Source organism: Tenrec ecaudatus, chromosome 17 (genome assembly GCF_050624435.1).
Source record: "Tenrec ecaudatus isolate mTenEca1 chromosome 17, mTenEca1.hap1, whole genome shotgun sequence".
Classification (NCBI taxonomy): Eukaryota; Metazoa; Chordata; class Mammalia; order Afrosoricida; family Tenrecidae; genus Tenrec; species Tenrec ecaudatus.
The window spans coordinates 17,431,119-17,502,002 of NC_134546.1; the positions used below are offsets into that span (position 1 = coordinate 17,431,119).

Sequence of the window (70,884 nt, forward strand, 5' to 3'; positions counted from 1 at the left end):
CTATGTGGGGGGATGAAGCACGGTCTGGGGCGCTGGTATGGTAGGAGTGGGGCATCTGTACATGGAGCCCTCTGTGCGACCTCGCGACACACGGCAAAGCTGAACACAAAGTGTGGACAAGCGCAGACAGGAAGTAGGGCTCCCTCGTGACGATCGTCAGACACAAGACGTCTCACTGGAACCATCCGCCTAGGCCAGCCAGGCACCCGCAGCCCTGCAGCCCTGCCTTCTCCTGGGAGACGCTGGGACTCTACGAGGCGGCGCAGGGTTTCAAAGTGAAGCCGTCCACGCCGACCGAACAATCACCCACAGAGAAAGACCACGAAGACATCCGGTGGAGTCGAAAGATGGGGTCGGGTTCCCCAAAAGAAGTGTGTCTTATTAAGGGTTTGGATGGGCTGCTAAGTGTGGCCCCTCTGTCCTTGGGCCGTGACCCTCCTGGATCTGTTCTGAATTTTCTCTCTTTAAGGGAAGGCCTGGCCCTCAGGCCTCTGAAAGCGGTACAGTATGATTTGCTGGCAGGAGAACGATTTCAGATTTCTCTAGATATTTCCCCACGGTCCCCTGAATCCTCTGCAATGCTTTCCTAACAGGATTTAGACAGACAGGCCCTGGGTGGTGTGAATGTTGAACGCACTAAGCTGTGCACCGGAGGTTAGAGGTTGGAGCCCATGCAGGGATGCCCCAGAAGAAAGGCCTGGTGATCTAGTTCCCTTTGCTCCCACCCCCAGGGGGTCCATCAGATGTTGGCGTTGACTCCCCAGCTAAAGATTCATTCAGAAATAAGGGGTTGACCCTGCCAGTGGGTCTCCTGCTGTTGCGTGGGACGGCAGTGGGTGAGGATAGGAGCCTGGGGCACTGAGCACCCCAGGAGTGTCTCCAAGTCCCTCTCCTGTGTCCACAGTGGGGACACTCCTCCAGCAGCAGGCCCCCCAAGAAGCTAGATGGGGCCAGTGTGCCTGGCTGGAGGCCTCCGCTGCTCTCACGCTGTTTAAAGCGTTAAATGGTCCCTCCACGAACAGAGGTGGCCCAGTGGAGACAAGACATCCCACCGGGGTTGGAATCGGGAGAGAACATCGCCTGGTACCTCTGAGTCTCCTCAGACCCTGCATCTGACTGCCCTGGCGCTAGGGTGCTGAGGGGGGAGGAGCGCGTTTCCTGTTAGCTCACAGAACCTGTGGCGACTGCGCCAACTCACGCGCTTGCGCTTCTGCTGTCCCATGTCCTCACTGGCTCACCCTCGTCCCCGAATGAGACCACCGAATTCACACTTGCGCAAATGCCCGCCGCACAGGCTGGGGGCACCTGCCGGAATGCCTAGCCCTGCTCACGCATCCTCGGACAAGCCCAAACTCGATGTCCATCTTTCAGGGTCTCAGAGGGGAAGAGGGCTGCAGGGTGGGTGGCTCTTTTAAATCCACTGCCGACAAGGCGTGGCTTCGCAGAAGGGCTCGGCCCGCATGCAGTGTGGCCCCTCTCTTGCAGCAGCGCTGGGTCAGGGCCCGCTGCGCTCTAGGAATGAATGGCACAGGCACAGCTTCATCGGCGAGCTTTCAAGCCAAGATCTAACTTCGTGACATCAGGGCAATGATTTAAAGGGCCGTGCAGGAGCGATCTGGCGCCTCAACCAAATTCCCCCAAGTTCTTCGTGGGTGGGCAGGGTAAGGGTCCCATAGTAAGCACTAGGTGTACCTGAGGACAACACCTGGCTGTCTGCAGAGGGGTAAGTGGGTGCTTATAGAGCCCTCACTGGCTGCCAGGTTGTCTCTTAGCAACGCCTCTTTCGAGACAGCGGGAAGGTCCCGTGGGTGGATGCCTCCCTCACCCCCTTGCTGGGTATAGCCACCAGTTCAGAGAGAGGATTAGAGCCAGGCTTCTCTCTCTACAGCCACCTCGGCCTGTGCCATCTCCTCAGGGGGCGGGCTCGCAGACCTGGCTCCTTACTGCCCGGCTCAGCCTGCCAGAGTGCAGCTTTGGAGCGGAGTGGTTCTGTTTTCCTGGCCCTGTCCCATTGCATATCTAAGCATAGTGGCTTTTCTAGAAACGAACCCACTGCCCACAGAGTCCGAGCTCCCCTTCCAGCCCTCTGCTCCAGCCAAAGCTTGCAGCTCCCATCTACCTGGAGCCTATGAAAGGGACCCCTCCCCTCGTCCTAAGAGCCTGTGGTTTTGTTGGGATCGGTATCTCCTTCAACAACCTTGGGTTTGGCGCGTGTCCTCAAGCCCAGGCCGAGGCAGGGCACCCCCTTCATACATGTGCACAACGTAACAGAAACGCTCAACAACCCTACATCGAGATGAAACAACCAGACGCAGCGCACGACACACGAGCCCTGAATACTCCCATCGCTGTGCCAAAACCGCGTCTTCAGATGCTTCAGCCAAACAATTTTAAGGAGACAAATTCCGTGTCTGTGCTGGACACCATTTGCTACCAAGTACACAGTCGCAGCAGGCCGTCTGTCCATCCAAGATGCCTTCTTACTGCTGCTTCAGAAAGGCCTCAGCGAGTGGAGCCCATGCCTCCAGCTCAGCCCCTTCCAATTCTTTCTCGTCACCCAAGAGCCTTTTCTAAAAAGGCCGGTTTGGTCGGGTCTGCCCTGAATTCAAGCTCTCAGCAGCCCCAAACCCTGCACACGATAAAGGCCAGCTGCTCTGCCATCCCTGCCAGCCTCCGACACAACCGCCACCCTGCCTCACCCCCCACACTCAGGCAACACTGAACTGCTCTGTGGACCACGTCATGGCATTTCACGTGTCCCACGCCCTTCCCTCATCACAAAACGGCCTGGCTTCCTCTTTGTTTGGAAACTTGTAACAGCCATCGTTTCTTGCCGGACGTTTTCTCCAGCCCCTGGCCCATGACCCAAACTTAATGCTCGCTTTTGGAGAGCCTGTGCAGTGGACAGGCGGAGGGCTGTAAGATGGGCCCTGTGGCATAAACTCCAAGGGTGATGCTCCAGCAAGGTACCGGCCATCTCACCTACAGGAGGAGGTCACCTGTTAACAACAGAGTCAATCACTGTCATTCCTGATCTACAACAAACACAAACATCTGCATCAAGGACTGTGTCCACGCCACACTTCCACGACACTGCCTGCCACTCACTAGTCTAGTCACAACTGGTTTCATGTCAGCATACAGCCTGACCCTTAAGGGATGCTTGACACACGAGAGGATGAGGGAATGAAGACAAAACCTAGATCTCAGAGAAGGCATCGAGGGTTGGCTGTTAAAGGCATTTCCCACACCGCCACAGGTTTGGGGAGGACTGACTCGGGGTCGTCCCATCAGGGAGTGGGGCGGAGAAGGGGGGACTGGGGTCACAGTTGGGGATGTGTGTGAGAGAGAAAGAGCGAGCTGAGCTTGCCCTCATCATCTGTCAGTTTCCTTTCTTTCTAAGAAGTAGCCCAACAAGGGGCGATGGCTCTAGTCCTGGGCCTGCCACACCCACTTAACCAGGAACGCGGGCGGCGTGCACGGACGAGAGTGAGCACAGGGCACGTCTGCCTCCTAGTTAACCGCTGACGTGACGCAGGGACGACCAGCCCTGGGGAAGGGCTGGCCTTCGGGATGAGTTTTAAGATCACCCACTCTGGAGTCAAATCCATGCTCTGGCTCAAGTTAGCCGTGCCAGGCAAGCCGGTGATCCTTTTTGAAGCCTCAATTTCCCCCCCATCAAATGGGGGCAGTTGTACTCCCTGACGGGTTGGGGGGGCGCTGTTGAGAGATATAGTGACTGTCGAGCCTGCACAGGTAGAGCAAATGGTACAAAAAAGAAAACTATGATTAAGAGCTTTCAAAAATACTTTTACAATACTCAGCACAAAGGGTGGGGGGAATATTCTTTTGACGACACTGTGCTTTAAAGGGGATGGATTGTCTACGTTTTAGGAGCCGACGGTGCTTGCCCGTCAGGGCCTGGGCAGCGATAGGGAAGGTAGCAGTGGCACGTCAAACCAAAGCTGCGGCTGTCACCAGGCCCCGGGAGGGCAGCCAGGGGCAGGGCCATGTCTCTGCTAGCTGGTCCAAGGGTCCGTCTCTGATCCTCCACTGCAGGGCCCAGAGCGGAAACCCCAAAGTAGCCAGCGGCCAGAGGACAGCAGTTCTCTCTGCGAGCAAGTGGCTCTGGGTTTGAGGGGTGGGCACGCGACACCTGATAGAAGGGCAGGAGCAAGGGGGGCCTGGGGAGCCCCAGGCCTCCGGGTCATGCAAAGCTGGAAAGGTCTAGTCTGCTTGAGCTGTTTGCTCTTCCCCCTACGACTTCCAGCCAATCCCAACTTCCCCCAATTTCAACTGTGTTCGACGGTCAATTTCCTTTTCGTTCTGAAGGGCCCGAGATGCACACTGGAATGGGCTATGTCCCTGTGCTCCTGCCTCTTACATCAGTGAAGCCACCACCGGCCCTTGCTCTGACTGGCCCTTCCCTTCTGCCTGCCAGCCCTTCCAAGACTTCCGCCTGTCCCTCAAGAGGCTCCACGTTAAAAGCTCAGGGGCGGAGGGTGGGGAAGTACAAGCTAAGCCATCAGCCCTTGGGGACAAAGAGTAACTTCTGTTGTAGGGGTCCGTGTGTATGGTGACTTGGAACAGCAGGGCAGGACCGCAAATGGGAAGGAGCAGACTTTTCTGAACACGGGGCTCTCTCTCTCTGTCCATCGGCTGGAGCTGGGATTCTCACAAGGAGTCTTGCCCCGGGGAAGCCTCCCCGCTCTGACTCAGCCTGAGCCTATGAGCGTGCACCCCTGTTTCTGGCCTCCGTGCTCTGAGCTCGGATGGATGGGCAGCACCCTCACAAAGGCGGCCCACAACCAGGCAGTGTTGTGCACTGGGAAGAGCCTGGACTGGGACTCACGAGACTGAATCCCAGTGCAGGCTCTACTACTAACCAGCTGTGTGGCCTTGGGCCTGTCACCCAGTTTCTCCGGGACCACTGTAAAATGAGGGGTTGACTGGTGATTGCTAAGTTCCCCCTCAGAGGGTGATCGGGGTCTGGTTTTACCCCTCCTTGGCCCTGTGCTTCCAGGGACAGAGATGGGAGGGGGAGGGGAAGAGAGAGAGGATACAGATGGGAGCCAGTGGGGACCACACATCAGGACTCCACTTTCTCCTTCTTTTTGCTCTTTTTCAGGAAGGATGGGGTTCGGAATTTCTTTTTCTTCTTCGAGGGAGACTTGGAAGGCGAGCCCTCTGGGGACATGGGGCCACTGGTGACCGACTCGGTTTTGTCCTTGGACGTGTCGACGTCAGTGTCGGCGTTGGTGGTCATCTGGCTCAAGCCCTTGCTGAGGGCCTCCTCTGCGGTCTGCTCGTCCTCCCTCCCATTGACCACCACCTCCTCCGGCTGGGTTGGCTCGGGCTTTGTGGGGGACTTGCTTGTTTCTGTTGTAGCACCTGGTAGGGAAAGATAAAAAGAGCCTTATTCAGGGGGCCTGCTTTCACCTGAGGCTAACAGGTGACTCTGTAAAGGAAGTCGGCAGTGAAGGGGGGCAGGGGCCGCTGAGCAGGGCTCCCGGAGACAGTGGGGAACTGGGTGCACATCCAAACCCTGCAGCCCCTTCCACCTGGCCTGCCCCAGGTCAACCACCCAAAATGAGTGTCTACAGATTTACGTAGACACTGATACCTAGACACGGCCGGGGCTCACCTGGGGCCCCAACTCAGAGCTTTCTGAGGTGCAGTCAGAGGGAGAGACACAGGGAGGAGAGGCTGCAGGAAGGGCAGCAGTGCCATGGGGGTCTCAACAGCGGGCTCTGAGCACAGTTGTCTGTAACTGGTCCAGTTCCACCAGTGGAAGAGGAGGAAGTGGGTGTTTCCAGACCATTTAATTTCCTCCATGGGGTGAGGCTTTGGGGACACAGCTCAGGGCGGATAGGGGTCCCTGAGGGCCGTGAGCTATAGGGTCGGAGCTGTAGTTACATAATTTCATGCCAACTTGAAGATATAAACATGTGGGGTAAACAAGCGGCCATCTAGCTCAGAAGCAACAAGTCCACATGGAAGCAGCACACCAGCCTGTGTGATCATGAGGTGATGAAGGGATCAGGGATCAGGCATTAAAGAACAAAAAAAATCATATCATTGTGAATGAGGGGGAGCATGAAGTGGGGACCCAAGGCTCATCTGTAGGCAACTGGATATCCCTTTACAGAAGGGTTGTGGGGAAGAAAGAAGCCAGTCAGGGTGCAGTATAGCAACGATGAAACATATATAACTTTCCTCTAGTTTTTAAATGCTTCTTTCCCCCCTCATCCCCCACTATCATGATCCCAATTCTACCTTACAAATTCAGCTAGACCAGAGGATATACACTGGTACAGATGGGAACTGGAAACACAGGGAATCCAGGACAGATGAACCCCTCAGGACTAACAGTGAGAGTGGCGATAGCAGGAGGGTGGAGGGAAGATGGGGTAGAAAAGGGGAACTGATCACAAGGATCTACATATAACTCCCTCCCTGGGTGATAGACAACAAAAAGTGGGTGAAGGGAGATGTCGGACAGTGTAAGACATGACAAAATAATAATTTAGAAATTATAAAAGGTTTGGAGGGAGGAAGGGTGGGCAAGGGAGGGGGAAAAACGAGGAGCTGATACCAAGGGCTCAAGTAGAAAGCAAATGTTTTGAGAATGATGATGGCAACAAATGTACAACTGTGCTCGACACAATGGATGGATGTATGGATTGTGATAAGAGATATAAGAGCCCCCAATAAAATGACTTTTTTTAAATGTTGGGGTGGAGCCTAGCCTGACAGGTCACAGCCTGATGGTACCTCCTTGTGGGCGTGGCCTTCTCATAAGGAGGATCCTGGGAACCTCCTCTCTCACTCTGCCTCAACTTCTAGTTGAAGCGTCACACTGGGGCTCTGCCAGCGCCCTCTGAAGCTGCCACTGCCATTGGATCACAAGCCTTTGCACCCACCGGGCGTGGTCTTCCTACATGAGTCTCAAGAGGGGCTTATGGACCAGTATGGGCCTTACGGACATGAGTTGGACTGGGCTGGGGTGTTTTCCTGATATATAAAGCCTTTTCTTAGACATATGAATGTCACTGAATTTGTTTCTCTGGTCAACCTGGCCTAACAGTCCTCAAGACCCCCAGACTGCTCCTCCATGGACAAGGCTGGCCTGCTCAGCCTCCAGAGACATTTCTTTGGCCCCTCCCCGCCCTGCCTCCACTTAAACGGTGCCATGCCCATGTGTCGAGGGTGCAGACTAGGGGATCACTGGTTTTGAAAAGTGGAAGGAATGCAGAGATCACCGGCTCCCTGTCCCCATTTCACAGACATGGGACAAAAGAGAGACTTGTCACCAGACTCCTAGTCCAATGTGTGGTGTGTGTTTATGGTGTGTGTGTGGTGCCTACGTGAGTAGTGTGTGTCTGTGTTCTGTGTGTATGGTGTGTATGTGGTGTGTGTGTGTGGTGTATGTGTGGTGTGTATCTATGTGCTATGCGTGTGTGGTGTGTCTGTGTGTATAGCATGTGGTCTGCGTGTCTGCATGTATGTCTACGTGTGTGCTGTGTGTGACATGTGTGGAGTATGTGTGTGGTATGCATATGTTATGTGTACGTGGTTTATGTGTGGCTTGTGTGTGGCATTTGTGTGTGTGGTTTGTGTGTGGCACGTGGCATGTGTCATGCGTGGTATGTGCGGCATGTGGTATGTGTGTGTATTGCATGTGGTATGTGTATGGTGTGTATCTGTGTGTCTCTCATGTGTGTGTATGTGGAATGTGCATGTGGTTTGTGTGTGGCATGTGTGTCTGTGTGTGTGTGGCATGTGGCGTGTGTGTGGTAGCAAACTCCACTCCACAGAGCCACGGGGAAATGCAGAGTAAGGAGTCAGGAATGAGTTTCAGGGAAAGGCTGAGGCTTCTTCTCATGGGTGGAGACCAAGCGTGGGGTGGCTGGTTACCTAGAGCAGGACCAGGAGAAGCGGGAGGCAGGTCAAGCGGGTTAGCTGAAAGACCTGCGTTCACTGAGACCTTCAGACCCTCAGGGCTGGGCAAGTCAGCAAGCTTCCTGAGACAACCTTTAAGGATTCCTCTGTCTATGTCTACAGCCCCTGGGCTCACTTTCCAATGCCTCGCCCAGTCCTGTCATCAATTGAAACTTAGCTTCCAAGTTCTCAAAGCTTCAGGGTCAAGGTCCTTGATGCTTACAGGCCTTCCTCTCATCCCCATGGATGTCTGGGCCATCACCGGGCGGTGCGTCAATGTAGCCAATCAGTCTGATCACAGTCTCCTATGTGCCCCTTTCCTCTCCCACTTCACCTGTCATTCAGCCTCATCCCACCCCAGCCTCTCATCCCTCCCTGGCATTGCAGCCGGTTTCCGTCTGTCTGGAAAGCCTCTCTCCCTCTCCGCTGTGTTCCCAACCCTCACCCCACTGACGATATCGGCTTCAGTCTTTCCTGACCCCCTCGCACATGCAGATATCACCCCTGCCTTGCTGTCCCTCCTATAGAAACTTCTATCATGGCAACCGTCAAGTTATCACAACACACACACACACACACACACACACGTGCGCGCGCACACCCCCCCCACCCCCGGGAGGTCCCTGGGTGTACCCAACCTCTCATCTAAAGGGTGGTGGTTCAGACTCAACTAGAGGCACCACCAAGGAGGACAGGGAACAGGAGCAGGGCTGAGGGACAGCACTTGGTGCTGGTGTTTGTTTTCAGGGATGGATCCATTTGGGTTTAGAAGGCTCAGTTGGACGGACCAGAAAAAGGTGGGGTGATTTTGTTAGTGGGCTCGTCTATTTGCGCTTCCAACCTGAACCAGGAATGCTCCCTTCCCCCCAGCTTCCTGGCCTCACTGCCTGCCTCCCCAAGGTCGGACTCAATCCCCACTATCACTGCAGCTAGCTCTGACAACGGAAATGCTCCTGTCCTTCCCCAAACCGCCAAACATTTAACTAAACTCTCTTCCACTGAGCGGATTCCAATGCAGAGCGACCTTACGGGGCAGGGTAGACCTGGGCCTGTGGGTTTCCAAGTGTACCTCTTTACGGGAGCAGAAATCCTCCGTCTGTCTCCTGAGGAGCAGCTGGTGGTTTTGAACTGCTGATCTTGGGGTTAGTGGCCCAATAAGTAACCCACTACACCACCAGGGCTCCTTCCTCACGCCCAGGGACCACCTATTCCATTTACACTTGGACTTCCCCACAGTGTCTGCTCATCCTCTGAGTAGACCACTCAGGGCGGAAATGCTCGTCTGACTTCTCTGGACCACCAGGGCTCAGGGCAGTGACAGCGCCCGGTCACTGCGGGGGCTGTGTGGTGGGTGGGGTGCAGGGGGCTGGCTCCTTCCTAGAAAGGCAGGTGTAGGTGAACCAGGGGTGCCCAGCTTCATACGGGCAGCTGCACTGCCTGGGAGATTCATGTGGGGAAAGAGCGTGGGCCTTGCAGATGCCAAGGAGCAAAGCTGCCTTCCTCCCTTTCCCATGAACCTGACCTTCTGCCATCTCAGCTCGGACACTGCAGCGTCGGGTTGCCCTCCCTCTACCACAGGAAAGATGCCAATGGAGGGCCAGCAGATGGGGTTGGCTGATTGGGTTCTGGACCCAAAGTGACCAGCCCGATGCTGACTGTACACCAAACACACGAGACCTGGTGACTACCTGGGGTGCTTCCACTCCCAGGACGACAGGGCGGCTCCAGGCTGGGGCGTGGGAAGCCCCGAGGGGCCTCGTTAAAACCTGGGGGCAATCAGAGCTCCAGAGTCCAGGCTGGCCAAGCGCCAGCTGGGCCCCAGCACAGTCGAGAGCAGGCCCAGCAAAAGAGAGCCGGGGAGGACTCACGGCTGACCATGAGTGGCATGCTGACCGCTCTGTCTCAGCCCTCCTCTACCACGGATCCTGAAACAGGAGGCGGGTCAAGAAAGACCTTATTTTGATGATGCTCCAGAGAGCTGACGGCCTAGAAGGGACACTGGCCACACACTGTGAAGACACGGGGTTCCACTCACACAGCTTCGTTCCGTCACCTCCAAGGACCGAGCAAGGCGGAGCTGCTAGTGAACGGGCAGTGCATCCTCAGGCCCTCCCCCACTCACTGTACTCAGGACACACCCCAGAACACCCAACTATACTGCTGCCCAAACATGGCCCCAGGGAGCCCTGCTTCCAGAAATTCAGAGGCTGTGTGGGCCCCTACCAGCGTAAGTCAGGGGCCAACGCGTGGCTCACCGTCACCAACAGGAAATGCCACTGCTGCAGCCTCCGGCCCAAGGCAAAAAAGCCTGACAGCTTCCACTTGATCATGTGAGGAGCGCCGAGCCAGTGTAAAACCCTGGCTAGGCCCTAGGTGCACGAGGAACCAGAGCGAGAGGCCCTGGACATCTCAGCGTACCGACTGCCCCGGCCAAGACACAAGAGTGAGGTGCACCATGGTGGGAGATCCCAGCCACTGCAGGTCCCTTTCCTGAGAGCCAGAACTTCCTGCGGAAGCCCGGTCACTTCCAGTCAACCCATAGGGGAACTAGTGTACTAGTTTTATGATGCAAAAACTTACTAAAAGAACTCCATTCTTCCTTCTCATGTTTCTGAGAACAGGGTACATACCATGGGTCTTATCTAAAGACATTCTAGAACACTTTTATACTGATCCTGACAAGCAGGAGTTAGGAAGTGTCAAGATGCATGCTAATCCCCCATTCCGCAGATTTTTGGGGGAGAGAGCTAACTGAGTGGGTGGAAGAGCTGATCTGCAGGTACAGGGTTCGCTCTTTCTAACAGGCTTCACCAGAGCCCAGGGGGCCTCCCTGGAGCACGGACATAGGAGGTGACTGCTAGAATAGAAGCTCATCAAAGAAAGAGAAGACATGAGGTGACCAGATGTGAAGGGGGAGGACGTGCAAGACTCTCCCTCAGAGAGGCCATGGGGTGGGCGTCCGGGAGAGAGATGAGACAGACACTGGGGTGACTCGGCACGAGGACTGGAGAGCACAGTGGCAGATGGTGGAAATGCCATCCCCGGCTGCTGTGAGATCTGGATGTGAAGGTGCGGAGCCTGCCTGGAGGGTCAGCCCTGCCTGCCTTAGGAGCAGGACCCACCAGTGGCCATAGGACCGTGCCCCCCTTTACGCCAAACACCCCATCTTCACCATACAGGGCCTGCCCCCCGGGAGGCCTGTGCCCCCAGCTCTGTCTGCATTAACTGCTCCAATACCCAGCCTCAGTGTGAGGCCCCGGGATGGAGATCTGCACCCGAGGGGAGAGAAATGCCCCACAGGGGCCTGCAGTCAGGTGACGGGCTGTCAGCTATCCCACCCCTCCCTACCCTCCTCCAGTCCTGTCCCACCAACAGCCACCCCCAGGGACTGAATGGAATTCTTATCCCTGTCTCACTCCTACCATCCGCCTCCTCCTTAGCCCTAGATGCACTTGCCATGTGCAATGCTGGAGACGGGAATCAGGCCAGAGCCTCTACGTATCACTAGGAAGAAGGCTGTTGATCCCCAAGAGCCTTCAGACTCTGGCCCACAGCCTTGGAGGTGCCCAGGCATTGGGAACAGAGAGGGCATGTGCTCCTAAGGGTCAGAAGCCCTTGAGTACGGGGAGTGCCCGGGAGCCAGCCCCACTGCCACTACTGTGGGGACTTGTTGCTTCTGGGCATGCATCTGGTTGTGGGTGTTTGTGCATGCATGTGCCCGCTGTGTGTACGCCCACGGCCCTCAGAGGGTAGCCTCCTCCATGCACAGCACGCATGGGACTGGACATCTCCCAAAGGCAGGGCGGTGAGTTGCAAAAAAAAAAAAAAAGGGGAAGGAGGGGCGGTCAAGAATATAGAGTCCTCCCTCCCGCACTGCAAGGGCCAGAGTGAGTTAGTAAACAGCCTCTCTATACTTACTACAGAGACAAGTACTCAGTTTCGGAGGGAACTCCTTGGATGAAGGCACAAATGGAAAGAGAAAGGAAGATATTGTGGAGGCAAGTTGACAAAACCATGAGGGACGATGCAATGAACACACATACACAGTGGGACATCCGCTTGGGGCTCGGGCCTCAAGCAGATGGGCTTCCTCTAGCAACGGGGGGCTCGATTCAAGGCAGCATCTGGCTTATGGAGGGGCTCGCTCAGGGGCTGGTAAGTTCTGTCAGAATCCGTGTCAGATGGTCAGTCTTCCAGGAGACTGTAACAGGCCCGGAGGGCCTGTGCTCTGCAGGGCGGTAGGACCCGGAGGAACGGGGGAGAGGGGGCAGAATGCATACTTTGGCATGATTCCAGGAGCCTATTAAAGGCATTTTTATGATCTCAGTGGTTGTGGACTATAACAATATTATTATCCACCATCTATAGGGGCTACAACAATACTAATATATTCCTTATTACCTTATATACTCAAGTATAAGCTGACCCAAATATCAGCCGAGGCACCTAATTTTACCACAAAAACTACATGAAAAAAATGGGCTGAAAAACTCAGCTTATACACGAGTATATATGGTATATTACTCATCATCACCGTCATTTCATCTGACCTTTCAACTGTGCTTCTATTCATTCAAAGTAAGTTGACATCTATAACTTAGCTTCCCCGATCCACATAGCAACCTGAACAAAGGAACAATCCGTAGCCCCACCTAACAGATGAGGAAGCTGAGGCACATGATTTGCTAAAGAGAGGTCGGAGGATTTGCTAAAGATAGCAGTGGAGTTGGGCAGAGAAGCAGCTCTCTCAACCAGCGCCTCTCGAAGCCAGTGGCTCTCCACCTGGGCTTCACGCTGGATTCTGCTGGAGAGGTCTTGACAATTCAGGCTGCACACCACCCTTCCGGCCCCCATCCCCGATAGACCACTTAAGCCAGCACCCCTGGGGATGTTGGTCAGGATCCAGGCATGAAGAGTCCTTACGGCTCCCCCAGGAGATCCCAATGCAACTAACGGAGAGGGCGGCATCCTCAACCACTCCCAGGGAGCTGTTGATGCAGGATCCTCAACCACTCCCGGGGAGCTGTTGATGCAGGATCCTCAACCACTCCCGGGGAGCTGGTTGCAGATGCAGGATCCCAGGTCCCTCCCAAACTGACTGCACCAGATTCTACTTGTTAAAGAGAGGCCCGGCTAAAGACCCACCAGCCAGCCAGCGTGGACTGAGGTGAGAGGCGGGGCGGGAGATAGTCAGCAAGGCGCTCGCTCAGCCTTCTTAAAGTGGGCTTGGCTGGTAAGGCGTTGTCAGACTCCACAGCTTGTGAGCAAAACACGCTTCCGTCTGGGAATTCCTATCTCAGACTCTCCAGAAAGACCCAAGCAGGGAGCTTTTTGGGTTGGGTACAACACCTGTTTAAAGGCCAAGTGTCTGCAGTGTGCGTACGTACCCACCCTGCCTTCTCTGCAGGCACCTTCCATTGGCCCGAGGATGTGCCCACTCCCAGCCTGCCTGCCCCACTGACTCACCCTCCACGGTCTTAGATGGAGACACTACCGGACTCTTGGCCTCTGACTTTGCTGGGCTCTGCACTGGGGAGGTGGGTGCAGACTTCGTGGGCGAGCCAGGTCCTTCTGGGGCGATTTCTTTCTCTCCTGGAAATACAGAAAGCAGTTCAGAACACAGACCCAGTTCAACTAGCAGCGGAGGGGGGGTCTGATTTGGTTTTCATTATTTTTTTCTACTTGGTTATGTCTCCCGGCTGATGATGGACTGACTCTCTGGCTGAAGTTCGTTGCATGCTGCGGTTGGTCCAGCTGTTGGCAGTGTGCCCCTGACTCACTGTGACCCTTGCACAGTGGAGGGAACGCTGCCCTGCCCTGCCCTGGGCCACCTCCATGGGTTGTGGCAGATCCAACTGCTGGGAGCCACCGGGGTTTCATGGCTGAGTGCCTGGGTTGTCCCAACAGGTCAGCACTCAGGTGGGGGGATCCAAAAGGTAGCAGGTAAGCAAGGTGTGACCATGCCAACAAGAAAGGGGCAGGCAGAACCAGGAGAACCCCACCCGGGTAGCAAGGCAGGTGTCCAGGGCCTCTGGTGAGGAGCGGCTGCAAAGGAAAGGGCAGCCAAATAAGACGTCCTTAAAGGTTTTAGGACTGATGTGAATGAGGGCATGCTTCCTTCCCCTCAGAGGATGGTCTGGGAGCCATGGGATCCATCGAGCATGTCCTAGATGGCTCCTCCATGCGCTCCGGTGCAATCTGTCTGCACGCCTGGCAGACAAGCGTCCAGGGTTCCGGACCCAGCCGCCCTGCCCCCCACTGGAAATCACTAGCCTCTCCAGCAAGATGTGTTTTGGCCGAGTTGCTGGAGGTCAAAGGGGGAGGGGCTGAGAGAAGCTGTGTGGGAATCCCCATATGACTGAGGAAGGTGGGAGGGTAGGAGGCCAAAGGAAGAGAAAGAGGGGGGGGGTCCCCCAGGTCTGTATTCATCCCATCCAGCCTCACACAGCGGGAGGAAGGAATGCTGCGTAGAAAGGGGAGAAAGCAGGTCAAAAGAAGAAAGTGGGTTTGAAATCCCTAAGGAGAAGGCCAGTTGTACTGCAGTCGGGGGGACCTTTTCGATCGGATGACTCCCCGAGGAGCATCACAACAAAGGAAGCATGAATTAACTTTAGATGGATCTGCCAGGCCAGTCACAGCAATGGCTGTAAGCAGTTGTTGAAAATGCTCTCTCGTTAAACACGTATGCTGCTCGGCCCGACTAGACATGGCTGGAACAGAAAGCATTCCATGGACATTTAACAGACTGAATTAAATGCACTCCCCTCGGGTCGATTCTGAGTCATGACCACACTGTAGGACAGGGTGGAACTGCCCCCCGTGGGTTTCCAAGACTGTCACTCTTTATGGGAGCAGAAAGCCCCATCTTGTGGCTGGTGGTTTCACACTGCTGACCTGGCAGTTCAATGTATAACCCCCAGGCCACCAGGGCTTCTTAGCAAACTTAGCCACAAATGATCAAACATACTCCCGATTAGCAGGGAGGGCTATTGTTCAACCTGGCTGCAAGTGCATTATATTCCAACCATTTCCTGAATTGAAAACACAATTCCTCTGCAAAGCGTGGAGGGGAGATGTTGCTAGAGCACTTGGCACTTGAGACCCACCGCTGTGGCATGCAGAGCTGGCTAGAGTTGAGAACTGGTGTCCAGAGAGCAGCGGGACCCACCCCTGAGGCTAGACTGCCTGGTACACTCCAGGGGACAAGGGACAGGCCCCTGCGGATCTCGTTTCCTATAAGGTTGCTAGCTTCTCCTCTTCCAGAAAATGCCAGCAACATACATCCTGACACAGACCATCTATAGCAGGGGTCCTCAAACTTTTTAAACAGGGGGCCAGTTCACTGTCCCTCAGACCGTTGGAGGGCCGGACTATAGGTTAAAAGAAAAAAACCTATGAACAACTTCCTATGCATACTGCACATCTTATTGTGAAGAAAAAAAAAAACGGGGCAAACACCAGCGGACCGGATAAATGTCCTTGGTGGGCCGCATGTGGCCCGCGGGCCGTAGTTTGAGGACCCCTGATCTATACTAACCCCACTCTCTCAGGAAACGCCTCTCCCTGCTGCAGGGGCTGGGCCCTTCCTGGGCTCCCTTCCCAACATGCTGCCTGTGGTGGGTTCAGGCCTATCCTCTTGCCCTGATGACTCTTTCAATTATTTGGGGGCCAACTCCAGTCTCACCCTCTCATGCCACACCATGTGCCGAGCCCAGCAAAACCTCTCTCCTTTCTCAGCTAAGATCCTTCATCCTCTGCAGGTTTATCTGCGTGTATGTGCACCTCCTAACACCATAACAAGAGCTCCTGCTCTTGGTGGGCGGATACGGCTTCTCCACGGACGATGTACAAGTGGGCAAAAAGCGCAGCAGATGGAGTGTTCCTGCAGCCTTTGCCACAGTGATGCTCCCAGCCTTGCTTACTGTGGTCGTTACATCCTCTGGTGTCACTTTGAGGATTCAGAGTGAAGGGGTGGAGTCTAGCCTGTCTATCAGATCATAGCCAATGAGGCCTCTGTGTGGGCATGGCCTTCTCCTGAGGATTCTGGGACTCCGGTCTTCCTCCTTGGAGGCAGGAGACTCTCTCTGCTCACTCCCTGGGAAACATTGCAGCTGACAAGATACATGGACTGCGCTAGTGCCCTGAGTTGGAGAAGCCACATGGAGAGCCCGGCAGCACTGAGAAGCTTACGATGCCACTGGGTCCACAAGACTTCCCACCCACTTGTCTGTGATCATCCTGCATTTGGCGTCATTGTATGTGTTTCGTGACTCTGAAGAGGGCTTTATAAACTGGTATCGAACATATGGGCTAATATCGGATTATGGACTTGAACTGGACTGGGCAAGGATGTTTTCTTAAGGTACAATTACTCTTTATATAAAGCTCTTTCTTATATGCATATGAGTGTCTATGAATTTGTTTCTCCAGTCCACCCAGGCTAACACATTGCTTACACTTCTGTTTTTCAGCCTACAGTGAATGGGGGCCAAGCGAGGCATTCTAGGGACATCCAGGATGCCTAGAGAAGCATTCTGCATCTCTTTCTCTCTCACTCGCTGCCATTGAGTCCATGCTGACCCTATAGGACACAGTAGAACTACTCATGAGTTTCCAAGACTGTGACTATTTGAGATGAGAGTCAAAAGCCCCATCTTTCTCCCGCAGAATGGCCGGTGGTTTTGAACTGCTGACCTTGTGGATCGCAGTTCAGTGCCTCACCACTCCACCAGCAGGGCTCCCTGCAGAGTGAAAAACACACCACTGGTGAGAGCTGAGATGAAGCACGAGGCGGGGCTTCCCTTTCCTCAGAGCCCCTGATGCGGCCTGAGTGTGAGGATGCGGCCAGCGAGTGAAAGCAAGGGCTGGTCCTTGCCAAGACACTGAGCGCCTGCAGGGGTGCCAGCTCAGACACCACCACACTGACCGCGACCAAGAGTCCGGTGCTCAACCTGCCTCTGTGCCACGCTGTGTGGCCACAGGCCACTAACTATTGTCTCCAAACCTCACTTGCTATCACACCGATTTCACTTTTCTAAATGCACTGACATGTAGTGTCCTGTTTCCTTTACAGGACCCCTCTACGAGGGTGGCTATTGGGCGGATGGGTGGCTGTAATTCACTGTCCACTCTGGAGGCACTTTGATCTCACTTCAGCTGATACTGTTGAGATGTAAAATTTAAAAGCTCATTTACAGAGTCCATGCTGACTCACTGTGTCCTGATACAGGGTGAGGCTGTAAGTCTTTACAGGAACAAACAGCCTCATCTTTCTCCATTAGAGCACCTGGTGGTTTTGAACTGGCAACCTTGCGGTTAGCAGCCCGGCATTTTACCCAACAGCCCCACCAGGTGAGGTGCACTCTTTATAATTACACTGGGTTTAAACTGAAACTGTCTTGGCAAATACGACCTTTGACCACCTTCCAAAATTCAAACCCATTCCAAGACAGGGTAGATCTGTCCCTGGGGGACGGGGGGATTCCGAGACTATAACATCTTTCTCCCAGTGACCACCTTAGACTCTGACAAGTGACCTTGCCACCTTGGAACACTGTGGCAGCGACAGTCCCGTGGGCTACCCAGGATGACAGGGTCCTGGATATCAGTGTCCTCTGGACCCCATTCCCCCAATCCGACTGCACTGGGCTCCCCTCCCCACAGGCTCCCTACCATCAAGCTCCAGGCTCTTCCTCTCCACCTCCTTCTTGTACTCCTCCAGCTCCTGGTCAGTGAGTTGGCTGAAGGGGTTGGGCACCGTCTCCTCAGAGTCGTCTTTGGTATCTGCATCACCCTTGGACATCAGCTGGCTGTCTGTAGACTGAAAGTTAACCACAGAATGCATGTCGCTTTGGGAATGCCGCCGCCCAGCATCCACAGACTCAGGTGGCTGCCAGCGGTCTTGCTAGGGACCGCGTGGCCTGTAGCTCCTTGGAAATGGCTCAGGGCCTTGGGGTGTGCCTCCCTGGGGCTACCTCACCCCAAGACCCGGATTCTTTGCAACAGCTTGGGTGGATGTGGGGGTCCACCCTCTGCCCTTTGAAATAAAAGCAAAGTATGCTCCCAAGCAGAACGAAGATGCGCCTTTATTACAATCCCTCCTGTGGACACATCCAAGTTGCTCATCAACTATGCAAATACAGGCAGGTGGGCCCAAAGTCATCAGCCAAAGCCCAGCAAGCATGCAAGCATCATGTCAGCCATGCCCATTGCCCCGCCCACCACTGCCCCACCCCCAAAGCACTGCAGGCTGCGCAGCCTTAGCCTTAGCCTATGAACACGCGGAGGGCAGCAGCAGCAGCACCAGCGGAGCAGTCGGTGCAAACCGTGGGTCCTCGGTCACAGGTCATGAACTGGGACCTGCAACCTGCGGGGACACTGACAACCGCCTTTTCCATCACCTTTGGGGAAAGATAGGTTCGGGCGGTTTAATGAGGAGCTGGTGCTTTTTGCAAACCTCGTTGGCGGCGGGGGGGGGGGGGGGGGTTGTCTGCCTGAGGTCTGCTTGGGACACAGATGAACCTTCCGACTCCAGGGCCCTTCCTCCTCATTCAGCATCTTGAGCCTAGCCTTTGAGAATGCACTGCTCTGAGGCTCAGGAAGAGTATGGGAGATGGCTCTGGGAAGAGAGAGGGAGCGAGCCTAGCTGGTCGGTGTCTCCCTGCAGTCTGAGCAGCTAGCTGGCACCCACCGGGCCCTGCAGGCCTTCTGGCCTTGCCTGCCAAGCCTCCGGCTGAGGGGTCCTGGCTTCTTAACAAATCAGCTGCACAGTGTTCAAAGGGAGACTTGGGTTAGACTCCATGGTCTAACCAACCGGTCGAGTGTTCTGTAGAGTGTTTAGCATGTCTGTTCACTGTGTTAAACTCTCCCCTTCCCCAGTATCCCAGGCTATGTTGGCCCTTGACCCTGTTGGTTGTCCATCTTGGGTGGAGGTGAGTTCAATTATATAGCCTCCTCACTTCTGCTAAGGGGCACCCAACTTGCAGGCGGCAGCCTGATCTCAGGAACATCCCCCTTTCTCACTGCTAAGGAGACCCCCGGTTGGCTGCTGGGAGCAGCAGAGATCTCAAAAACAGGGTTCTGGTTGGCACGCCTTTTGCTAAGCACCAGACAAAACATGGTCTATTCCTAACACGAACACAGTGACTTTCTACTTCCTAACTCTATGTGGGTTCGCATGGGCAACCACGGTAGCGCATTGGTCCATATGTGCACATCTGACCCAGGACTGCACAGGCACTGCCTCAGAGCTGTGGCCCGATGCCCTTTCCACGCCCAAAGTCAGAAGCATGCAGGGCTGGGGCACGCCGGGTGTACCCACCCCCGGATTCTCCCTTCGGCAGAATACTATATTGGGTGAAGCAGAGTTCCGGGAGGAAGGAGGTATAGAGGCTGGCACTGCTCCAGGGGTAGCCTGCCCTGCTGCTCTCCCTGCCTAGTGCCCCAAGGGGACAACTGGACGCTGTCCATGGTCCTCGAAACACCCCTGTGAGGTGGACCTCAGTTTTCCAGCAAGAGTACAGAGGTAGATCTCGGGGCATGAGGACTCAGGGGTCCTGCTGCCCAGCCCCAAGCATTGCAGACCCAGAGGGTGAGCATGTGTCCCCTCCAGGCAGGGGCGGCCTCTGCTGTACCGGGCTCCGGCTCTTCTCCGAGATGACGCTTGCCAGGAGCTGGGACTGAGGGCCTGCTGACTTCACATCCTGTCGGTTTTGCTCTCGAATCTGTGTGGAGAGGATAAGGGAAGGGGGGTGGGGGTGGCGGTTAGGGCTCAACATGTGGAATTAGGGATGGGGCATGCCCACTGTAGCTTGGGAAAGTCCCCCAATGGTGGAGCCTGTCCCTCTTTTTTCTTCTTCACTTATCATACAATTCAGCAGTTCAACCAAATTAAGAATGGTGCAAATGTCACCACAGTCAATCTCAGCACATTTTCTTCTTTGTACTCATTGTTGCTAACTCCTCATTCCCCCTGAGCCCCAGCACCCCTGTCATGACCCTGGGTAATTAATCCAGTCACCGGTTCTGTAGAAGGAGCCCTGGTGGCATAGTGGTTACGCAGTTGAACTGCTAACTTCAAGGTCAGAAGTTTGAATCACCAGCTGCTCTGAGGGAGAAAGACAGGGCTTTCTACTCCCATAGAGTTACTGTCTCAGAAACTCACAAGGCAGTTCTATCCTGTCCTACAGGGTCACTGTGAGTCAGCATCAACTCAATGGTAGTGGATTTTTGAGAGAGAGCTCTTTCTTATATATCTTTAATTTTATTAACTGGAAATTACATATTATTATATGTTTCTTACACCACATTACTATTTGATCATCAAGGCAAACCAAGCCCTTTGGGAGAAACGTGAACATCTCTGAGAACCCCGGTGGTGTAGCGGTAATGAGCTGGGCTGCAATCCACAAGGTCAGAAGTTTGAACCACCAGCCTCTTCTCTGGAGAAAGACAGCGCTGTTGATGCTCAAACAGAGTTGTAGTCTTGGGACCCCACACAGGCAGGTCTCCCCTGCCCTACAGGATCACTCCGAGTTGGCGTCGACTCAGTGGCAGTGAGTGAGTCTCTATCGATTTACCTAACCTGTATTTCAGTGAGTCTGCTCTCAAAGGTCTCCGTATCGGCTTCCAAGTGAATGCATCCAAAATCCACTCCAAATTCCCTGTCGTCAAGTCAATTCCAACTTCTAGCAAGCCCTTAGAACAGAATAGAGCTGCCCATGTAGGCTTCCAAGGCTGTGAATTGTTCCAAGAGTTGAAAGCCTCATCTTTCTCCTATCGAGTGGCTGGTGGGTTTGAACTACTGACCTTGCACTTAGCATCCCGAGTAGCCTGTTTAAAACACTCGGCCTTCACAATCTCGGAGTAGGTTTGGTGTGAGATACACGGCGTAGAGCTAGGCAGATTACATCCTTGATGGAGCAGCTCTCCAGTTTCCACATGCCTAAGAAGTCCCTGAGGAACTTGTTTAAACATAGATTCCTGGGGCCACCCCTCCACTACTAAATCTCAATGTCTGAAAGATGTGGCCCCAAATCTGCATCGTAAATACACATGGGCTGAGGTCCTAGGACTGCACATTGAAAACACTGTTCTCCGAGCTTATTGAGCCTTGTGGTGGCTACCTGCTACCACTGAAGTTTTCAAAGTCACATTAGGAACATAGTATGGAAATGATAAGGCAAAGTCTGGAAATAAACATAAGGGCTTTCGAATTCTTGAAACTAAGCCGAAAGGAAAATAGCACGAAATTAATAGAAATTCCCTTTGTGGGCAGGCCTTTGGGGCACATCACATGTACAGCAAGCAGCTGCAGGGGGTAAGAGGCCAGCCTGAGCCCTGGGGCTGGAAGAAGTCAGTTGGTGGTGGTTTCTTTCCTAAAGAGGGTAAGACAGGCTGAGCCCCCAACCCCCTGCCGTAAGACGGTGAGAACAGGGCCCACTCACCTTGTTCCGCATGTCCAGCACTTCTTGGGGGTCGGTATAGAGAGGCACAAACTGGTTTGGGTTTTCGATCCGGATGGGCACCCCGCTGCTGGATTTCTCCACTTCATCAGCCTTCATCCACTGGGCAAACACAACAAGGGCAGCCAGGTCAGGTGACGGAGCCAGGCCCGCGAGTTCCCCTGGGCCCAGCCCAGGAGCCCTGGGCCCACCTAACTGACTAGAAAGGTCAGGCACCTACATGAAGGTATCCTCTCCTCTGGGGTCTCTTTGACACCAGAAACAGGCCACCAAGTACACACGACAAAGAAGGCCTCAGCGGTCAGCCAGGAAGAGCACTAGAGCATGGTGGGTGGGTGAGTGGGGGTAAGGTGTGTGTGTGTGTGTGTGTGTGTGTGTGTGTGTGTGTGTGTGTGTGTGTGTGTGTGTGTCAGAGCCTGGGGGCAGTTTGATACACAGGCAGTCACGTGTGCTTGGGATGCAATGACTCACTGATTTACATTCACAGGGCTTTGGTTTTTTTAGGAAGAGCTGCTCTACACTGGCTGCTCGTTACCCAGGTGTGACTGAGCCCTTTCTGATGCAGGGTGACCCCCTATGCATCAAGGACTGCTCCAAGGGGGCATTCAGCGGCTGGCTTGTGGGATGAAGATTGCCAGCTCTTTCTTCCCAGGCACCTCTGGGCGCATTCAAACCTCCGACTTTTCCATGAGCAATTGGAACCGCTCTAGCTGCCACAGACTTCTATGTCCATGAAAACGTCTCCTGAGTGTCAGTGTGCATGTAACAGAGTGACAGGGAGGGAGGGGGAACAAGGAAGAAAGAGCAATGGAGGGAGGGAGAAAATTCAAATGTAATAGAAGGGAATCCCTGCCATCTCTTGGGAATGCCCTGGGACTTCTCAGAAGCCCTCCCTGGGCATGGGAGCAAGAAGCACATGCCAAGTCTTCCTGGGGTTTCCGTGGCTGGAGGACAGCTGGTGCCGCCCCTCCTCTGCGAACCCTGCTCCTCAGACCCAAGAGCTCAGCGCAGAGGAGCAAGACCGGGGCCCAAGGCACCGTGGGAACGAGCAGCTGCTCCCAGACAGCTAGCAAGAAGCTCTGAGAGGGAACTGTACTAACACTGACCCTGGGGAGGCCGGCTCTGCTCTCCTTTGAAAGCTGAATAACTCCCCCCACCCACGACCCCCAACATCTGTCCCAGGCTCCCCACCCCTGGCCTCCCCTCCTTACGGTGGTCTTGGGCCGGGGGCTGCCCATGCTCCTCTGGACCTCATCGGCCACGTTGACCCGCAGGTAGGTGTTGGGGGTGTTGAGCCAGCGGGTCTTCTCCTTCTGCTGTTTGTGGGCGTGCTGCCGCAGGGCGGGCACCGGCGTGCCATCCTCTTCAAACACAAATGCCGTCACCGTGGCTGGGATCTCCACCTCGCTCTTGTGTTTGGTTTTCTCTTGCACGAAGGGGTGGCGGTATGCGTAGCCTGTCCTGTAACCCTGAGGGGAACACAGACAGAGCTCTGATGTGGCGTGTGTTCATGTACACACACACACACACACACACACACACACACACACACACACTCCTTCCTTTTAATGCCTTCAATGGAAAGTAGAGTTTCCTGAACACAACCGAGAGGGGCCTGGCAGTACTTCTGGGTGGTTTCACAACAGCCCCTTCCCCTTGACGGGTGTTGAATTCCTGTGATCCTGTTCAGAAAGGGGGCTTTCCTTCCTATGTTAATGAGCTCATGCCAGTGCAGGTGGGCCCTTTCTGGGTGACGGAACGAGCAGAATTTGACATGGAGACGCACACGGAAGAGAGGTGAGTTCCCAGTTCTATCTCCCCTCCTCCGTGGGGAATACTGCCTAGCTGTACATTTAGATGATTTTGCACACTTTATAACATGTATCATAGACATACATTTTGCATGCAATATATGAGGGGTCACCCCAAAAATGGAATGTTTTTCAAAGTTATGTATTTAATTAAAAAAATTTTTTTTTACAAAACAGCCTTATCATCTTCCAAAGTACTCCCCATTACACTGAATACATTCTCAAATCCACGATTCCATTCTTGGAAACCTTTTCAAACTCATCTGTTTAGATGGCTGACAGCACCTCCTCATTTTTATCTTACCCTCTTCTATGTCGTCAAATCACTGTCCTTTCAGGTCCCTCCGCATTCTTGGAAACAACAAGTCGCTTGGAGTGAGGTCAGGTGAGTAAGGTGCGTGGGGCAAGAAAGGCATGATGTGGTTTTTTTTGCCCAAAACTGGCACAGTGAGAGGGCTGTGTGAGCAGGTGCATGGTCATGGTGGCAAAACCAGTCCCCTGTCTGCCACAGATCCGACCTTTGTCATCACATACTGTCATGCAGTCGTTTCAGAAGCTCTAACTGGAAAGCTTGATCACCAGTCTGACCTGGTGGACCGACTCCAGCTGACATTTTCATCTGTGCAGGACGTTAGCAGATGTCCGGAGTGAGGTTTATCATCAGTCGACATTTCAGCTCTTTGAAACGAGAATACCACTTGTACACGTGCGTGTTTCCCATAGTGCTGTCCTTGTAAGTCACATTCAATGTCACAACAGTTTCTGCAGCACTTTTCCCGAGCAGGAAACAAAATTTCACAGCTGCGTGCTGTTCTCTTAAATCAGCCATCACAAAATCGAGGTTCGCGCAAAACCGCTTTCATGAAAATATTCACTGTGTCCAGAGAGAACCTTCCCAGGCAACGCCACTGGGTGCACTAACTCAGAGCGAGTTGCTCGATGCTCGCCTAGTGGGGGAAATGCATCCTATGAAAGCTCTGCTCTGCCCAGTGCAATGGTTTTTGGGCACCCCCTCATAGTATGACCTAGATAGTATCATAGATATATATTTTGCAATCAGAGGGGTTCATAGTAAAATGATTTATTTTTTGCTCTTTTTACAAATACTAGTTAAACTTGGCATTTTAAATCTATTTAATGGTCACTTGAATCTCTTGCTTGGCAAATTGTCTATTTATGCTCTTGGTCTGTTTTTCTACTGAGGTGTTTGAACTTGTCACACTGATTTGTAATATCTTTGTACATTGGGGATATTAATCTTTTGACTGACATAGATGTTATAAAGATTTTCCACTCCTTATATAACTGTTAGCCTTATTTATGGTGAGGAGAGTGGTTTATAGATATGTACATTTAATATGTTAATTATATGCCAATAAAACTGTTGACAAAAATTTTCATGTAAATCTTGAACTTTTTAATGTCATGAGTTTTTCAATATTTGTCACGCCAATTGCAGGCTTTCCTGGCCATGCTTGCCAAGGTCTTCCCTAACTCAAAATTATCAAGAGTATTGACTGATGTTTGTGTAGAGCGACATGACTTTACTGTTCTGCTTAAATGTTTGACAAATGGGAAATAGATCTTGCTGGAAGGAATGAGGTAACCATCCAGCTTGTGTTCGCCATTTCCCCACAGCTCCCCCTCATGCGCTAAATTCTCGGTATGCTCTTCGTGGCTCTGCTGGTTGGCTGGAGGCCCTGCGGGCGCGTTCACCCTCATTAACTTAGCAGCCCGGCACCAGTGGTTTGAAACACCTAGAGCTCTTCCTCTCAATTTAAGCAGTGCTTTTTAAAAACAAACCAACTTCTAGATGTGAATGAGGTTGAAGGCAAACACAGCAGATCCTAGCTCTACATTCAACCATTTGGACATATTCTGTTGCACCGGATCCATTGCAATCCCTCAACGCACTACCGCATATTCCACTTCCTGCTTCCCTTCCCCACTCTGTGCTGACCCTCTGAACGCTCTCCTTGGGAAAGTGCCCCCCCTTTGGACTGGAATGGTCTGATTCTAAACGCAGACGTGGGTCCCATCCCAGACCTGAAGAGTGGGGGCCACCGTCTTGGGGTACAGTCGGACTCTCGGATATTCTGAGTCTATTTCTGGATTCCTAAGCTGTTGTCCTGATTTGCCAGTGCTGCCCGAGGGCTATCCTGTCTAACGGTGAAACGCTTCCTGACGCTTTACCATGTGGGGAACAAGTGTCCCTAATTAGTCTCCTTGTCTGTAAGGTTCCCATTTTTGAGGGAATATGACATTGAGTTTGAAGATTCATCAGGAGTGGCAGTGGACAGAATACTCTGTTGAGGCTTTATAAAGCAAGAATATGGTACAGGAAAAAATACATTTTCTCTGCTGTCTTTTGGCACATTTTTATGGTTTTATTTAGATGGATTCTGCTTCCTTTGTGATTTACCTCCTTTGAAAATGAGATGACTCCCTCCCATGATTATATTTTCAAAGTGGGCAGCATGAAGGTATAAGAAAGCTAGTGACTTTTGTATCCATTTTAATAATTTGCCACCTGGTTGTTCTAAAGCGCATTAATTTCTACTACCTAATTATTTCTACTATTGTTTCAGTTACCTTGTCTGGACTCCAGACATGTAACCATGTGGCTGTGGTGAGGGCTGTCGAGTCAATCCCGACTCAGGGAACCACTGTCTGGCGGCGCTGTGCCATCCTCACCAGGGTCTGACGTGTGAGCCCATTGCTGCAGATGCGGTGCCTGTGCATCCCAGTGGGGGCCTTCCTCGTGGTCACCGTCCTTCTACGTGGCAAGCATGAGGTCCTGCTCCAGGGATTGTTCGCTCCAGAGAACACGTCCACAGCACGTGAGATGAAGCGTCACCGTCCTTGCCCTTAGAAGCATTCTGGCTGTACTTCTTCCTAGACTTAGACTTGTTGGCTCTTTAGGCAGTCCGTGTGCTTTCGGTACTTTCCATATTTTATCTAAAGAATAAAAATTTCATCTCCTTTCCAACACTTGCTTGACAACTGACACAGTTTTGTGATGTTGACACTGACCCTGTTAACCCCTGGGTGTCAAGATGGAAATGAGCTCCATGGGGTTCAGACTCCCCGCCTTTCTTCTCAGACGGACACTCCTCTTAAGCTGCTGTTCAAGAACAACAGAGCAGTGATCATTGTTCTGCTTCAACAAGTACTAGATGCACTTCTAGGGTTTTCTCACGTCTTGAGAAAATTCATTTTAATCATCTTAAATAAGCAGTACTCTGTGCTATTTCAAAGCTATTGTTTTCGTACATTGCTGTCAAAGTTGAATAAGAATCTTCTGACATTTATTAAGATGATCAAAGAGTTTTTATCCTTGCACTTGTTGATCTTGTGAAACGTATTTTTAAGCTTTCTAATAGAAACCATCCTTGAATACCAGTGATGAGCCTTCATTTGATCCTTGTGTTGTATGATTCTAAGAATTTGCCAGATGTGATTTGCCATTCGTTTCACGTAACATGTAGCATCCTCATTCAAAGGTGATTGACCTAAATGTGTTCTCACTGTTGTAGATTATATTCTTTACATTCTTCTCTAAATCAGCTTAAGTAGCAAGGGAATTCATTGTGACACACACTCAAATTGCAGAAGCCTACGGATGAAAGTGGGAGCCCAGGTCCAGCTTCAGGCTGCCTACGTGGAGTGAGCCCCTGGCAGAGCCCTCGGACCACAGTCGACGGACACAAATAACCTTGCGATCAGACAGACACTATTGTCAACTTGCTCAGGGCGGGCGGAACGACGGTCTAAGATGACACCTGGCCATTTGATCTCTCTCTCTCTTGAGCCATTCTGGATTTGTTCCAGTTTTAAGTATTTCTTGCTTTTTTTCTCTGGTTGAATAGCGCTGGTGGTCTTTCCTTCCTTCCTTTTCAATATTTACTGCTTTTGTTCTTTCATTTTGCTTGTTGCATAGTTCCCGGTTTATGAGCATGCAGAGGGCGGATAGGGAGATAATAATCGATGCAATGGCTTATCAGGGATGGTGGGGTTGGCTGCAGGGAATGGGGAGCAAATGATGAGCACGGAGGAGAGAGGATGCACTAGAACTGATGACAGTGATAGATCACACCTCTGTTTAAATTCAACTGAATTACAGAAGTGTATTCTATGTGAATTATATCTCAATAATAAATACATAAGATAAATAGCATGGGAATTAATTATTCCTTCAGAGTCCGAAAAAAATTCTGCACAAAACCATCTGATCGCAGAGAGCACTCAGTACATAGATTTAATGAAGTGTACTGTCACTGTGGGTTGTGTCCTTTGTCGTTTGATAGGGGTCCTCACGGTCACCTTGAGGAAGCAGAGCAGGGAGGCAATTATTGTAATGACTTAGACGTAGCGAAGAGGGTTGAGGTGTTATCTATGACGATGGCTAATAGGATACAGAACTGATATAAAAATGTTACAAAGATAGATTTCATCTTTCACTTCTTAAAGCAACCCAAGAAGTCACTGTCTCTTCCTACAATTAGCTCTTTACTGAACATGCTTTCTTCTGTTTCTCAAATTGTCCCCATTTATATCTCAGATGACTGACTCGTCTGGTAGCTTCTGGAAGGACAAGAGGCTGGAACTTCTGCTATCTTTTAAAGGACCAGTCTGTCCCTAACAGCGCCCTACAACACTGATGCGTGTACTCACTTACTACAATAGGGCAGCTTTATAATTCTGACAAGAGATCAGGAAAACAGCGGCATTCCATGCTTTCCTTGTTAACGTCCTGAGATTAGAAAGCCGGGCAGAGCAAACGACATAAAGGGTGAGCGTGACCACAATACAAACGTAAGAGAAGCTCTCTTTCTGATCTTTACTCGGTTCTACTTTTAATACCAGCCAGGCTTTCTAGTCCTTCCCTTTACAGAGGTACGATGCCAGCGCCACGCTTAGGAAGGGCTGCAAAGGGCACCGTCTGTTGTTGTTGTTGTTGTCGTTGGATGCCATCAAATCAGTTCTGAGCCACAACAGCCCTGTGCACAACAGAACAAAACGCTGCCTGGTCCTGGCCCGTCCCCACCAGTGTCCGCATGATGAGGCCCTGGGCTGCAGCCACGGGTCAAGCCATCTCGTTCAAGGCCTGCCACCTTTTCCCTAACGTCGACTGGCCTCTCCTGACAACACGTCCCAAGTCCATAAAATGAAGCCACTCCATCCGGCTTCTAGGGAGCACTCTAGCCGTGCTTCTCCCAACACTGGTCAGTTTGTCCTTCTGGCAGTCCAGGGTATTTTCAATATTCTTCTCCAGCACCACCATTCAAATGCATCCATTCTTGGGTCTTCCTGATCTGATGTCCAACGTTCACATGCATTGAGACGATGGAAAATACCATGGCTTGGGTCAGGTGCATCTTAGTTCTCAAAGCAGCATCTTTGTTCCCCAAGACTCTAAAGCAGTCTGTGCAGAGTCCCTTGATCTCGTGACTGCTGCTTCCACGAACACTGATTGTGGCGCCAAGCAAGACAAAAGCCTGGACAACGTCACCCTTTTCTGCATCTACCCTGATGTCCCCACTGGTGCAGCTGTGAAGATGTTGATCTTCTTTACATTGAGCTGTAGATCACAATCCTTGATCTTCATCAGCAAGTGTTTCAAGTCCTCCTCGCTTTCAGCAAGCACAAGCAAGGTCGTGTCATGTTTAAAGCACAGGTGGTTAATAAGTCTTCCCGCCAATCCTGATGCCATACTCTTCTTCTACATAGTAATTAAGTTTTCTTAAAGGCCACTATTTAAATTACTGTTAAGAACGGTCACTAAAAAAATAAAACCATAAAAAGAATGACCACTATTCCAAATCAAATGTCCGATGAGGCTTCACCATCTTACCTGTGATGTGGGTCATTCTGGTGCCCGCCTAAATAAACCCTGCTGCTGACTGGCCGGGGAGGCTAAGCCCCCACAGACTGGGCTGGCCTGGCAACAGCAGGGACTCACCAGGTTGTCCAGCATCCTCATGAGGGCCTCAAACTCGTGCTCCCCGAGCCGGCTCTTCTGCATGGGGCCGAAGGTGCTCCCCGCCCACTGCACGGAGCCCACCTCGTGGGGCCGGTGCTTCTCCTGCTCCAGGAGGATGAGGTTCTCCACTCCCCCAGCACTGGACAGGGCAGACACCTGTGGCAGAAAAAGCAAGCTCTCACGTTGTGCACAGGTCCATGTAAACACACAGTGGGGGGTTGCCGGAGAACCCCAAACATCAGGGAAAAGATGCAGCTTTCTGCTCTTTGCTCCTGGAGGAAAAGACACCCCCAACTTGCTAGGCATGCACCATTCCTAAAGAAAGAGGGAGTCGTAGTTCAAAATCCGTTCTTTGCTGACGACAATTAAAAAGGGAAATAATGAGTGTTGAACCTTGAGAACAACACTGAAAAGTCATCTGCAACACAGCCGCCTTGGAGGTGTGATTATTTCCGGGAAGAGAGCAAGGATGAGCTCAGCAGGGGCTCCAGAGGGCACTCTGACTCATCTACTTCCTCCAGCAAAAAGGCCACTAATGCTGTTCAGTCAACAGAGTGGGTGTCCGTGCTGTCCTGTTCCACATTTGTCTGTGCTTGCGATCTTTAGCATCCATGTGTAGTTTGGCCACTTGAGAGAAACAGGCCCATCTGTAGGCCAGAGCATGAAGCATGGCGAAGGGACAGACCCAGAGCCGGAACATGAATGCGTGACACCCAGCACAAGGAATGACCGCATGGTGACACATGGACAGGTGACCACATGGACACTGCCCATCCAGGGTTCATGCAGGGGCCGCACTACTTCCACCAAGGGCAAGGCAGATTTTCCCCACTGTTACGATTCCATGGGTGGTGAGGCGGCAGGTGGTAGTAGACAATGAACTTCAAGTCTTTGGGCAAGAGGTGTGTGCACACATAGGATGGATTCAGAATGATAAACAGCCTCTATCCATCAGACCAATTCCCCTGTCCCCATGCTCTAATTCCACGCATCTAATGGGATGTGCTGTGCACGCCCACAAATCCTCCACCACTCAGATAATTGGCCGTGGCTGGCTTCCTGGCACAGTCCCCCTACAGAGAGGAGGGTGGTTTTTAAGTACTCCAGGTAGTGATCCGGGCTTGTGCACTGCACATTAGTCCATTAGCGTTCTGTTTAAAAATTGATTTCACATGTAAGCCTGCTTATTAACTGGGAACTGCTCGGATTGTGCCAATGTTCAATGTTCCAGTTCTTTTATTTATTTATTTGCTGAAAACTAAAGGACCCAATTTAGCTTCCCGAATTCAGGAGGCTCACGGGGTGAGGGAGGCCCCAAGGTGTTCATTCACTGGGATAACAATGGCTCCCGTGAGGCTCCCTGGGCAGCTTTCCCCCGGGCCCCCATCACTCGGTGACGAGGACACGCCACATCCCTTCAGCCTCTCGTTTATCACCTCATCCACACCCCTGCAACAGTAACGCTGCGTGGCTCAAGGTCCGGATTGAAGGAGGTCTTGCTGTCATTCTTCTGTGCTGGTGAATCCACTGCAGCTCACCTGGTCTTTTCTCTGCAGTGTGGCTGGTGGGTTAAAACGCTCAGACTTCCAGTTAGCAGCCAAGCACTTAAGCATTGTGTCACCAAATCCCCTGCCAGCAAGTTCATCTCAATTCACAGTGACCCTCTACAGAGTTCCCAAGGTGTGGATCTGTGTGGGAGCAGATAGCCTCATCTTTCTCCTGGGAAGTGATGGGGGGATTGAACCACGGACCTTGGTTAGTAGTTCCACCCTTACCCCACCGAGCTGTCAGAGCTCTTTATTGTGGCACCTTACATAGCCTTAGAGGCTATTTCTTCCATCCCCCACGCAAAGTAAGAATGCCCGGTGAATAACCCAAAAGGTAGTCACAACTCCATTCTCGGGAGGCAGCCTCTTCCATTGTGGCCCGAACATCTCAGAAGAGTTACTTGAGTTAAAAGCTGTCTGATCATTGCCTTCACTCCTGGGCCCTGGCTTTGTCCTCTGTGGTCAGGTTTGCCTAATTCTGAAGCCCCTCGACCTCAACACTGAGACTGGGAATGTGCGTGGAAACCCAGCCTAAAGGCAGTGAGTCCCAACTCACTGGCCAACAGCCTGTGCGGGCTTTCACTCTCGGGCCACACTCTCCCTCCTGTCTTGAGTCACCGGCTCCCTGAAGGGAGCACTGGCTTATAAGCAGAGCTACCCCCAGACTGCCCTGGAGAGACAGCACAGGGTGGTGTTTCAGGGCACCGGCTCTGGAGCCAGCCTGCCTGGGCTTGAATCCTGCTTCTGCCTTTGACTGCCTGTGGGGTTTGGGGAAGCTGTTTACTTCACGAAGCGTATTTAGGGTGATGTTTGTAAAGCAGTTCGGGTGAGCCCTGATGTGCAAGCAGTACCATCCATGTAAGTGTGTGAGACACACATGCTGAAGGTTTCCATGAAAGGTGGAGACGCAGTGGCCCTGGGGACCAGTCACTAATGGAAAGGGAATTTCCCACATCCTTGTCAGAGCTGCCTCCTCCCACCTCCCTCTTCCTCCATCAGTTCCCATGGTGATGGGTAGCAGACGGAGAAGACGTGCCCAAGCACCGTCCCCTCTGCCCGCAAGCAGAACAAGGAGCTGCCGCTCTCAGCTGGTGATGACCTAGTTTCTGAGAACCCCAAACAGATGGGGAGCAAAGGGAACAAGGTTCCTGGGATCAATAAGACCCGCGTAGCTTTGAGCCACAAAAAAGAACCACAGCCACGGTTGCTTGTTTGCCAAGGTCACTGAGGGAGAAATCCTGGCCCCTGGTGGCAGTGACAGAGCTGCAGGGGTGACTGTTGCCTGCCAAATGGCCCTACAAGGGGCTGCAATTCGGACAGTGCCTGCAGACTCCAAGTACCCTGGCTCTCCCATGCCCTCATCCACCCATATCTCTGACCCACTCTCCCACGTCTACTGGCTCTGTTCTTCTTTCTGGAACCCTCCCGTCCCACCAGCTGAGGAAAAGCCTGCTGGAGCTTGTTGGAGGTTATCTGCCCTCGTTCCCTGATGCGCATGAACAAGGTCACCTAGAACCAGGCCTGGGCAGGAAGTGGCAGGGGGCAGGGCAAAGAGAAGCATGTCTGAGAGCTGGCCGGGACAGCAGCTGGCAGTTTTGCCCTTGGATCGCCTCTTAGCAGCTAGATGGCCGTCTGCCTTCAGTTAAATTGCACCGTGGCTACAGCTGGGAGCCTGGAGCCTGGCAGAACCATACTTCAATGTGGGTGGGTCATTCCTGGCATCCTTCCCATGCAACATTGAAGTCTAGGCTGCATTCACAATGGGATTGTTTTTCATGAGCGCAGTGTCTCCTGCTAGCCTCTTCTGGAGAAGGCGAACGGGGACTGTGAGATTTTTAACGTGGGCGTGGACCCATCCGAGGCACTGTCTGAAATGTGGCATACAGTAATTGGGGCTCAGGCTGCATCCTTGATTGGGGGTATGAGAAGCATCACAGAGGCGTCCTGCGTCCACCTCCACATTTCCTGTTATTTCCGGTGAAAATGTCACAGCCCTTCCACTGATACCTCTTCATCGCTATCCCAACACTTCCCTTCTCCGCAGCTTCCCCTGAGGACTACTGAAGGCACCGCGGGTGGACCAGCCACTAGTGATGCTTCTCTGGCCCCAATCCCATTCTTCCAGGTGAGTCTCCAAAGAAGGAAGGAGCAGGTGTTCCTCCTGGAGGCACTGCTCTGCCCAGAGTGGCCAGCAGAGGGCAGGCGGGACCCAGAGCAGCCCCCCTGCAGAGCTGACACCTCCGCAGGAGCAGACCACTGCGCCAGTCAACTGAGTCCTAAAATTATGGGCAGCACCATCCCTCTGTGTCTGAAAAGCCTGCCCTTGCACCCGCCCTCCAACTCCCACCGGACAGCTGAGGAATCAGAGGCTCCGAGGAGGCACGCCCTTTGTGCAAAGGCTTACAGCCCAGGCTGGAAGCAATGGAGCCCAGGCCAGCCTGATACACAAGTCTTTCCTCAGCTGTGCAGACATTCGCGCTCACGTTGATCCGCCGCCACGTTTCAGACAGCGTGAGCCTGACCTGGCCGGTGACATTTATTACCTAGTCAGCTTCTGGACCTGCCTTCCTGTTGCTCCTCCACCAGCTCCTCTGGGTAGTCCCATGATCACTGAACCCCCACCCCACCCGGTGCCTAAGCGACTTAGGGAAGCTCACCATAGGCTCCCAAATGTCCCCTTAGGACAGCCCCTGACTGCTCAGGCTGCCATGTCAACAAGCTACCCTGACCTGCGCTCTACTCCTCTTATAGACTTGATCAAGCACCTGGTCTCCGACTTCTCCTGACACCTCCTCAACTAAACCCTATTCCCTCCTCCGAGAGTGATTAGCGAGCCTTACTGGAAATTCAAGTCAAGAGGTGAGCAGGGACATGCCTGTATCCCAGGAAGGGAGGTAAACCAGGTGGGGCAACCTGCCCTTGGGGAAAATGTTTACCATTACTGATAAAGGCAGCAAGAACACGCCCAGGACTGTGTTCCTAATTGGGCCTAATTTCTATGCAGCCCTTGGTGACCCAGGCCAAGTGCTAAGGACAATGGGGACTTCAGACTCTGTCCTTTCGAGGGGCACAACATCCTTTACAGGCCACACCCGAAGGATTCCATGTGGAAACCCCACCAAGCGAACAGGTCTTGACCACAAACTCACTCACTGTAGCAGACCGGGAAAGGACACGTTCCCCTTGGGCCAACGGCTGAAACCAGATGCCTGCTACCCCCAGGTGACGGAACTGGTGGCCATTGCTCTGAGGGAACCCAGGGAGGGATGGCCCAGGACTACCGGGTATTTACCATTTTCATGCTCTCTGCTCTTTTATGACCTGCGTTAGCCTAGCGGGCAGGGTTCTGCATTTGTAAAAAAGCGTCATGGAAAGTTGTGCCCTATCCCTAACCCTCACTGTTCCTGTAAATAGGATCCAGTCACTTAAGTTATGAATCTGAACAAGTCAAGAATTCATGTACTGCTGTCCAGAAAGCCAGCCTGCACATGTACAGCAACCCTATTTCCTAACGGCCCTATCGGACAGGGTAGAACTTCCCATGGATTTCTGACACTGTAACTCTTTGCGAGAGAGTAGAAAGCCCCCACCCCACCCCTGAGTCGGCATTGACTTACTGGTGGCGGTACATTTGCTTTGGGGTTTATACATGTGTCATTTCCTTTGCTCAACAGAGTTTGACATGCTGTACCACTGGCTGACCCCATGACACTATCACTGGAGTGAGGAGCCCGGCTGGTGCACTGTGTGGCGTGTTAGGCTAACCTAAAGATCAGCAGTCGGAATCCACCAGCTGCTTCAAGGGAGAAAGACGTGGCTTTCTGCTCCCATAGAGAATCAGTCTCAGAAGCACACAGGGGCGGGCCTCTTCTTTCTTCTAGAGTCCCTATGAGTCAAAATGAACTTGATGGTAATGAGGCTGTTGCTTTTTTAATTTATCAATAGAATTGCTTTAAACCCCACAGGGAAGATTTATAATGTTCCCCAATAAGATAATGACATCTCTAAAGTGAACCAGAGACATATACAAATCATAGATACAGGAACGGATTTGGGGCTCACACTTAATCCTAGCCCTAATCTAAACACAATTAGTTCTTGGTCCTACGAGCTGGGAGGCCTGCTGTAGAAATCATTGGAAAGATGGGTGGTAGGGCAACATGTGGTGACAACACTAGACAGGGTCCAGCTATCAGAAAGAACCGTGGCTGGGGTCTTAAAGACTTGTCTCCAACCAGCAGCCATCTAAGTGGGGCATCAGCTAAGTCCACACCAAAGAAACATACTCGCCTGTGTGAGCCAAGGTTTGTATATAACAAATCCAAATCAGGAGGAGGAAAAAATATCGAGCTTAAACGCTGAACTCCGGGTTTGCAGAATGCTATGGATGACGAGGGAAACCCCAAATCCATGTGCAGGGTCCCCTCCTGACGACACCTCAATGAATCCTCTCCGTCCCCTCGGACCATAGACCAGGCACCTAAGGGAGCAGCCTTGCCGTCAGACAGAGCACACTGTAAAGTCAATTACGGCAGATGTAGTGAGGCTAAAATGTTACATCTTATCATTTGATCATCCCTTTGTCACATTCTCAATTTGTTCCAGTTTTTAATCTATTTCCTGCTTTCTTTTCCATTGAGGTGCTTCTCTGTTTTATTTTGTCATTATTGTTGGGGTGTTTTGTTTCCTGTTTTAATTTTGCATGATTGTCTGTATATGAAAACCAGGAAACATCAATCTATACAGAGAACAAGGAATTAATAATTACCTAGGGACACAGCAGGGGAGATTGAGGGGAAATGGGGAGCGGACTATAAAATAGAAGATGGTTGTTATAAGAGCTGTAAGAGTCCCCAATAAAATGGTCTTTAAAAAAGAAGAAAATGTCCACAAACTGGTTGTGGGGTGACAATCACACAACTCTTCTTACTGTGACTGAATGACTGAACTGTGTGATGTAAGAATTATATGCTGATAAAGCTATTTTGAAAACAAGTAACTTTTCTTAAAAAAAACAAACAAAAAACGACGACCTGTCTAACATCTACTGAGCACACAGGTATAGGAAGCATAGCCCCAGATAACATATGCACTTGGTGAGTTTGTATGTGCCCTGTCACAGCTTCCCCACAGATAGGTCCAGGCAGCACCCCCGCTGCAGGCATGGCCCCACCCTGCAGCATTGGGTGTTGGTTATTAGACAATGGTGGTCTTTTTTTTCTTCTTTTAATCATTTTATTGGGGGGCGGGGGTTCGTACAGCTCTTATCACAATCCATACATCCATTGTGTCAAGCACATTTCTACATATGTTGCCATCAACATTTTCAAAGCACCTGCTTTCTACTTGAGTCCTTGGTATCAGGTCATTTTTTTAAAAAGGCACGGAACTGATAGTGTGAAGCTTTAGAAGGGGAAGATGATACTCGAGCAGAGAATTAGGGCAAGTGCTGTCGGAAGGTGAAGTTCAAAGGGCTCCCTGACTCACAGGCTCTGGGTCCCCATCTTAGCCTGCAGGCCTATGCCAGAGCCAACTCCTGGGCCCACTTTCCAGAGGACCTCGCTCACCTGTATCTCACACGCAGCCTGCAGGTGGAAGACCTTATAAAACGCCTCCTCCACGGTGTCGCCGAGAGCAACCACTCCATGGTTTCTTAGCACCAGGATCTGTAAAGGAACACAAAGCCACATCAAGCCTCAAACTGTCCTCGCTTCCACTATGAGGAAGTTTTTATTTTACTCTAATAAGCTTCCATCCGATCCCACGCAAAGTCCCCAACACCCGACTCATGTGTTTAAACAAACACGCCAATGCTACCCACACCTGTAAGGTGAGCCCAAAGCATCCACCCTACGCAAACTGAAGGTGCCATCTAAACTGAGACGGAAGAGACTGGTGGCTTTCCTTGAGGACTTTCTACATGGCCCAGAGTCGCTATCATCTTGGTCAAACTTGCTCAGTGGGGTTGTCGGTAGTTGGTTTTTCTGAAGTAGAGCAGCAAACCTTTCTTTCAGGAGAGCTTCTCTATGAGCTCGAGCCTCCAACCTTTGGGTTAGCAGTCAAGCACATTAACCACTTGCAACCTTCAGGGATTCCCTGGAAAACTTAGATGTCAGCAAGGCTGGTGTTCAGGTTGACATGAAACGCTTTGATGTCCAAGACAAGGGTCCAGCCTCAAAAGCAGGCTCATGCCCCTTGTGGCTCAGTCTCCTCGGGGGGTTCAAAACCAAGGCGGTGGTTCTCCAAGAAGTGGTTTTGTAGAAACAAGCAAGGGATCCAAGAGTCTAAGGATTCCCCTAATGGCTCTGGGCCTCAGATCTCTGTTCAGTACAAGATGTGAGGGCTCCTGGCATCCCAAAGACAGGAGACAGGAGTTATGGCACTGAACCCACCCCCATGTTTGGATAACCAGCCATTTACGTTCGAAAGGGCAGCACTTACCTATGGGCAGAGGGACAGGGAAGGAGGAGGACAGGGAACAGTAAACACAGGTAGGAAACGGGACAAGGGATGGTCCACTAGAGACTGCAGTGGTGGAGGTGAAACAAGGTGTACATGGATTGTTGGAGGTAAAACCAATCACCTGCCCTGTGCACCTCGGCCTCGCTCACAATAGAGTGTTTCCCAAAAAAGGCCCTCTGACATCACTTGCCCTCCTAACTCACGGATCTTCCAGCTGAAGAAACCAAAGGCCAAAGAAGCAGACGCTCTCTCAGCTAGGTGGAGACAGAATCTCAGCTACAACCCCATGTCCCATTATTCGGGCCACATTTCTGCTCATCAGGGACATGGGGGTCAGAGAAGGGGAAGAGCTTCTACCAAGAGCAGGAGTCCCCAAGGCCCAGGGGCCCCTCTCTGCCACACACTCTTCCTGGTTGGTTTTATCCCAGGAGCTCTCTGAGACCAGATGATGCGTCAGATCCCCAGGTCTGGTCTGTCCCTGCAAGAGGCTGGGCGGGCCAGGGTAGCTCTGAATATCACATCCTTTCTTGGTAATAAAAAGAGCTGGGGGGTCCCCCCCCATCTTGTACCCCAAGAACACAAAGAGAGGCTGTCTCTGACACACAGGCTGGTGCCATGACAAATGCTCCATCTCTCAACCCCTGAAGCGCTTCCTCAGTGTGACTAGCTCCTCCCCATCCCTCCCGCTCTCCCAGCCACATTCCAGAGGATGTCACAGGGGGGGCAGCAGGCATCTCTCACCCCTTGTGGCAAGTGGGAACCTGGGGACACTCAGAAGGGAAGTGACAGGGCAAGGAGTCTCTGGTAAGGACAAAAGCAAGAGTCCATCTGAGGCTGCATCTAAATGCTGCCCATACGAAGCTGACCTTTTCCACCCTCTACTTTGTAAAGTAGGTGCTTACACCTAAGCTAAGCAATAATGAGGGTTCATTTTCCTCTATCAAGTTGGGAGGTGGGGTGGTGATAACACTCAAGTTTGGGGAGATGGCAGGCAGAAGCGTTCTCAGGGGAGGGGAGGGGTGCGGAGAGTAAAACTGGGTGGTAATGGAAGCAGCCCAGCAGCCTGTGTGATCCAAGGATTGTGAATTATAAAACCCAAATCTGAAAGAGGGAATCGTGGCCAAGTTTCAATTGTGACCACCTCATTTGCAGAAGGATGGATGACAGTGGAAGGCCAAGACCCATGTGCAGGGTCCCCACATGGATGAAGCCTCTGGTGAATCCCTCTGAACACAGACCAGGGATGTATGTGGTCAGACAGGGAGCATTCTACAGGAGAGGATGGCCGATGGAGTTGGGTTAAAATGTACTGCCATATCATTTGATCTCCCCTTTGACCCACTTTGAAGCTGTTTGCTTGTTTTTGACATTTCTGCTTTCACTTTGATTTTTTCTGTTTTGTGCAGTCATTGTTGCTGGGTGTTTGTCTGTTTGCTTGTATGCATGCCTATGAATGTGTTTATTTGGCATGGTTTTCTGTGTATGGATCCAGGCTATGTAAGTCTTTAGAGACAGTGACTGGACAGGGGCACGGCAGGGGAGGATGGGGGAATGGAGAGCTGACAACAATGTGCACAAGAAGAAGATGCTCTGGATTGACTGTGGTGATGACTGTCCAAATCTTCCTCATTTCATTAAATGATTAAATTATATGATATGTGATGTATATGCTGATAAAGCTATTTTTATTTAAAAAAATGAATCAAGAAATTTTAACTCTCTCTAAGAATCTAGTTAGGAGCACTGATGGTGTAGTGGGTTACTCATTGGGCTAACTGCAAGGTCTGAAGTTCAAACCAACAGCCACTCTGTGGAAGAAGAATGATGGGGGTCTCTGCTCTCATAAAGACTGACAGCCTCAGGAACCCACAGGACCATTGCACCCTGTCTGACAGGGTCATGGTGAGTCGGAATCCCCTTGCCGGCAGTGAGGGGAATCCAGCCTCAGGTAATCATCTCAGAAACCCAAAGATCTGGCTGAAAAGATTTCCATCACTGTGGCATTTCTATTAAGGTCTGATGTGAGAGTCACCTTCTGATGATCAACCATGGTGGTCATTGGCATTCACACAGTGAGGTGTCAGTTAGTAACTAAATGCAATGAAAAAAATTTAAAAACAAAAGATAAATGTAATGATAGAAAGATACTGGAGAGCACACAAATGGAGTGCACACGAGGCTCCTCTCTGCAAGGTCTGCCGTTGAAACCAGCAGCTGCTCCACCACAGAAAGACCAGACTCTACTCCTGTCAGGAGTGACAGGTCAGAAGTGCCCCTGTGGCACTTCTGACCTCCAGGGTTGCTATGAGTCGGAAACGACTTGGTGGCAGTGAGTTTGGTTTTGGTTTTGCTGAGGGAAAGCAGGAGAAGACATTTTAGGATCCGAGTTTGGGAAACACGTGTGACTATCATGAGGGCTTGCACTGAAATCTCGGCCTAGTGTGATTTCCATGTGCTTTTCGGGGTGTATCTGCCGCTTCCACACATGCTCCAATTAGCACCTGGGCCACCACTGTGCCCTCAGCATCAGCAACTGCCCCCCACAGCCCTTCCCCAGCAAAGGGGCCTGACCTTGCAGGTGGGTCCAAGGCACTTCTGCAGGTTGATTCGATCCACTTCCTGCTCCATTTCCCCATTGAAGTCATAATAGGCCATGTCCCCTACCAGCAGGGCATTGTGGGAGACAGGCAGAAGGCCCCACTTCATGGCTGATACCTGGAGAGAGAACAGGAGAGTTAGCACTTGCAAATCTGGTCCTCGGCACTTTCCAGCTTGCCCCTATCCCCACGCTGCCCTCAGGGCAGCACCGTTTCTCCTATAGAGCAGCTGCCCAGTGCCAGGTGGTAGGGCAGACGACAGGGCTGGACAGCCCCTGGACTCCTTCTCACCAGCTTGGGGTCTTGCTCTCCCACCGCTTCCTCTAATGTCTTCCCACCGTTTGATCAGGAGCCCCGACAAGCGGTCCCCCTTTAAAGGTACGGAAAAGAGTACACTCAAGAGAGTTACTGCCGTGCCTGCCTCCGGCCCAGTCTTAGGACTCTGGGAAGAAGCAAGGTGGGGTGGAATTTGCACCAGGCTGGTGGGAAGCAGGGTCCAGGGTGCCCCGGGGTGGGTTCCTGGAGACCCCCAGCCTCCTCACGAGCAGGTAAGTCCACCCAGAAGGCCTGATTTACAGACAGTGGGTAACCCAGATGCCAGGACACTGGTTACACCCCAGGCAGTAAGCCCACCGCAGCCTGACCGCAGAGCCAGGAGCAAGGCGAGGTGGAGAGGATGCTCCTGCCCTTCCTGAGCGGCCTGGGTCAGCCCCAAGCTCTGCAGAGCATCTCTGGGTCTTGGTCTAAATTCTAGAGGTCTAGGAGTCCTGCTGGTGCCGCAGGTTAAGTGCTAGGCCACTAACCTTAAGATCCTCGGTTCAAGCCCACCAGCCCCACAGGAGGAAAATGAGGCTGCCTGCTCGTATGAATGAGTTTCCGTCTCGGAAACCATAGGGAGCAGTTCTACTGTCCTCTCGGGCCCTTCGGGGTTGGAATTGACTCAATGGCAGTAGGTGTGGTGGTGGGTTTGTTTTAGTTTCTCATGACCAGTACGTGTTGCTGAGGAAACTGCAGTCAGGGGTGTGGCCTGGGGCTCAAGAGGGCGGGGCTAAGGTTGGGGCAACGCCCAGCACTGGTTGTCCGCTGTCTTTCCAGGTCAGGTGGCAGTGTTAGGTGCACGTGGAGAAGTACATTACTACACCAGGGGCCGCCTGCTTCTTGAGCTCTTCTGGACCCCAGCTCTGGGCCCTCTTGAGCCAAGTAAGTGAGTCCCCTCTTCTGTTGAGACCTCTCCTCCCGGGAGTCCGGGCGGGGTAAGGGGGCACAGGCCAGCAGGACTGGCCTGAGTAGAAACTCAGGTGTCAGCTGCTCAGCCAGTGGCCTGGGTGGGGAAGGCGGGAGCTGGGGGAAGTGACACATCTTTATCCTATGGCCCAAAGCCACGATTTTGGTAAACATAAAAAATGGAGAGAATGAGGCCCCACCCCCTCATCCCACGGTGGGTCTTTTTTCTCTTTCTTTACCTTGGCCTGAGTGCCAAGAAATCGTGCCCAAACTTTAACATGTTGAAACTGCTACTAGCCTGAATTTGGGCGGCGCCCCAGTGACGTAATGGCAATGCAAGGTCGGCGGTTCAAAACCACCTGCAGCTCCACAGGCGGAAGACAGGCTCTCTACTCCTGTGAAGAGTGATTGTCTGAGAACCTCACAGGGGCAGTCCTGCCCTGTCCTGTAGGGTCGCTGTGAATCGGCATGGACTCGATGGCAGGGAGTTGAGTTTGGGGGCTTATGCCTTTTCGTCGGGGAAATGGGCAGTGGGCTCCATGAATGACCTGCAGGGGGCCGCGAGCCTCAGGAAGGCCACTCACCGCGGCCGTGGCGGGGGTGTGCAGGTGGATGATGCACCGGACGTCGGGCCGGGCTGCGTAGATGGCCGAGTGCAGGCAGAAGCCTGTGGTGTCCACCGGGAAGCAGCTGCTGCCCTTCTCCACCACCTCGCCCAGGATGTTGACCTTCATCTGCACACCGGAGGAAGGGAGACAGACAGGTGTCCGCAAGCTGGCAGGCTCCACAACCCCCCTTTCAGGTCAGACTGGTGCTCCTTCTACCCACCCACGAAGCCCCCTGGTGTTGGGAAGAAATCCAGGACCCCAGGTTACACGCTGGGCTGTGACCCTCGCAGTCGGCAGTTCAAAGCCCCCAGCAGCTCTGCGGGAGAAGGCCTGGGCTTTCACTCCCGTGAACCGTTACAGTCTCAACCCACCCACAGGGGTCGCTATGGAGTCAGCAAGGACTTCACGGCAGTGAGTTTGGGTTGGTTTTGTTGTTTGGGCTTGGCCCTCAGTGTGCTCAATCTAACAGGGGAAAACAAAGCCGTAAACAAGAGACGCGCAGTTAGCTATTCAGCATAGAAAGGCTAGAAGAGTTTCTTGGACCGTGCTGTGCACAGCCAGCACCTGCAGGTCTCGTCAAAGCGCAGGTGCTGGCTCAGTAGGTCGGCGTGGGGGCTGGGAGTCCGTGCTCACAGCGAGCTCCTACCTGGTACCCTGACACCTGTGCTGTTGGCCACACTGTGAGTAGCAAGAAACCAGAAGGGAACAGCTCAGAGAATACTCTAGAAACAGCTGTCAAGGGATCCGAGAGGCATCCCGTGGGACCTCCAAAGGCTGAGCCTTTGAAAATTTATTCCTGAGATAGCTTGACCATCCGCCACGCACAAAGGAAAGGTCTAATGAACACCCCATTCACCAGTTGCCCAAAAAGGTCTTCAAGGACAGGTAAGAAGGAGTTGCCAGTCTGGTCGTCTGCTTTGCTTTCCAAGGAGTTAAGCGTGCTGTGATTGAAGGTTGTGCCCTCCTGTGTGTATGTGGGCAACCACGTGTGCATGCATGGCTGCCTGTAGGGTCAAGAGTTGGGGGAAGACAAAGCAGCGCTGAGAGCAGTCAGCAGGAGGGCTGGCCTGGCGCCCACGGCTGAACCAGGCTGTTCTCTCCTTCCACGAGTGACTTCACAGAACACCATCAGCAGGAAAGGTCACCTCACGACTGTGATGCAGCAAGATGCCAGACCTCTTAGTCAAGCCTAAGGCTAGGCCAACCCAAGAGCCCTGAGCAATCCAACAACGGCTTGTATTCCCTTTACCAGCTAGCCCGGGCACCTCATTCCACTGCCCCCTCCGCACCCCCTCCCCCATGGCAGAGAAAAATGATTCACATGCCCAAGGAGAAACCCATCCCTGCATCCTGACAGGGGCAAGCCCCCTTCATGACTTCCCTAATACTGACACAAGCCCCGACATAGTCCCCTCGCCGCACTGTCTTCCAGATCTGGTTCCCTGGGTGAGCTCTCCTGGCAGCTGGGCAAGCACCCTCCCTCCCTGACTGACTGCAGGCACCCCAGGCATCGACGAGCTACACCACAGTTTCTAAAATCCACTCAGCACTAGTCCTGGGTCTCAGATGCTGGCCGCCCAAAAGTAGCAGAGGAAGCCGTCCCACCATTTGCCGTCCCCACACCCTGTAGGGGTGATCGCTCAGACAGACCAGATGGGGGGCAGAAAGGAGGCAGGGGTGGGGTGGGAATGGGGGGTAAGGGCACACAGCTAACACATTTGCTGAAACCGAAGCATTAAGACGGTCAACAAAGCCTCTTCCACAAAATGCCATAGTTGGTGACCCTTCATGGCATGAGCATGCCCTCAGTGCTGCCTGACCGCTGGAAGCCCGCAGCCCACCCACCTTAGGCATGGCACACCCTGCGTCCAGCGCTAACCCCTCCTCGGAGGAGGCTTGCTCTAAGTTCCCTTACTGGGGTGGTCTTTGTTGTTTCCCGGTCCGTCCTTCAATGCCTAGCCTGTCTTCGCTCAAGAATCTTGGCAGCCTCACGGGACAGCTAGTCTCCATACGATGACTTTGCACAAGTAACAAGAGACACTGGCTCTTGAGGACATAGTCCGTGGGCATCGCTGAGGTCCACACTTTCAGAAAGCAGCTCGCTGGCAGGACACACTGCTTAGTGAGTGGAGACAAGCCAGTCTCTGGCCTCTCCTCTCCCCTGTCCCTCCCCATGCAGTGCAAGAGCTGCACCTCCAGCCACACACAGCAGCACTGAGTCTACACAGGCTTCCTGGGCCTCCCAGGCCAAGCTGCCCCAGCCTTGTACCTCGAGGCCAGACCTCTGACGCTATGGTGTCCAAATGCAATGGACTTCACCTCTTCGAAGTTCCACAAGCTCCTCAGACGCAACTCCAAGCCCCCATCCCACAGACCGCCGGGTCCTTCCAAAGGCTTCTGTAGCCCTGCCTCTGCTCCTGCAGTGGAGACAGTCCTGCAGGACCCGATCTCCTCCCTGGCTCACTGGGACAGCTCCCAGCCAGTGGACCTGCCATCAGAATGCTTCTACACAGCTGTCAAGGGCACTTCCCATAGTGACACCCCAATCTTATTGCCTAAGGGACTTCAGTGGCTCTGCATGTCCAATGGAGTCGAGCCACATGTCCTGACAAGGCATCCTGTGTGCCTCATCATCGGGCCCAGGTCCCCTTCCAGCCACCCATGGGATGTTGGATACGTGAGCCCGACCCAGCGTGTGCCTGTCCTCCCCAAAGCACAGGGCTCTCACAGCTATACGCCTGCTGAGACCTGGCCCCCTGCCCACTCCCCACTCCCCCCCCCACCACTCCCTGCCCTCCTGGTCCAAGTCTGCTGACTCTTGATGACTCCTGAGCACTCCGCTCGAGGACCAGGGTTCACCCGAGAAGCCCCGTCCTTCGGCCCTCCACCCACGTCAGCACACTGGGGGGGGGGGGGGGCAGGGGGACCTTCCCTAGGCCCCGAGCTTCATTTGTCTCTATCTAAGGTCTCTTCATCCTGAGATTTAGTCACTGACTGCCTTACCTGTCTCCCTGAACCCTAGAATAGGGACTCCTAGAGGACAGAGCCCCTGTCATCCTGGTCTCCATGGACTGAGTCCCCTGGGCCAGGACCTCTGTGATTGGCACCAGTATGCTTTCCTGCCTGGTGGCCTGGGAAGTCCCTGAGGTCCTGCCCCATGCCGGCACAGCCTGAGAGTCCATCAGCCTCGGCTTTTTAGAGAGCAGCCAGAGTCTCCGCCCGAGGTTACCTCAAGCCTGCAGAGTCTCAGACACGAGGTCCTCCTCTCACGGGCACAGACCCGCCAACCACAGCTCACCTGTCTAGGAAAGGTAGGCTGCTTCCTTTCTCCCACCTACCATCTTTCCTGATCTAAGCCAGTTTCCTCAATCTGTGTTCCACACCTACAGGGGGCGGGAGAGCGGACAGGGGTCCGGAAGCTACCAGTAACGACCTCCGCCTGGACAAGTCAGACATTGCTTTGAGACAAACCCCGTCTCTAGGACGAAGACATTCTTCCTTCCACGAGGCCCTCACAGCCTCTGCAGTCCAATCCCAGGCTTTGCCCCGGCCCACAAACCCGCGCTGGTCGTCTCAGCTGGCCCTTGCCATGGTCTCGCCTGCTTGCCTGCACTCACACCTGGCCTCCTGGCCGAGTCGCACCCTGGGCACTTGGTTTGTTCTGAAGGTCATATGTCAGCTCTGTCCTATCAGATTGGTGCTCTGTGAGGGGGAGGACGGCCTTGGCTAATGGGGAGAGGGTCGGTCACTATAGGAGAGACGGGTTCTGTCACCTCAGCAAGCAGTGGGCCGAGAGGCCCTGGCTTCTACTCACCAGGCTGGACGCTGTCACTTCACTGCAGGAAACTCCCTTGGGGCTGATGAGGAAGTGGTCCTGCTCCTTGCTGACCCGCAACTGGAGGAAAGGCACGGGTTCTCAGGGGCCTTTGAGGGGAGGCGCCCAGGTCCAAGGACACCGCTCCAAACTCTTCTTCCCTTGAATCAACTGTGCCTTCCTCCAAAGAACCCTTCTCCCCCAGCCCGTGGAGAGCAACAGCCCAACCCATCTGTGTGTGGAGCTGGGGATATGGGGCTATGAGAGGAACCTGGAAACGGTCACGGGGAGCCCTGGAAACAGGACCTAGGAGAGGCACCCACTGGGCAGAGCTTTCTCGGTTAAGTGGCTGCAGCAGTTGGAAACCCTGGAAGGGCTTCGTGCATCCCAGCCAATGGCTACCAGCAGTGTCCCAGCTATGCCAAGGGTGTGGAGTTCTCCCGTGGGCCTCCCCTCACCGTGACGTAGGTGTCGCTCAGCTGGGCCCAACCATAGATGTCCAGGAGTCTGTAGACACTGCTGATCTTGCACCGCATGAGCCGCTCCCCCTTGGCCAGGTTCAGAGAGTCCACTGTGTGGAGGTCATTGATGGGCGTCATCATGGAGAAGTCTGCGGGGACAGTCCAGCGCTCAGGGATAGGGGCTCCCACTGCCCTCCCCGTCCTTGCCCAAGTCCTCTCCAAATCCTCACTGGCACTACAACTACACAGAGGCGTGTCTAAGCAAGGAAGTCAACGTTCTTTGGTTCTCAGGACGGAACTCTTATATAAGGAGGAGGAAAAAAAACGCAGAATAAGTATTTATGCTCAATAAAGTCCTCTGCTTATTAGGGTAATGATCGCATTGCTTTGGGCCATGTGGTAGTTATATAATCTGGTGTCAACTTGAGAAGGGGTGGCCTCTAGCCTGTCAATCAGGTCACAGCTCAATGACCTCAAGGAAATAAACAGCTGACTGGGGGCAGATAAACACACACTCTCTGATTTGTCTTCCTCAGCGGTTCTCAACCTGGGGGTTGCAACCCCTTTGGGGGTCAAACAACCCTTTCACAGGGGTCACCTAAGACCATATTTCTGATGGTCTTAGGAACTGAGCCATCCCTCCTCTATCTGTCTCCAGGCAGGTCCGCCCACATGCAGACACACCCACATATGGGGTCACCACAACATGAGGAGCTGTATTAAAGGGTCATGGCCTTAGGAAGGTTGAGAGCCACTGGTCTTCCTGATGATGAGCCACATGGAACTGCACTAGAGCCCTGGAACTAGAGAAGCCACATGGAGGCCCATGTCAGTGTGGAGATGCTTCCACCACCACTGGATCCATAAGACTTTCCACCCACTGGCCAGTGATCTTCCTGCATTCAGCGTTATTGCATGGCTGCATGAGTCTGAAGAGGAATTTATAGACTGGTATAGGACAAAAAGGCTAATATCGGACTTACAGACTTGATCTGGACTGGGATGTTTTTTCAATATTCAATTGCTCTTGTATATACATCTCTTTCCTATACACATGAGTGTGTCTATTTGTTTCTCTAGTTGCTCAGACTGACACCGTCAACTTAAGGCCACACAATGAAGGGCGTTCAGACTACTAAACTTGCCACAAACTGCAAGTGGCAACTGAATAAAAAGCCATCGTATGTTTCAGAGTCTAAGAACAGGTGCATTTCATCAGTGAGTGTTAATGAAGACATTACTCCTCATTGGACATGCTATGACCCTATCGTTTTAACTGGATTGTGTAAAATAAAAGCTTCCCCTTGATTTAGAAACAGGGCTAACCGCCAGGTTAGCCAGCAAGTAAAGCATCATTTTTTTCTGGTGTCACAGCTCCCACAAGTCAGTGTGTGGGACTGGCTGAAATGCCTCAGGCCTGGGATAAGCCATGTCTGCTTCCCTCTACGTTGGCAGACCAATGGTGGTGTGGATGGAACTGGGGAATGGGCCTGGGGAAGGTGGGGCTTGACAGTCTTGTCTTTAGGATACCCAGAAGACCAGGAGCTATGTCCATCCGGTTCCATTACCCATGATGCTCCTCCCTGCTCACCTTAAGAAGGCAGAATCAGGCATATAAGCCTCGCCATTCTGATTACTCAGTGTCAAAGGACCAGTAAAAGAATCAATTGGAAAGGATTCCACTTTAAAAGGATGTCTGGCCAGGAGCTTCCTGAGGCTGCCTTTCCCAGCTTCCCACTGAAAACTTTAATGGGATTAAAATGCTCTTCAGAAGCTTTCACCATCCCAAGAAACTTCATGCTCTACCACGTGATGCACGGCCGTATCAGGCTTGCCATCAACTAAAAGGACGAGCAGACGTGAGTGTGGACAGGTGCAAGCACAACAGGCCTGGAAGGATGGGCCCTGCGCACGTGCCCCCAGGGCATGTTGGCAAGGACCTCAGTGAACCAAAGGCTCAGCAAGACCAGTGGGAAGCCTCACAATGAAATGCCAAAGACAGTTCGTTCATGCATTCAGTTGAGCAGACTGGGGTCCCCGCCTCCCTGTGAGTTGCCAGGTCAGAAGACCAGGATTCCTGGCTTCATTCCCAACAGCCGGAAGGGGAGACACACCAAACGCAGACGTTCCCTAGGGAAAGGCAACCTTCCTTGAGTCCTTCTTTTCTTGCAAGTAACTATGGAATGCCAGGAGGGCCAGGCCAGAATGGGTCTGGAAAGGCTCACTCCCATCGCCTCTTCCGTGTCCTGTAGCAAAGAGAGCCCCATCTCCTTCCCCATCAGTGGCGGTTGGGCTGTGAGAACTACCGGGTCCACAGGTCTGGGGGTGGGAGGAGAGAAGGGGAAGGCTGCACAGGGCCTGTAACCCACTCTCTTAGCATGGTCATATGGTGGTCAGCCTCGCTGAGTTAGGATAGCTGAGAGCCACGGTCTCTCCGCTTATGATGCAAAACGATTCACTGATTCACTCAAAGTACTTAAGAAAAATTAGGAAAAATTCACCAAGCTCTTCTGTGAAAAGCTTAAACTAACGCTGGAAACAGCACAAAGCAAAAGTAACTGACAAAGAAGCACCTCTCAGGCTTGAACTCACGGTACTTGTTACCTCCTCTCTCAACAGCCCCTGATTCAGAAATCCTGGGTCTCTAATGATTAGATTACATTTTGTCCAGTTCCGGAAAACTAAAGACCAAAATAAACTAAAGAAAAATTATGGATTAATAAAGAGGAAGGTGAAAAAAAATAATGAGCTAGGAAACAGAAATCTTTGTAGAGGCAATCAACAAATCCAAGAATTGACATACGTGAGAAATGCTGTGGACACACATCTGGAACAGCCAATAGAGAGAAGATAGAAATGTACAATATCCAGAGTGCGGAGATGACATTGCGACGTCCACAGCAGAAACGCTAAACGGTACAAGTACTTTAAATGACTTTCATCAATTTTGAAAAAGTTCCACGAAACTGATTATTTTGCAGAAAATGCATGATCAGGAAGTAACAAAATGAATCAAAATCCTGGCTGAAGCTAGAGAAAAAAATATCCCCCCAAATTGCCTATAAAAATGTCCTAGATTGGAAGGCCTTTCTAATGAAAAAACAAACAAACCACTGCCATCAAACGGATTCTGACTCACAGCAACCTCCCAGGGGGTTCTGGAGGCTGTCGGTCCTACCGGAGCCAGCACCCTCTCTGTCTCACGCAGGTAGGCGGGGTGGCTGGTGGGTTCGAACCTCCAGCCTTTCAGTTGGCAGCACAGCACCTACCAAACAGCACCACCAAGGCTCCTGATGGCTTCATCCGTAGACAATAAATCTGGAAGAAACAGGTACTTCCTACCCCATGTCAACACCATCAGGGCAGAGCAAAGGTGAGGCCATCGAGTCACAGGATGAAATCAGAGCCCTCACACCACCGCTGCACAAAGAGGGCCAGCAAGCCAACAGTCGCCCATCTCCGATGTACATACGATGCAGAGTTCTTTGGTCACCGCCTAACAGACCACACCTGGAAAGGGGTTGCTTTTTAAAGACTGCAGCGGGGCCAGGGATGACTTACTTCAGGGATGAAAAACCAATCCAATGTTCAGAAATCCATGCACGTAGTTCAGTCCATCAGGCTCAGGGGAATACAGACAAGTAATGCCTTAAGTGCGTTTTGTGGAACTCAGCACCCTTTTCTAAAAAGAAGCTATGCAAAGTAGACTAAAGGACATGCCCCTAGCACAATGAAGAACAGTGGTCTCACAACGCAGATGGCAAAACGCATCCCCGAGAAAGTCAGAAGCAAGACAAGGATGACTACTCTCTAATCTATTATTAAACATTAGTGTGTGCGCTCTGATAGCTGCAAAGAGAAGACTGGAAAAATAAGCCAAAGGGTAAATGTTGGAACACAGAAGGCGAAGTTATCATTACTTACCGAGTATGTGATTCTCTACACACAAAACCCAAGAGGATTAAATGAGATGATATTAGAAGTTAAAGAAGAGCTCAACAAAGGTCTAGCTTAAATCTGTTCATATACATTACTTTCCCTAAATGCCAGCTTTAACTAAAAAGACAACAACCAAAGGAGGATTCATGTACAATAAAGTTACATGAACTATGTAAGAGAAACATACTAAGAAACCCATGTGAACAAGAGATTAGACTTTGAAGACCACAAGGAGGCCGGGGATGGGGCGGGAACAGGGAGAGGAGTAAAACGGGAAATTCGGGAGGGAGGGAGGAAGAATGGGCCGGGGCTGGGGAGAAAAATAAAACCACCTTTATGGGGATGGGGTAACAGGATATTATTACTGATTTCATGTGTTGAGATGGGCTGTGTAACTATATGGCATAGGCGTCTTTAAATGAAAAACAAACAAAAAACTACAATGAAGAGTCCCATGAGAGAAAATAAAACTGAGATGGGCTTGGAGTCTTTAATAACAAACCAACTGGCTGCCATCAAGTTGTTGCCAACTCTTAGCAACATCCGAGTTCACTTGAAACACGTGAGAAAGAAAGAGAGAGTGGAAATACTATAAAGATACAATGAAACTTTCCTCCTGGGCGTTAATGAGGACTTAACTAAATGGAAGACACCCTTTTTAATGAAAAGATCTGAAATTCACTCCTGCAGCTATTCTTGGAGCCAGACATTATGGAGCCTAGGTCTGGGACGCTCTGCTAGGGTGGCGAAGCGAAGTGGCTTGGCTCGCTCTTCCATCCACAGACTTAGTAAACAGCACGCAGATCAAGTGCAGAGGGCTCTACCTCGGGGTCAGTTTGTCATCTCTCTGGGCATGAGAGAATCAACTCAGCGCACGGCTGCAGAGGACCATGACCATCATGACAGCAGAGCCACGAGCAGAGCACGTATGAGATGCTTGTCTGAAGAGGCTTGGGAGACCGCCGCACCAGGGCCACGAGCAGTCATGCAGAGGGGCAACACCATGACCAGGAGGCTAAGTGGTCTCAGAGACGCAGGCTTTCTGGTCCATGGAACAAGGGAGGCCAAAGGACCACGTAGCTCAGAGGCTAAAGACCAGCCTCTCTCTCATGTCTCTAAGAGACAGGCCTACTGGCTGAGAAGAGACTCTGCTAGGGACCAAAAGGCTGCTTCCTTCCTGTTATCTGATCCTGACAGTGTAGTCATGTTTCTTCCCTTTTCTCCATGGTTCCCCTGATTTTCTACCATAACCTGATATCAATCTGATATTTTCTATATCTTACATGTTTTATATCTACGTCTTTTTATAATCTGATATTTTTTCAAAGAATGTGGGGAGAGCTTCCAAGTCTAGGAAGATGGGGTTGTGCGTAGTAACCCGGGTTCCCCTCACTGTCCCGTGGGGCATGGACACCAGCTGCGAGGGTCTTCTGTCATCCCAATAAGTCAGCCCCAGGGAAGGGAGGGAAGAGCAGCCTGGGTCAGGCTGGATGCCACCAGGACATGAGGGTTGGCCTTCGGTTCTTTGCCCAGAGCTAGAAAAATAGGGACAGGATCCTCACCCTCATCCCCTGGGCCTTCAAGCAAGGAGAAGGGACAGAGAGACCTCGACGTGCAAACCTACTCCTTGGTCTACTTATTGGGTTCAAATTCAGGCTGCCCCCTCCCTCCCAGAGCCATGGATCCAGAAGCTGGTTCTCCCTTAAGTCACCTGCTCCTCCCATTCCTGACATCAGGGATAAGCTTCCCATGGGTCTTTAATTTGCAGCTGCAGTAGTGACAGATACCTCTCTGACTGGTACTGGGCTCCCAGAGGCCCGCTAATGCAACTGTGCCGCTCTGTAGCCTGGCAACCAGGCAGCTCCGACAGCAACTTCCTCTCCTCCCCACCCAGCCTCCACCTCTGCTCCTGGCAGCTCTCCAGCCGCCCACGTACTCATGGAAGATGTTGGGAAGACTGCATGGGAGGTGCTGGCCATGAAGTCCGCGATCTGCCGCAGGGCCCAGATGTTGGAAGAGTTGTTCCCCTTCTTCATCTGCTCCTGGATCAGGCCTTCCAGCTCCTCCCTGAAAGACTGAAAGCAGCGCCCAGGGGCTGGTCCCACCACACCCTCTCCTGGGGCGCCCACAGGGTCTTTCAAGTGCCACGCCCTCCGGGGACACTGGGACCTCCCCAAACAAATAGATGCCGGGAATGGGTCATGTGCCCCAACCCCAAGGACCCTCACACCAGAAGCGGCAGGCCTTCACTTCAGAAATGAAGAGACCATTTAAAAGCAGATCTAACAGTATTAAAAAGCATGGCACTGGCAGGCAAACGTCGAGTTGCTAACCACAAGGCTAGAAGTTCAAACCCACCAGCTGCTCCTCAGGAGACCTTGAAGGCTATCTGCTTCAGGAAAGACTTGCAGCCTCAGGAACCCTGTACCTGGTCCTGGAATTGACCCGATGGGTTTGGCTTTGGGGGGAATGGCTCCTTTAGGCCCTGGTCTCCTCATTTGTTTAACAAAAGGGCAGGAGTTGATCACTTCTGGGGTCATTCCACTCTGGCAGACTCCAGGCCACAAATAAGAAGCCCTGGTGGCACAGCAGTGAAGCACTCAGCTGCCCACCCAAAGGCTGGTGGTTTGACCTGTCAGCTGCTCTGCAGCAGAGTGAAGATCACAGCCTTGGAAACCCACAGGGGCAATTCTACTCTGACCCATAGGGTCACCATGAGGGGTGTGTGTGTGTTTTCTTGGTCGCAAATCACACACTACTGTCCACCAGGTGCCATCGGGACACCAAAACCAAGCCACATTCACTGCCATGAGTGCTGATTCAGTAAGGCTGAGCAACACTGCCCCTGTGGGATTCCAACGCTGTCAGTCTTTAGGGGTGCTGAGCCTCCTCTTTCTCCGGTGGAGTCGCTGGCAATGCCCACTGCACCAGAGAGAGCTTCCTATGTGTTGGTGACCCTGTGAAAGGATGGGGAGAAGCAGGCCTCCTCCCAACCCCATCTCCTGCCTGACCATAGAACCTACTCCATCCAGGCCTCAAAAATGGGCTGGGGTGACTGTCACTTCTCCCACACCTGCCATCCCTCCTGCCACACTCTGGCAGTTTGCCAGGACTCTTCCCTCATGTTTGTTTAGTCCCTCACAAACCTCAGGAGCAGTTCCACTCTGTACACCTGGGGTCATCGGGAGGGGGTCCAACCCCATGGCAACTAGCAGCAACAACATATTCCTTCAGGGTCCTGAGCACAAGGTCACCCCAAACCTCAGGCCCACTCTGAGGATTGGGCATTCACTGTGTGGTCTAAGCCAGGGTCTCTTGATAATCTAGTACCAGCTAAGTCAGAGCTAGACGTGCCCCCCACCCCTGATTCTACCCGGCAGGCTCCTGTGTATGCAGTCGAGGACCACGCACTGTTTCCTGAGGACCCCTTTTCCCTCCACAGGACCCCCACTCTTCCTCTTCTTGGGACGCCTTATTTCCGGACCCCGTGCTACTTGGTGGTCTGGTAGGCCCACACCGAGCCGTTCTAGGATGAGCTCTGGACTCACACCAAACCAAGGCCCAAACTCACTGCCATCGAGTCGATGCTGACTCCTAGTGACCTCAGATGACAGGCTAGAGCTGCCCCTGTGGGTTGCCAAAACTGTCACTCTCCACAGGAGAAGAAAGCCTGGTCTTTCTACAGAGGAGCAGCTATGGGTTTCAAAGTGCTGACCTTGAGGTTAGCAGCCCAACATGTGACCACTAAGCCACCAGGGTTCCTTGTACCCATGACAGGTGCTATTGATATACTGTCTATCTGGAGGGGCACAGGAGGACCCCCGGCCCCTGTGCCCTGCTGAGCCCTCCGCTCTCCTGATCTCCTGGGGCTTCTGGGCCCTCTCCACCCTGCCCCATGCAGGCCAAAGCCTTATGTGTCCCAACAGAGAAGTCCCACTTTGTGGGGCTTAGTAAAGGGAGTCTCTGGCCTTCCACTTGCAGGGGCAGCCAGCCTCTGGACACATGCATGTGTTAGTTCATCGTGAAGGATTGGAATGGATGGGGGAAGAATGGAAACTGAGGCTCAGAAGGAGCACAGGAAACTGAGGTGCGGCTTCTGTCTCTCAGAGCCCTCTCCTTGGGCCATAAAGCCAAACTGCCCGCAAATTGCCACTCCTCCTCCCCCCATCTCCTCCCCAGAGTAGGACTAATGGGGCGCCATGGGGCTGGGCTGTCTCCATCCACTGGCTTCAACGGCTACCAACCCTGAGCAAGCAGAAAAGCCATGACAGCTTTGGGTTTACCTTGATGAGATGGACCGCTGCATGCTCCCCATCAGCTACCACACCCCACCCCCACCCCCATCATCTCTGCGCCTCCTGACCCCCACCCTTCGTCAGACCCACTCACAGGGCTCTGCAAGATCATGGTGACACGCTTCTTCTGCTCCATCAGGTTGAAGTCCTGCCGCAGGTCGGCGGCGCGGTTCCGCAGGCGCAGGTACTCCGGGTCCTCCTCGGAGAAGCGCTCAAAGTACTGCTGCCCCTGCGCGGGCGGCGAGGAAGCAGCCTCCGGGGCGGTCTCGGTCTCGTCGCTCATTCTCTCAGTGTGTTTGCTATATACTCCAGGAACCCTACAGAGAAAGGAGAAAGGTGGGCATACAATTGGGGCAAGTATTTCCTTCAGGTTGGACGTGGCGGGACTCACAGGAGACGCAGCTCTTCCCAGAGCTTCAGAGACCCAGGCAGCCGCTCATTGCGAGCTCTATCGGACCAGCTAGTGCATCATTACCCCTTGCCTTACTTCATTACGATCCCTGGTCACCAGCGTGTTAGAGAGTCCTACTGTGCTCCATAGGGCTTACTGGGCTGCAATCTGTATGAAACTGCCCCTGGAGGGGTTCCCAGACTAGGTTTTTACAGTAGAAAGCTCAGTCTTTCAAAATTCCACGGTGTTAGCTGGTGGTTTTGAACTGCTGACCTTCCAGATCGCAGCTCAAAGAATAACCAGTGCACCACACAAGGGCAGTACTACCCTGTGCTATAGGGTCACTATGAGTCGGCATTGACCAAGTGGCAGTGAGCTTGGTTTGAAGAGTTTACTCTTTATGAAAGTAGTGTGGTGCCTCTTGGTGAGTCCAAACTACCAACCTTTCTTTCCACTGGCAGCCAAGTGCTTAGCCAGTGTGCCGCCACTTAAACCATGATTAGATCAAGTAAAGACGCTGGTCTAGGGCCCTTTCTCAAATATCTGACCAAGTGGCAGTATAGCTGGAGTGGGTGTCCAGGTAGGCACCTGACCATGCAGACCTATTGATGTGTACCTAATGGCAGGATGCCCGTGGCTCAGCATCCGTCACTCACTCACTGCCCTCCGATTGATGTTGACTAATATCGACCCTACAGGACAGGGTGGAACTGCTCCTGTGCATTTATGGGAATAAAAAAATCTCATCTTTATCCTTTAGAGTGGCTGGTGGTTTCAAACTGCTGACCCTGACGTTAGCAGCCCAATGTGGAAACACTCTGCAGCCAGTACTTTATGTAAACTGTAAACTCTTCAACGAAACTCAAACCAAACCAAGCCCCCTGCCATCGAGCCGAGTCTACTTAAACAGCCACAACCACACCATTCAGGATCTCCAAGATTTTGGAAGTCTTCACAGAAGCAGACAGCCTCGGCACCACCCACCCACCCCCGTTTGAACTGCAGACTTTGTCCACCCTTACCGGAGCTCCCTAATTAGCAATTGTACAATACTGCTTGAGGTGGTTAAACTATGGAATGTGATGATATCTGTCAGAACTCACAATAAAATGATTTTTTAATAATAAAAATTCTCCAATAAGCCTCCTAAAAAAAGTGGTGGTAAATTCACAAATGACAACTTGAAAGAGAGAGAAAACTACTAACATATGGGAACCCAAACCCAAACTTGCTACCATTGAGTCAATGCTAACTAATAGCAATCCTATAGGACAGAGTAGGACTGTAACTCTTCATGAGAGTAGAAAGCCTCGTCTATTCCAGTGGGAAGTCTGGTGGTTTTGAACTGCTGACCTCACAGATCACAGCTGAAGCATATAGCCACTATGCCACCGGGGCTCCTATGAGTGGGAAAGGCTTTGCTAAATGCTTTTTTAAAACCTTGACTCTGCTTTGATTTCTGGAAGGAGAAATTGGTGAATCTGTTTTAATAGAACGTTTCCTAATGCAAAATCAGATCCTTATTTCATGTTTCATATTTCTTTTAAGAAGCATGCCATTTGTGCTAATAGGAACTTAGTTTCTCCCGAAGCTCATGAAATAATCAATATTCGGGAATCCAGGGTGGACGATACGTTCAGGACCAGGGGTGTGAGGGGCGATGCTGGGAGAGTGGAGGGTGAGTGGGTTGAAAAGGGGGAACTGATTACAAGGATCCACATGTGACCTCCTCCCTGGGAGATGGACGGCAGAGAAGTGGGGGAAAGGGAGACTCCGGATAGGGCAAGATATGACAAAATAACAATCTGTGTTCATGAGGGAGTGGGGAGCGGGAGGGAGGGGAAAAAAAGAGGACCTGATGCAGAGGGCTTGAGTGGAGAGCAAATGCATTGAGAGTGATTAGGGCAAAGAATGTATGGATGTGCTTTATACAATTGATGTATGTATATGTGTGGATTGTGATAAGAGTTGTATGAGCCCGTAATAAAATGCAAAAAAAGAAAATGATTAGGGAAAAGAATGTACAGATGTGCTTTATACAATTGATGTTTGTGTATGTATGGATTGTGATAAGAGTTGTATGAGCCCCTAATAAAATGTTTTAAAAAAAAGAAATAATCAATATTCAGAAATGCCAACAGCATAGATACTGGTAGAAGAGTGCCACGGTGCCAGGCTGCCCTGAAGTCCATGTGGTTGAGTGCAGACCAGGGTGTTTGGAGAGTCAAACTGGGGATAAGTCACATAATTTTTCCAGGACCTTGAACCAGTTCATTCCAGTCTGATCCCCTGCTGAGAAGTTGCATTTCTACACCAAACAGACAGAATGAGAATCTACATTTTCATAAGATTCCACATTAACAAGGCGATTCTCACACCTGGTGATCTTGCTAAAGGATAGATTCAGTATGTCAGGGATGCGTGAACATGGAAATTCTCAGCAGGGGGGTTAAGCCAAAATGAACTGGCTCAAAGCCTTGGTTGAAATGACTGAGAATGAATGGATGGGGACCCTCCGCCCTGCTATAACAGAGAACTGTCTGAAGAAGGGGGCTGTGCTCCAGCATCCCCTCTGCAGCACGTGGCTACGGCGGACCCTGTCTCGCCTGTGTGTCAGCACGGCCAGGCCCTTCAATGCCCAGAGCAGCCTACCAGGTTAGTCCTTCCTCTGCTGGATCAAAAAGATCCCAGTGATTGGACCAGACTACACATCTAACAGATATATAGATATATCTCACCACTGAATCTACCTCGCAGAGACCCTATGTCTCAGACTAGACACCTGGGCTCCACGCGGTTTTCAATGGCCAGTTTTTCAAAAGCATGTCACCAGGCTTTGGGTGTGTCCCTCCCCCCCACCCCCAAAGCACCTCTGGGTGGATCACAAACTGCCCACCTTTTGGTGAGCAGCCAAGCAAAGCACTTAACTGTTGGCGTCACTCAGGGGTTCCTGAGTTGGCGTCACTCAGGGGAATAGTCCTCTGTAATGTTCATGGGGAAATCCCGTGATCTGTCCCTTCTATTTCCTCACCAGCTTGCTGAAGCTCCCTCGAATAGACTGAGATACAAACAAAAGAGCGTTAAACGGGGATCCAGAGACCTGGGTTCTGGTCCTTAACTCGCCAGGACCTCACTTTCCTTCCCAGGACTCCCATTCCATTCTCTGGGCCACCTCCTGGGCTCCCAGGACCTGACTCCTCCAGGGTCCTTCCTCCAGCAAGCCTCGCCTTCACTGGGGCCAGCAGCTCATTACCAGGGAGGCCTTGCTATCAGTGGACCCAAAAAGCATAGTCTCCCTGTCCCTGATCTGCTGGTGACCTCTTCTTCCACCCTGATAGGGTACAGTCAGGACTCCACCCTCTCAGGCCCCCTGAGTGGGAATGGTGCAGTAGATAAGCCACAGGGGGGACATGAGAGTCCTTTTTTATTTTTTTTTTAATTTTCATTCTTCCATTTGGGAACAGGCAAATAGCACTCCCCACATCAAGGTCAAGGACAGATACATGCAGAAGGTCCCCAAGGGTTGGCCTAAACTGACAATCTTGGCCATGGGCAGACCCTAGAACCCCCTGGAGAGCTGAAGAAACACACAGGTGCCAAGGATTCCCATGGCATGCCTTTGTGATGGGCCCTGGACAGCAGGATGATTCCAGTGGGCAGGCAGGGCGGAACTACCACTGTCCCAGATGTGAAAGGTTGTGACATGGAACGGGAGGAGGCAGCCATTTGGGGTAAGCCTGCCAAAGACCAAACCAAGCCGTTTCTAACCCAAGGACCACCAGGTACTTCCCCTGCCATCCTGACCCTCCTCCCTACACTGCCACCTGGGTCCCACGACAACAGGGCTGCCAAGCCCTAACCCTGATTCCATTTTTTCCTTCATTGGTCATCTCCTTATGCAAACCCTCCCCGGCAGCGGCCACCAAGCACCACCATACTGGTCTGATGGGGAGCCCTCAGACAGCAGGGACTGCGGAACAGGGCGGAGACTGTGCTGGGAGGGGCAGTCAAAAAAAGGATTCGCTAAAGAAATATTTTCCAAAAGATTTGGCAAGTTGTGACAATGGCAGTTGTGGTACATGGTCTCATTTAAAGCCAACTGCTTTCCCTTCATCTCAAGAGAGCGAGAGCGAGAGCGAGAGAGAGAGAGCGAGCGAGCGAGCGAGAGCGAGAGAGAGAGAGAGAGAGAGAGAGAGAGAGAGAGAGAGAACGAGAGCGAGAGCGAGAGCGAGAGACCTGGAGTTGAAATGAAATGTTCCGGGTGGGACTCGCTCTGGACTCGAGTCGCACTCCAGTTCTGATTTGCTAGGGCTTCGGAAGCAAGTCATTTTCCTTTTGTGGGCCTCGCTTTCTCCAGCCCCACCTGAGGCGTGAACAGAAGGGGAGCTGTGATCCCTCGCAGCTCTGCCGTAACATGAGCTGACCAAGCCAGAGAAGGACACGTTCAAATAGAAAAGGCAGAAGGATGGGCGGCCCACGTTTCCTGGGCGCCAACGACTGCCCTGCTTCCCCCCAAAGCCACTCTCTCGAAGCCAGATGCCCAAACAGAAACATCTGGAAACAGCGCATCTGAGTCACTGGCAATTAATTGCTTTGTATACTTAAGCCAATGCGTGTGGATGTGTTGGGTTAACAATGCTCACCTCCATTCTGCAGCCCTCCCCCAGCCTCCCCCGGGAGAACACTTCCTGCAGCCTTGGGAGTCTCAGGTCAAACACACAGGTGCTCTCCAAGCCTCTCTGATGTGCGGTCAGGACCCAGACCCCCCTGGGCAGGCAGCTCCCTCCACAGACCAGGATTCTTCACGCACCACTCCCCATCTCCTTTCTGCTGAGTGACTCACCAAGGCAAATGAATTTCCCTTTTGCACTTTCAAAGTCCTGAACTTTGGGTGTTATTTTTAAAACAGCCACAAGCAACTCCCCACCCCCACCCTGCCCCAGCCCCCAAATGATTGGATCTGGACAGGAGGATGAGTTCCACCAGCTCCAGAAACCCCTGAACTCTTGGTTTCTCTGGGACTTGGAAGCTTTCCCACTAAGGCAGCCTGGAACTAAGCCTTTCCTGAATCCACTCCATCCAACCAGGAAACGGCTGGTTTTCCCCTTCCCATTGGAGTGGCTCCACTTCTCACAGTCAGATCTGCCCGGGAAGTTAAGAAGCTCTGGACCTGGTGGGACCGAGCCCCCACCACCACTTCCTGGGCTGCATTTCCTTCTCATAGGCTTGCCCCAGGGAGCTGTACCCAAGGGGCACCAGTGGGATGGTGCTGGAGAGAAGCCTCACTTCCACCACCATGATGGGAGGCGCCTGGTAAAGCGCTAATGTGCCCTCTCTCTCTTTTCCACAACTGATGTTGGTGAGCAAAGCTGTATGCAGCATCGCTTCCTGGGTCAGAAGCCCAGATTCGGGCATTCAAATCTCAGCCATGCTGGAATGATAGATGTGCAGTCTTAGGCAGGCGATTAATCCTCTCTCGTGCCTCAGTTTCACCACAGATAAAAGCAGTATCACCACCTCATAAGGCTCTCGTGAAGATTAGACAGGTTAATGTTTTTGGAAGTGCTTAACCCAGGGCCCGTTGCACAATAGGTGTTATTAAGCATTTACTGTGATTACGGGTTCCTTACGGATTAGAATCATTTTGGCGTTAGGAACTCAAGCAGTAAGCTGCCTGAGAGTCCATGGTCAACAGGTACACATTAATTACAATTGCATATTTTCATCCCCGAAACTAAGTCAATCTTGAGCTATAGCAACAAAAAGAGCACCCAGAAAAAGACTGGGAGGCATGCCTGCTGTTTTCTGAGCAGACATCAGTGGGGACCTATCAGTGTGCACATCAGAGAAAAAGGCTCGCCTGGGCGCTGGGGACCAGCTATCGTTGGGCCAGGGGTGGGTCTAGGCAACTTCTATTCATGGTTCATTTTTATTGCTGGAATCCCTCAGTGTGACCGACACTATTGTCCCAGTTTTACAGAGTCACGCTGAGGGTCCACAACTAGCCCAAGGCTGACCGCTAACAGAGGGGTCAGGGTTTCCGCCCCACTGTGCAGATCCTGAAGGAGCCCTCGTGGCCTGGTGGTTACGAGCGGGGGTGCTAACTGCAAGGCCGGCAGAGAAAGATAGGGTTCTCCACTCCCCAAAACAGTGTCAGTCATGGACACCCACAAGGACAGTTCCACACGATAGTCTGCTGTGAGTCGGCAACCACTCGATGGCAGTGAGCTTGGCTTTGATTTGGTGGAGATCTGGCGTGTCTCCACTCCACGAGACTATCCCCAAATACCTGCGGAAGAGGAAGTAGGCCAATTACCTATAGCCTGGGGCCGGGGTGGGGTGGAGGGGCCATGCAGAAGTAGGCTGCAGCAAGGGCAATTTTAGCAGTCTTTGAGGGTGACCTGTCCAACCACACAAGTGCTCAGGCATGGGAAGAGGGCGCAGGCTGCCTTGTTAGCCGGTGAGCACTTGCTCCTTGGAGTCCACTGGCAGCAGGAAGGCTATCAGGGGCTTCGAGCGCTGCAGAAGGCGGACCAGGCCTCTTAGGTCCCTCCAAGTCTAGGGTGGCTCCTGAGTGAGCAGGAAGGGGGCGTCTGTGGCAACAGCCCAAGTGTCAGGAAGTTCATCCCAGTGAGATGTACTCAAACAAGAACATCTTAGTGCGCGCCTGCCCCCAGCACCACCCGAACTGCCAGTGACTAACCAGGATGCTGGAGCAGCCTTCTCCAAGGTTCGCTCTCCTGGTGCTCGGCCCTCACACCCTGCTCCTCTCGCTGGGTCACCGACCGCATCTACACGACAGCCAGCATCTACGGGAAGCTGGAAAACACAAAAACCACGAACATCAGGGTCTTGCCAGCACAGCATGACCCCGAATGCTGTTCCGCACCGTTTACTGTGGCAGCAGCATTTGTAAGGGCCGCTGGGAAACTCTTAGGGATTGGTCAAAGGTTTAGGTCCACAGCAAACGATGCCCACGGAAAGGGCAAGGAGTCATCACCACCTTTACAGTGGGGATCGGATCGCGTTCCTTTGCTGAGGCTGACCAGCAAGGCATCAGTTGGAGGGAGGAACGGCAGCATGGGAGCTCCTGGGAGAGCCCAGTAGCGTCCCTGGGTTGCTGGGCTGGAAGGCAGATGAGCCCCTTCCTGATACTCCTCAGAACAGTTTACCGAGAGCTGTGAACTCAGAGGCTGGGGCAGCAGAAACCTGAAGGCTATCACACCCTGGGAAGAGGCGTTCTACCAGTCATGAATTGGTGGTTTTAAGGCAATTTCACAGAGCGTTCTAGAAGGGGAAAGCCCCAGCTATGCCCATGGAGGTGCCATGTGTCAGGGCGGACTTGATGGCACCTGGCTGATACTTGGGTACCAGGCCATAAAATACTACCCAAGAAGGAAGACAAGGTTGTTAGTATCTCACTAACAAGGGTGAGGAACAACTCCCCACATCCTGGAGATTGAGGGCTTTCCATGTTACTCATTAAAGTGTTCGTTCATTTGTTTACATGACAAAGGGTGTGTTTCCAGTTAAACCTGGGCCTCTCTGTTGTTCCTATCAAGAGGTGCTTGGGACTCTTCACCAGAGGCTGGCACAACCCCCACCACCTGCTCCCACCCTGCCACCATGACTTGAGGCTGTCCTGACCAACTAGCAGCTCAGCTCCTTCCATGTGCTGGCCGACAAACCTGCCTGGGCTAGAGCCATTTGAAAAGACTTGCCCCTCCCTAAGGAGGGAGAAGAATTGTTTGGGGGAGATGGCCATTCTGAAAGAGACCCCAATAGAAAGGCCTGGATAGATTGGGAAAAAATGTGGGACAAAACTCACAAGATCCAGGCTCACTGCTCTGATAGAAACGGGCAGACCCTGCAAGACCATGGCCCTTCCAAACCCCTTCGGCCTAGAACTGAACTCTCCCCATACTCATTGTTAGACAAATGTAGACACTTCGTCGGTGGGGGTACACTAGAACACCAGGGCAGGGGCATGAATTCCTGAGAACAATCAACCATCAGAAACCACTTACCCAGGGATGGGCTCAGATGACAGGAAGGGCTATGGAAGAAAGACAAAGGAAGAGGAGGTAGGACGCGCGCTGTTCACGTTGTGACGATGACAATCCATGTGCAGGACTTGTTTCATGGGGAACCAACAGGCTCTGGACACGTTCACCCAAACCCCAACAACAAAGCTTTATTTTGCATTGGGTTGGAGATACAGGGATCCCTGGACACATGCAGACCCTCTGAGGCATGGTTTCCCCCTTGGGGGGCGAGGCCAGGGCTTGGATATTCATTGCTGAGCCCAGTTCCAATGCATGCCCCTCGTTTGGGACTTAGTAGCAGCTCCAAAGACCTGGTCTCCATGGCCTGCATGTCCAGCTGGAGCTGGGGCCCTCCCTCCCATGGCTGTGTTGTTAGCTAGGACAACGTCACCGCACCACTACTTAGTGCTGCTGCTGTCCGATACTCATCAACGCACGGAGCCCTCCCTGCAGGCTGGCCCTGGGCTGCGTTGGCTGTCCCATCTCTGGAGACCACCTTTCCACAGCCCTCCCAAAGGTCCCGTGCGGCAGCCAGGTCAGTGGCCCCACCTGAAGCATGAGCTGCCCGCCCTCCCCCCAGCAGCAGCAGGCCCGGCCCAGAAGTCTGAGGATTCTCTGCCAAGATTTCAGAGTCTAAATGAGAGATGACTTCAGTGGTAGAGGTCCAGTAGTGACTGTGACAGTCATTGAGAGGACAGACAAGCATAGGGAAGGACACACCCAACAAAGTGACTCCCAATGAGGAAATTCCACTGTAGGAGCACCAGTCCTTGGGTACGGGGTCATCCCAGGTTAAGATGAAAATTGTCCAGAGGAATGGCAGGCAGAAGTGCTATTTGTAAGCCAGCCTCTGATGGCAATGCCACTGTCGAATGTCCTCTTGCAGGGCCCCGGCAGGCCCAGAGCAGTAGGTGATAATGGAGGAAAGGGAAGAGACAGGGGCCTGGTGCCAATGCTACACAGAGGGCCGCTAACACCTGGGGCAGGTCTGGAGGACCCTGATCTGACCGACCCTCTGAGCCTTCTCTAGCTCGGGTATCAAACTCAGCATGACCACCCATCCGCCTCCGGTTTCCCCAACATGTGTCCATCACTGGTTGCTTGGAGACACAGAGCTCTGAGAGGCTCCTTCACCCACACCTTCAGACACAGCTGACAAGGACAGGGCTGTGTGAGCCATGGTGTCCCAAGCAGTGGGCATGGGGGCATCAGCCCCAGTGCTCCTGATAACTCCTGAGTGGCCAGGGCCCCCACCCCCACAGCCTGCTCAGTGTGCAGTCACGCTGAGGCCAGTTGTCTTGCAAGCAGGAAGATAAAGGAGGGAGGGAGCTAAGACACTGGATTTTGTCCTATTTTGTCCTCCCCACCCCCTCACAAACACACACTAGATTGTGGATCTACACAAGTCCTTAAGGTCCTCAGGGGCCTTTGTCTGTGTCCCACCATCCCAAACCCATGTCAGTCAAGCCAGCCCTGGCTCATGGAACCCCATGCGTGTCAGGGAAGAAGCTCCGTAGGGCTTTCAGCGGCTGGTTTTTTGGAAGTAGATTGCCAGGCCTTTCTCCTGAAGCACCTCTGAGTAGACTCAGTCCTCCAACTGCCTCGGTTAGCAGCTGAGCACATGAAGTACTTGTGCCCCTCAGGGACTTGCCATCCAGGTTGACTACACTTAAACTCCACGAGCATGAATTGGGGCAAGCTGGGCCCGTTTAGCAAAGAAGCTCTGTGCCAGGCAGCTGGGTCCCAGAGGTGAGTGAGGCCCTAGGGGAGCTCTCAGAACAGTGCTGGAGACAGGCCCCTCACCAGCCTGTCTCAGAACAAGGCACCACCGAGTGTGGAAGGGGAGGTGTGTGTGGGCGATGCTCTGACCGGGTGCTACTGCTTCTCAAATCACCTCCTCATGCACACATTGATCTTCAGTCATGTAACACACACGGCTGGGCTCCCACGGACAACTTCTCTCCTCACCCGTTTGGAAGGAGAAGTCCAGCAATGGATTGCAGCTCTCACAACGAACCAATCCGATTCCCACTGACTTTGGGGAGACAGTGGAGAAGGTAAGGCTATACATCACACTCAAGTTCAGCAAGGCCCTTCCTTCTCCCAAGTTCATCTTCAGCTGCAGCCCTTAGTTGATTGTCTCACAGAGCCCTTTCCCAGGCCTGGGCCGCTGCCCCAGCCTCGTCACCCCAGGCTCCAGGAGCCCGGAGCTCCCTCTCTGCATCCCAGCTGGTATTCACCCACACTTGAACGCTACTCAGCCAAGACCCTACTTGGGATTCACCTTTCCAGAGGGCAGCAGTGACTATAAGGCTCCCTATTCCAGTTTTCTCCCCTGCCCCACAAAGACCACTCACTGCCAGCCAGTCGGTGCTGACTCCTGTGGGTTTCCGGGACTAGCAGTTTAGGGGAATAGAAAGCCCCATCTGTCTCTGTGGAGCTGCTGATGGTTTTGAACTTGCACCCATACGGATCCAAGCCCAGCTCGCATGACCACCACTAGGACCAGGTAAGTGTAGCCCCTGGCATAGAACGTCACATTTTTGCACCATTCCTTGTGGTGCATAAAAGGAAAAGGGAGAGAAAGTCTCTAAGTGGAGAGACAGATGCCCAAGTTGTCTGATTAGCTGCTAAAATGTATTTCAGCTGTGCGCCTGTCTCCTGCCACGTTGGTGGGAGTCTCAGACAGGAACTGACCGTATCACTCCGCACCTGGAGCCCAACGAGGCCACAGCTGTCGCTTCCTATTTTCCCCATGCACCATCGCGAGCAGTCGACCCTTGGTCCTGCCATGTTCTCAAAGCGTCAGGCCCCTAGCCCCATGGCTCAACCCCAGACAAGGCAGCATTCGTTCCATGTCTTACACTTGAACTTGGAGCCCAAACTCACCAGCGCAGAAGTGAGACTCCCTCCAGGGGAGACCAGAGACCTTCACAGCCTTGCTTCAGTTGCTTTGCAGAAGAAATGAGGGTGACTGAATGCAGGGCGGGCCACACCGTGTGGTCTGCTCAGATAAAGAGGCAGCTCCCGCCATCACAGGAGGAGCTTATCATGAACCTTCTTCAAAGGCTGCCCAGTGTTTCCAAGTCCATGGTGGGCGGTAACTGCTGTAACGGTTTCCAAACTCACAGCCATCGAGTCGATTTCTGACTCGGAGTGACCTTACAGGGCAGAGTCGAACAGTCCCTGTGGATTTCTGAGGCTGTAAACCTTGACGGGAGCAGTCAGTCTCCTCTTTCTCCCTAGGAGATGCTGGTGAGTTTGAACTGCTGACCTTGCAGTTAGCAGCCCAACAAGTAACCCATTATACAAAAAGAAAGAAAGAGGGGTGGGTGAAGTCTACGAGAAGAAAGGTAGTACAAGGAAAAGGGAAACGGTGCAGTCTTTCTGCCCGGGCTCTGGCAACTCCATCGGCTGGAAACACCTCTCTGCACCTGAGCACCGCAGACCCAACGTGTCCTTATCTCTGAGCTTTGCCGACTCGCTTTCCTAACCAAGTCCAGCCCAGTTTAAGATCCTAACAGAAACGTCTCAAGGGCCCTTTGCCGTTCCTCCTGTGATGCAGGAACTGCACAGCTTTGACCAGACGGAGCGCGATCCTTGGAGAGCCAGTTCTAGTTATGTCCACGGACACACAGAGTTATTCGTGGAGTATCTCCTGGTGGCTGAGAGCTGAGAAAGCGCAAGAACTGGAATTGGGCATGAGACGGAAGGGAAGAGGCATGGCCCTTCCCTGTCGGCCAGAAGTCCGCAGGCGTGTTAGGATTTTACAAAGGAATACAAACAAGGCACCATAAATGGTGGTGTTAGCTGCTCCTGCCAACTCACGGTGACACGGTGGACAACAAAACACAGTGCTGACCCTCCTCCTCCTCCCCATCACCCGCTGTTGGGGGGGGGGGTGCGGTGGGCTCATTGTGGTGGCTATTGTGCTAAACCAGCTCACAGGGGTCTCCTGTGCACTTGCTGACCCGCTCCCTCACTAAACACAACACCCTTCTCCGCTGCTGGGTCGGTGATTGGTTTTTGGTTTTTTTTGGTAAATCATTTTATTGGGGGCTCATGCAATTCTTATCACAATCCATACAGACATCAATTGTGTAAAGCACATTTGTATGTTCATTGGCCAGGCCTTTCTTCCCAGCCTCGCAGTCGGGAAGCGCCCCTGAAACACAGGTTTTCACCAGAGGTGATGCTGCTGGTACTTGAAATATTGGTAGTAGAGCTTCCAGCTTCACAGCAACATGAGTATCATAAACTGGCACACGGGCAGGGAGTCATATGTAGATTACATGAGTCTATATATGCGTATACACACACACACAGGCTCAAACACATCAACCATTGTGAGAATGGTGCAAGACTAAGTGGTGCTTCATTCTATTGTCCACGGGAGTCAGAACGGACACCTAACAGTAACATAGACGTAGATGTCGCTATAACGTCAACACAATACAGGCAACTGAAATTCATTCTCGGGTCTGACATGAGTGCGCCCAAGGCTTGCTGGAACGGGAGACTAGAAACCCTAGGTCCACACCTGTCAGGGATCAGGGTCCTGAGAGAGCCCTTTAAAGGGAGAGATTGTTCAATCAGTAAAAGCTATCAAACCCAAATAAGTGCCTGGTGCTGTGCTGGGCCCATCTACCTGGCCTTGCAGTGACGACCCATCTTCTTGGTTTCTTAGGCGAGGAGAGTGCGGCTCCCAAGGGTGTAGTGACTTGAGCAGGGCCACGGAGCCAGAGACAGAGCCAGGGTTTGAAGCCATGTCTTCCCACCTCGCACACGGCTCTTCTCGTTCAAGTGAAGGTGAGTGGATGCAAAGGGTGCATGGAACTCAGCAAAGGAACCAAGCCCAAAGCCCAGGCTCCGCATTCCTGGGAGAAGCCTTTAGGATTTGATCTGCACCTGGCAGAATGACTCCCGTAACTGTATGCCGAGAGGAGGGCTCAGGACTGAGCTGCTCACCCCTACCCCACCCCACTGCGCACACACACCCAGAGGAAGCGGGGGGCTGGGGGGCCTCCAGAACTCACTCTGACCAGGGTGCTATGTTGTTAGGGAGAGAGGAGGGTCTACAAGCCCCCACTTCCACAGCTGCGGGGTCCCAGCGCTGTAGGCAACACACACACACACACACACACACACACACACACACACACACACTCACTCACACTCAGTCCTTTCTATTTTCTGTTCTGGACTCAGACACAAGCCTTTCCCTCAGCATCTGCCAGGGCCTGGTTCATGACTGGGTGGTCATTCATAGTTCTTTCTCTCCAAAAGTGGTTGAGACAGGGTCCACCCCCCCATAATAGACCATCACAGCACTGGTGGACAGTGCTGACGAGCAGCTCATAAAGGTCGGCGGGGGTTCCAAGGTGGTCCTAACCACTCAGCAAAGGTCTGTGCCACTGACCACAGAACCCAGAGCTCATGCCGCCCATGTAGGGGAGAGAGCCTAGCAGGAAGGCCCAGGGATGCAAAATGTGCTGGTCCAGTAGGCGGGCTGCACGCAGCCCCCAAAGACTCGGGGAAAAGGTCAGCCAGACTGGGACATGTGCAGATAAAGGGTGTCAAACGGGCTCTCTCATTGTCTGGACACAGCCTCTGGTTCCCCGCCCCACACTCAGGCTGGCCCAAACCCCACCGTGGATACTTTTAATAGCTCACTGCGCCTTCCTTTTGCCTTCAGGCAGAACTGTGCCTACAATCAACGTAGCTGTATTTTGAGGAGTGTCACCTCAGTCAAGTTCAAACATAAAACAGGTGATTCTGCTTTTCTGGCCCAATCTGAGAGCATCTGTCCTTCCCCAGGAAAGTGACATGTACCCCACTGAATCATGGGACAGGGTTACCCTTGCTCCTAGCCCCACTGCCAGGCAGGATGCCCTCCATCCACGAGAGTAAGTCACACCCTTGGCCACAGCGGTGGCAGTTAAGTGTTCTCTGCAAACATTAAGGTCAAAGGGATACTGATTTTTTGCTTTGTTTTGTTGTAATGACAGTGAGGCATGGAAAACACTGGGCACCTTGCACCAAAGACTGGAAGAGGGAGGGGGTCTCGCCGTTTTTCACACCTGAGGGGTTATGAAAATGTACAGCTCAAATACAACTTGGGACCTGCTCATGTGAAGCACGGAGAGAGTGTGTGGGCCCCACAAGGGGATGGTGGGAACTGGAGGGACTATGTCGTGGGTGGAAGGGTCTGAAGGAGTGCATGGGCCACGCTGCTGGTCTAAGAGACGTTCCTGTGGGATAACCCAGAACCCTGAGGAATGGGACTCCGGCCGTCAGATTTCAGAACAAGATAGTCCTTTAGGAAGCACTAAGTCTGACTGTCCACTCTTCTCTTCTGGGTTTTGTGTGATTGAGTTTATCTAGGAGGTATCGAGGGTAGAGCGATTTACTCTCTGTGTGTGTCTATGTGTGTGCATGTGCTTGCACCCCCAGTGTGTCAGAGATGACGACCTTGTGCTACCAAACCCGCCTCCTCTTCTCCCTGGGCACCCACCTAGTCTACATGTTTCCGAGCCCCTTTCCAGCTGCATAAGGCCCCGTGATGAAAAGGGCGGCTCATTTTTCTGCCTCTGGGATGGTTTATTTTAAGCTTAGCAGGGTGGAAAACCTGACCAATCCACTCATTAGGATTCATTGACCCTTCTTGACATGATCCCACCTCCACAAGAGTACCATGCACCTTAATTACATTCTTAGAAAGCTATTCTGACCATAGTAATTATCTTGATTATCAAGGATCTAGAACAACAGTTCTCAACCTGTGGGTCGTGACCCTTTGGGGGTCGAATGACCCTTTCACAGGGGTCACCCAATTCATAACAGGAACAAAATTACAGTGATGAAGTAGCAACGAAAAATAATTGTATGGTTGGGGGGTCACCACAACATGAGGAACTGTCTTAAAGGGTCAAGGCATTAGGAAGGTTGAGAACCACTGATCTAGAAGAACAATGATCAATGGAACCAGCCCAATCCCATATTCAGGTGATAACACGGGTATACCTTTTATAGAAAATCTAAGCGAGTCAAACTCATTTCTAGTTGGTATAAGTGGGCTATTGAATCAAACTTAGATTAAGTACTTAAATGAACCTGCACATCGGCCTGCCGTAGAGTTATTGCTGGCATACAGGGAGAAGGGAATGACAGGTTACCATCATGATCCCAATTGAGTGGCTATCAGATCTTGGAAACTCAGTTAAGTCAGCCTCCCTCCAAAATCTCTTCTGCTGGAAGGCGTAACATGGGACTCGAGTCACACAGGCGAAGCCACGTCTCAGAAGTGGGTGCAGGGAGATAAAAGTCTGGGAACTGACTTGATAAAGAAGGTTTAAACAAAAGTTTAAGAGGAAAAAAAGGGGAAAAAAAGAAGAAAAAAAAGTGAGCATTCTAACCATAATGTGTTTTCCAACCTCAGGCATCCTTGATGATTTGGCACACTCTTAATTTAAGTATTGCTAAGAAAAAAGAAACACCACTGCCAGGGATAAATGAGTCACACGGTAGAACACATCCTCCTGTCAGAGGTGTGGAAATGTGGGAGGAAGGGGAACCCAGATCGTAAATGGAGGTCACCCTTTGGGGCTGCCCCTCATAGCGAGGGTGGCAGACCACACACTGGAGCGGGAAGCTGAATTTTAGGAAGGCCCCTGAGGCCTTAATGGAAGGGTCTATCCTCAGCCAAGCTCTCTGCCTGTCAGTCCCTGCTCCCCACGGCACTGTGTCCTCAACAACACAATGTCCACAACACTGCACACTGATGTGCACAGCACGACAGGTTTCTAGCCGCCGGTGCACACCTACGCTCACTCTGTTGATGAGACATCGCCCTCCTCCATGAAATAGGGCAGAAGGTTACCGGCAAAAGCAGACAGGAGAAGACTCACAGCAAGACGAGATGAACATGGCAATGGCCCACTGGCTGGATTTCAGACTCTGCTGACCCAATGAAAACCACCATTGCAGAGGGATTCTCCAGAGGACTGGGCCCACAGGAGGCCTTCAGCCAATGCTAGCTCCTTGCCCTATGTCCTCCCTCCAAACAGTCTCGGTATTCTATCAGTCAAATGTGCCCTGTGTTTTCCCAATGCTAGGAGGAAAGGGATCTAAGGCAGGTAGAATATTATGGGCTATTGAGGTAGAGGGGAGTGGTCAACTCAATGGGAGTCTAACGCAATCTTCCTACATTAAAAGTCCCAGGAATTGACTCCCACACACAGTCAAGGGGAGGTTCTGGATGACAAGAAGGGCCCAGGATAGACTCCTAGCTCTGTATCTTTCTA

General features: G+C 52.4%; 1 protein-coding gene across 2 annotated transcripts; it reads right to left on the reverse strand.

The window, feature by feature from the left end:
- Positions 1–4,928: 4,928 nt before the first annotated feature.
- ADD2 (adducin 2) lies at positions 4,929–54,449 on the reverse strand. 2 transcript variants are annotated; one of them, XM_075535366.1, is made up of 15 exons: positions 54,240–54,449; positions 51,787–51,925; positions 45,909–46,060; positions 45,451–45,531; positions 41,613–41,762; positions 39,779–39,922; positions 36,313–36,411; positions 29,178–29,354; positions 22,616–22,873; positions 21,387–21,506; positions 19,575–19,664; positions 17,614–17,761; positions 13,408–13,533; positions 6,213–6,218; positions 4,929–5,391 (listed from the first exon to the last, which is right to left on the reverse strand). In XM_075535366.1, exons 1-15 carry the CDS (start codon positions 54,426–54,428, stop codon positions 5,090–5,092), a joined length of 2,181 nt encoding a protein of 726 aa, XP_075391481.1. In that variant the 5' UTR covers positions 54,429–54,449; the 3' UTR covers positions 4,929–5,089. The 2 variants fall into 2 exon arrangements, with proteins under 2 accessions (XP_075391481.1, XP_075391480.1); XM_075535365.1 differs by lacking the exon at positions 6,213–6,218.
- Between the last annotated feature and the right edge of the window lie 16,435 nt (positions 54,450–70,884).

Coding starts and splice junctions, on each gene's coding strand:
- ADD2 (XM_075535366.1), bottom strand. CDS start 54,428: ATGAGCGACGAGACCGAGACCGCCCCGGAGGCTGCTTCCTCGCCGCCC. Junction 21,507..22,615: donor GCCCCCGGCCCAAGACCACC/GTAAGGAGGGGA, acceptor GTGTTTGCCCAG/TGGATGAAGGCTGATGAAGT. Junction 13,534..17,613: donor GAAGAGCCTGGAGCTTGATG/GTAGGGAGCCTG, acceptor CTGTATTTCCAG/GAGAGAAAGAAATCGCCCCA.